Raw genomic sequence first — 72,089 nt, 5'->3', positions numbered from 1 at the left:
TTGAATCATTCTTCTTAATTCGTTAATATTAGTTCTTAGGATAGTACTTAGTAGGACTTAGTTTGTGTCATTAGTTCTAGTTGTGGTGAAAATATATTTCTCATCCAATCCCTGTGGAGACGATACTCACTCACTACTATATTACTTGCATCAATTGTGTATACTTGCACAGATTTGTTTGCCTTAGCATATACATTTACAAGCGATCAAGATTTTGGCACCGTTGTCGGGGATTGGCAACTGACGAAATTTCTAGCCATAACAAGTTCTTTTTGTCACTTTATATTTACTTAGTCTAACGTAGTTTATTGTTTTCTTTTATAGGTTTTTATTATTGCATGGCCTTGAGATCTTCTGGTAAGCCTTTGGAACCATTCGACCCTGAAATTGAGTAATCACTCAGACAAAGGTTGCGCGTCCAAAGAACTAGAGAACAATTAAATCAATTTCAAATGCAAAATAACATGGGAGACTTAGGACCCGATGGAGCAAACAATATCCATGCTGCAAGACCAAGAGCGATACGAGATCATTTGAACCCGATTCTCGATGATCTAAATCCAGGCATAGTAGCACCTAAAATACAAGCCACTCATTTTGAACTTAAACCGGTGATATTCAATATGTTGAATTCTATTGGACAATTTGGTGGTACATCCAATGAGGATGCTAGGCAGCATGTTCATGCTTTCCTTGAAGTATGCGATTCATTTCGACAACAAGGAGTACATGAAGATATGCTCAAACTGAAGCTTTTTCCTTATTCCTTACGCGATAGAGCAAGAGCTTGGCTCAGCGGAGTGTCTTCCGGTTCAATGGACTCGTGGGCAGATTTATGCAAGAGTTTCCTACTCCGATATAATCTGCCCAATATGAATACACAACTTCTAAATGACATTGCTAGTTTTCGCCAAGGAGATGATGAATCAATGAACGAATGTTGGGATAGGTATAAAACTCTACTTCACAAATGTGTTAACCATGGATTTCACGATTGGACACAAGTCGTGATGTTTTATAACGGAGTCAATGCACCAACTCGAATTATGCTAGATGCCTCAGCAAATGGCACCTTACTAGACAAATCACCCGATGAAGCTTTTGACATCCTCGACAGGATTGCAAATAATGATTATCAATTTCCAAGTGCAAGATTGGGAGCTGGAAGAAAAATATCAGGAGCATATGAATTAGAGGGTAAAGATTCGGTAACAGCTCAACTTTCGGCCATAACCAATATGAAAAATTTGTAACGTCCTAATGAGGTATGAGAAGTCAAAGCGACCAATAATGTGTGCCTATTCTGTCATGGCAGCCATCATAAGAGTGAATGTCCAGAAAACCATGAGTCAACCAATTTTGTGGGTAACTACAATCAAAACAATAATAACCCTTATTCGAACACGTACAATCCTGGTTGGAGACATCACCCAAATTTTTCATGGAATAATCAAGGAAGCAGCAACAATCTAGCCGCAAATTATAGGCCACACAAAATAATTATGATCATCAACATTTTCAGAATCAACATCATCAGCAGTCCTGGAAAAATAATAAAGCTACAACTTCTTCATCTAATAATAATTTGAATACTAACTCATTGGAGTTATCATTGCAGGAATTCATGGACTCGACAAAAGATTTCATGGCTTACCTTGATGCACGAACATTCAACAACAATTAAAAATCAAGGAAATCTGTTACAAGCCAAGCAATACTTTTGCGAAGCCATAGTTCATCTCTCAGAGCGTTGGAGAATTAAGTGGGACAAATTTCTACGACATTATATTCTCGCCCACATAGAAGTCTCCCTAGTGACACTGAAGTCACCCTAGTGACACTGAAGTTACTAAGAATCATGGGAAGGAGCAATGCAATGTACTAATACTAAGGATTAGAAAACAAGTCGACCAAGATGACAAGTTTGGGGGAGAACACCTGAACAATTCTCGCCAAGGCGTAACATAATCGGATGATCAATCTGATGATATTAGAAGAGAAAAATTTATCGAAGAAAAGGAAAGAAGTGAAGGCTCAAAAAATATCAACAGGATAATAAGAAATTCATGGTCAAGACCAGTGATTTCTTAGCCCAATCAACAGTCGATGTGAGGCCTCCACCACGGTTCCCTCAACGGTTGAAGAAGTATGATGATGACATCCAGTTCAAAAAATTTGTTGATGTTCTGGATCAGTTGTGCATTAATGTGCCCTTACTGGAAGCAATTGAGCAAATGCCTTCCTATGCCAAGTTTCTTAAGGACATAGTTACAAAGAAACAGAAGGTAGAACGTGTCGCCATGACAATAGAAATCTATTCTGCAATAAGCAAACTCCCATCAAAGAAAAAAGATCCTGGAAGCTTTATAATACCATGTTCCATTAATAATGACTTCATAGGGCGAGCTCTAGTTGATTTGGGATCAAGTGTAAACTTGATACCAAAATCCATATTTACGAAACTCGAGGGATATCACGCCCAACCCACCTCAGTTATCCCACAGCTGGCTAATCGGTCTTATGTGTGACCCGACGGTAGAATAGAAGACGTCTTAGTGAAGGTAGACAAATTTGTATTTACAGTTGATTTTCTCATCCTGGATTGCAAAGCCAATGAAAACACACCAATCATTCTGGGACGCCTCTTCTTAGCCACCGGGAGAATCCTCATAGATTGTGAAAAAGGAGAATTCACCATGAGAGTGGGCGAGAAAAGCATCACGATTAATGTATTCAACTTCATAAAATACCTGGACAATTTAGAGGAATGACAATGCATTAATGAGATTGAAGAAAAGGTAATCCTTGGACGAGGTAAATCCCTAAGGCTCGATGAATACAACACCTTGTACTAAGAACCTACAACCGAGATGCATGGAGTAGAAAACTTTGGCCCAGACGAATTATTTTCAGAAGGTGATTCTGACAATCATGGCCCTGACAACGAAATTTGAACACTGAACGTCTTGAAAATGAGGTCAATGCAATATACGGAGCAAAAACAAGGGTCTAATCAAGACTTCTTCATAATAGATCAGGTATGAAATTTGAACCCTTAGATTATGATGAAGTTAAGTCTCAAGAGTCATCTTCGCAACATGCACCAAAATTGGAACTTAAAACTTTGCCATCACATTTGAAATATGCTTATCTAGGAACTGATGAAACCCTACTAGTGATAATTGCTGCCAACCTAACCTCCGAACAGGAGAATAGTTTGTTAAATGTCTTGTCACATCATAGGAAAGCTATAGGATGAACGATGGCAGACATGAAGTGAATTAGTCCGACCATATGCATGCACAAAATCAATCTTGAAGGTAGGTAGCCATAATACTTTACTAAAACCTCAAAGATGGCTCAACCCAATCATGAAGAAGGTAGTCATGAAAGAAATAATAAAATGGCTGGATGCAGGAGTAATTTATCCTATATCCGATAGCTCATGGGTGAGCCCAGTGCAGTGTGTGCCAAAGAAAGGTGGTGTGATCATGATTAAAAGAGAACATGATGAGCTCCTCAACACGAGAAAAGTCACGAGATAGCATATATGCATGGACTACAGGAAGCTTAACAAAACCACAAAGAAGGATCATTTTCCCCTCCCTTTTATCGATCAAATGTTGGATAGATTAGCAGGAAAAATATTCTAATGCTTCCTCGATGGATACTCGGGATATAACCAAATTGCCATAGCACCAGAGGACCAAGAAAAAACAACTTTCAAGTGCAGGTATGGTACATATTCATTTCAACGAATGCCATTTGGACTGTGTAACTCTTCAGCTACATTCAAAAGATGCATGATGGTAATCTTTTCAGATATGGTGGAAGAATACATGGAAATATTTATGGATGATTTCTCTATCTGGGGAGATGATTTTGACTGTTTTCTCGAAAATTTATCCAAGGTGTTAAAAAGATGTCAAGAAGCCAACCTGGTGCTAAATTAGGAGAAATGCCATTTTATGGTAATTAAAAGAACAGTACTAGGTCACAAAATTTCTTACTGAGGCATTGAAGTTGATAAAGCCAAAGTGGATGCAATCGTAAATCTTCCCCTATCCACCAACGTGCGAGGTGTACGCAGTTTCCTTGGACATGCAATCTTTTACAGGCGGTTCATAAAATTTTTTCCTCAAATCTCTAAACCCTTCTGCCTTTTGCTTCAGCAAAATCATCCATTTGAATTTACTAATGATTGTTTGAATGCCTTCACAGATTGGAAGAAAACGATTTCGACAGCACCAATCGTTGTCCCACCAGACTGGAACGAACCATTTGAACTCATGTGCGACGCTAGTGAATATGCAGTCGGAGCAGTGCTATGGCAACGAAAAAGTAAAATCTTTCATGCCATATATTATGTAAGTCGAACCCTTAATGATGCACAAGTAAACTATACCATCATTGAAAAAGAACTCTTAGCAGTAGTATTCACATTCGATAAATTTAGGCCATACCTAATAGGCACTAAGGTAATTGTGCACACAGATCACTCTGCCATTAAATATCTGATTAATAAAAAAGATGCAAAGCCTAGACTAATTCGATGGATATTACTATTGCAAGAATTTGATTTAGAGATCAAGGACAGAAAAGGTATAGAAAATCAAGTGGCAGACCATTTGTCTAGGCCAGATAATAAACCTAATTGTCCTGGTATCACATAAATTAAAGAGGATTTCCCCGATGAGAAAATATTATTTGTCACGGTTGCGCCGTGGTATGCAGACATTGTTAATTTTCTTGTTAGTGGTATTGTTCCTCTTAATTTATCTAACCAGGGAAGACGGAAGTTTTGGCATGATGTGCGACATTACTATTGGGATGAATCGTTTCTATTCAAGCAATGTGGAGACCAAATAATCCAAAGATGCATTCAAGAAGAAGAGCAGCAAGATATTCTACACCAATGCCACTCATCACCATATGGAGGACATTTTGGTGGGATGAGAACAACAAAAAAAGTGCTTCAGTCCGAATTTTACTGGCCAACCCTGTTCAAAGATGCACGTGAATTCTACAAGTCATGTGATAGATGCCAACGAACATGAAATATCTCGAAACGGCATGAGATGTCATGGAAAAATATTCTGGAAATTGAACTCTTCGACGTCTGGGGAATAGATTTAATGGGACCCTTTCCCACATCATACGGAGATTTGTAGATTCTCTTGGCATTGATTATGTATCAAAATGGGTTGAAGCCATCGCAACACCTAAGAATGATTCCAAGACGGTGTTAAAATTTTTGTACAAAAATATATTCACCCGCTTTGGAACACCACGAGCTATCATTAGCGATGAAGGCATACATTTTGATAATAAATTGATTGCCAAGGCACTGAAAAGATATGGAGTACGACATAGGATCACTATGACGTATCACCCTCAGATGAATGGACAAGCTGAAGTGTCTAACCAGGAAATCAAGTAGATCATTAAAAAAGTGATCAACCCAAGTTGAAAAGCTTGGTCGCCGAAGCTAGATGAAGCACTATAGGCTTATCGCACAACATTCAAGACACCACTGGGAATGTCCCCATTCAAACTAGTCTATGGAAAGGAATGTCATCTACCAGTCGAACTTGAACATAAAGCCTACTGGACCATCAAAAAGATAAACATGGATGCTCAACTTGCTGGAGAAAGAAGACTCTTGGAACTAAACGAAATGGATGAATTCAGAGCATACGCATATGAGAATGCTCGCCTTTACAAGGAGAAAATAAAATGATGGCATGATAGAAAAATATTGCCAAGGCAATTTTATTCTGGACAACAAGTACTGCTCTACAATTCACGCCTTAAGCTATTCCTAGGAAAGCTAAAATCGTGTTGGTCAGGACGGTTTATAGTTCACCAAGTCCATGACAGTGGAGCTATTGAAATCTAAAACCAAAATGATAGTTCTATCTTCAAGGTGAACGGGCAGAGACTCAAGGAGTACAAAGGAGCCCCAGTCATGCGCGACAAACAGACATCATTTACACATAATGCCCAAGTATCTGCTTTACTTAATTGAGTAAATATTCGTTGCCTAGGCAATGAAAATCTGAATTTTGTACATAAATAATATAAGTTATTTTCAGCTTTCATTACCCGTTTACTTTTAAGTTTTTTTATGGGGGCAAGCTCGGAACACGTGGCAGCATGGGGAGTTGAAGCATGCATGGAAAAGAAAAATGACGAACTAGGGTACAAGGTTTTGGCGGCAGAATAAAGAGGGGAATAAATCTTTTCTCCCCCTTTATGTCTAATCATATATTTCTCATTTAATGAGAAATCTTTTTCCCACCGTGCAAAGATGAAAATACCCTAAAACGACCCATCACTTTCCCAAGAAAAACTACCCACTCTCTTCTTCATCATCGTGTTTCCCTCTTTTTCTACAAACAGAAAAATATCTTCTTTCTCTTAACAAATCTCTCCCCATCGCCACCACAAAATTCAGCCAAAAACAATGGTGAGAACAAGGAAAGGCCCAACCCTAACAGAGAGTTTTGAACACTTAAACAATGCTGAAGCAGAAGCATGCTTCAAAAACCTTCAAAAATGTCAAGTATATTTAGAAGACGAGTTCGTCTTTCCAGTCGACAACGATGAACTGTTTGGACCGGAGGTAATGGACGTGATAAGTAAACTTAAATGGGAAAATTTTGCTCGCAATCCCAACGCTACAGCATCGGTGATGGTACGTGAATTCTATGCCCATCTTGAGGATCCCTCAAAACACACAGTATATGTTCGAGGAAAACTCATTCACTTCTCCCCCTCTGCACTTAACAAATACTTTAAATTGGAAAAATTAGAGGAGAATCACAAGCGATTTGTGGACGAGGCTGATCAAGAAACGTACAGCAGCGTACTGCAGGATCTATGCTTCGATTGGGCCAAGTTCGAAGGAAGTGCTCCAACACGAAAAAGAGCAGATCGTCGAGCACTAAAACCGCACGTGAAGTTATGGAACCATTTTCTTAAAGGCAAATTGATTCCAACGTCTCATAACACCACTGTCCTCGTAAAGAGACTGATGCTCTTGCACTCGATCATATACGGGCGGATGATTGACGTGGGCGAAATCATCTTCGAGCAGATCCATGACTGCGCCAAGAGAAATCGGGGTAACCTACTGTTTTTGAACCTTATAATCATGCTTTATAAGAAGAAAAAGGTACATGAGGAAACATTCAAAGATTTCATCAAACCTAAGGAGGGTATTAGAAAGAAAAAGGTCCCCGAGTTGATGAGTTTCAATGATGATGACCCAAAGGAAAGTTTAGAGCGGCGAGCAAAATTGGTGGCCGTGGCTAGAATGGTTACTGTGGTCACACACACTCTGTAAACGCGTGAAAAGATTGGATGCCTGGAGGACCACATGGAAATTTACTTCAAGTATGTCAAGGCAAGGGACGTGCAACTCAACGCATTCATCAAGGAGTTGCTCCCGACCACACTGATCACACTGCCCACCTTTCCCAGCGTCCTTCTTAATTACAAGGCAGACGACAGTACATTCCATGCCTTGACATCGTATGTCCCTCCAGAAGTGCCCATCGATGTTTCCCCATTGGCAACCCATGTCTCACCCGTACCAGAAGAAAACCACGGTGACACTGAAGAATTCCTCAGCTCCTCATCTTTCTCTACCACCGAGAGCAGTGATGATTCTCCACCCCAATTCTTCACCGACGAATATTTCACACTAACACTGAAGCAGCTCGAGCATGATACTATTCCCTCACCGGTTCGATCAACCCCACCAGTCCCAACAACAGTCCCTAGTCCACCACCAGTCCCTGCACAACCAACTCCTGAGATCGAGCAATCTACTCCAGCACGAGCCTCCTCCAGCAAGAAGCGCTACAAGATAACCACAGACCATATACTTTACTTGTCTCATTCTCAACCAACAGTAGTAGACTTAGAATCAAAGAGTCACTCTCCTCCAAAACGACGCCGAACAAGGGCGTCTAGTCAAGCCACTCCACCACAGTAAGAGTTTTTTAGTTTTCATTTTTTTACGAATTTGCATATAGGATCATGTAGTTTAGTTTTCATGCATTGAGGATAATGCATCCCTCAAGTTTGGGGGAGGTATTGTACCATATTATGACATACTTTATTAAAAAAAGCAATTGATGATAATTGGTTGAAAATTTAGGTTGTCATTACATAAACAGGTTGAGATTATTGTTAGGAATGAATTAGGGATACCCAATGATGAATGCATATTTTGATTGCCTAGGCCAGAATTATTGATAAGACTGTCTAAAGAAGAGAACCGACCCTAGGCTAGATTCTTTGAATTTTACAAACACGATTGCAGGCTGTCTTTTCTCTAGGTAATCTGTAAAATTTTTAGGAAAGAACTTTCTATTTGCCAAGACTTCAAAAATATTCTAAGGGTAAAGTAAAAACTCTCTAGTGTTTAAAAACTTGAAAAACTCGAAAATACAAAGGGACATTCCTCTGTGCAAAGGCATGAAACAGAAAAACTCCAAAAGAAATTGAGAGTGGCCAAGACATTTGAGTGAATGAAAGTAGTCATAGGATGACTCTACCCGACTAGCTTGGGGGTGGAAGGTATGCTCCCTTTCACCTAGAGTGTGGAACGGTAGGTGTGATGAGCTGACTCCCCTATAAAAAAATATGTGAATAAAGAGAATAAAAGTTGATAAATAACTAGGAGAATAAACTAAGCCTGATGAGTAAATTTGTTGCCTTGACAACCTAGAAGTGCTTACTTTAAATTTTTGAATTACTTTTATACATAGACTGGTTACAATCACGCACACACAATAGCAAGGGATCTTGACTAGGGAATAAACTTAACTCATATGACTGTCGAACATGTTCAGGCCATCTATTTTTTATGAGGGTTGAAATCTCAAACCATGTGATTTTCTCAATACTGCTATGCCATGACAATTTTAATTTTCTTCTCGCTATTATTCATTGCTTGAGGACAAGCAGTAGCTTACGTTTGGGGGTTTGATAACTCCGTAAAAAGACCTAATTTCTAGTTTTTTCACTTAAGTTATTGCTCGTCTAGACAAAGTATGCACTGCATTTTTAGTTGCATATAGGTTATATTAGCTTGTGGTGGATAAGTTTTGCTTACGCAAGATTTATTTAGTTTGACTGATGCTGCTGAGGAGAAAGGGTTGTTTGAGTTGTGTTTGTGCAAGAATTTTAGATAAGAAGCGCATTTCAGTCGTGATGATGAAAAGTTGCAAAGGCCAATAGAACAGATGAGAAAGTGAGGAGCATATTTATCTCGCCGAGGTGAGATTTATTTGATAAAGTCTGAAGCAGTATGTCGAAACCGCCTATGTCACACGCCAGCTGGATGACCTATTTCACGTGCAAGCAAGCCTTGATTATTCTGACAGCCGCCATGCGCCTTTCTTTTTTTATCTGGGCAATTAATAACGACCAATAAAAGGAAACTCCAAAAAAGCATGCAAAACATTAAGGGATTTTTCCTTATAAATAGCCAGTCGTAACCGCCAAAGAAAATAAGGAAGGTGTTTTCCCACCATCGACCCACCAACCTTCCTTGGTGTCCTCCATAGTCAGACGATAGCAGAGCAGTGATCAGGCTTCGAGAGAGGGTGATCACCAAGGCAGGTACGGTGTTGATCAGGATTGTCATGACAGAGCCCTCGATTTTGGGAGTCGTTCATCCTTTGTTCTTAATTCTTATTGTAATTGGGGTTGTACTAAACATTAAATTTTGGATGATCTTTGATAGCACCATGAAAGCTTTACTTGGTGTTAAACTTTATTTTGCCTGAACAATAATTTTATGTTTATGAATGATGAATTATGTTTCGTTAATGATTGTTTTGCTTATTGTTTAAATATTTTTCCTTAACACTGTAAGAGCATCGAGAGATAACCTTGGGTTTTGGTAAAATAAGTCTTGGCAATATTAGAGCATTGAGGTTTAACCTTTTGTCTAGATAATGATTCTTAGGTTCAAGAGAACTAAGATAGATCAACGTAAGCAAACGAATGAATCCGGAATGGTGAAGTTCTAACTTGTCTACCTTAGAGATAAGGAGTGAGTTTTAAATGACTAAAAGGGATAAATGCGAGAGTTGGTTAAGACAACGTCTATAGTTAACGTTGAGAGGTATCGCCATAGAAACCGTCTAAGAATACCTAGTAATCCTATCGGGCAGCTTTAGTGAGTCATAATAATTCATTATAGACTTAAAATAATTGTTGTCAAGACAATGGTTTAGCATCAGTGCTCTGTGACACGTTTGAATATGTGAGGTTGTTTGCATTATATTTAGACCAATACTTGTTTTATCTGTTTGCATATTTACTTTGCCTCAACTAAACTTTTTTGAAATCATAGAATCATTCTTCTTAATTCATTAATATTAGTTCTTAGGATAATACTTAGTTTGTGATATTATTTCTAGTTGTGGTGAAAATTTATTTCTCATTCAATCCCTGTGGAGACGATACTTACTCACTACTATATTACTTGCATCGATTTTGTATACTTGCACAGATTTGCTTACCTTAGCATATACATTTACAAGTGATCAATACTATTCATACATTACAATACTATTCATAAAAAAAATTGTGCTCAATTCCAAATTAAATGGACTTTGAATTATTTTTGAAAACTTTGAATAAATGCAATTCAAGTCCAAAAACATTTTGGCATAAATTGTTATATCAAAACATAGTTCAACAATCTCACCCTTTTAGATATAACAAAACATTTGAAAAATTGTTTTTGGTAAATCCCACATTAATAAAATATTTAATGGAAAAGATATCAATTATTGGAAAATATGTGAAAATATTCAACTCCCCCTTTTTCATTAAGAAAATTGAATTTTTGAAACCATACTTCTCCCCCTTTTTTCTATATCAAATATAATTCAACTTTAAAGTTAATAAATAACATTGGAGAGTAAGTGGTAATTTAACATTAAAAACATTTGAAAAAAATTAAAGCTCCCTCTCAATACGTGCATTCCAAACAAAAATTAGCTTTAAAATCTTGACCTTAAACAAAATTGAATTTTATCAAAAATTAACAAACATGTTAGTAGCACATGAAATTCAATATGTCCAAGTCTAAAATACTTTATGCAATACCAATTATTGAAATTAAGTACATGTGCATAAAGCTTTCAAAATGTTATGCATTTGAAGAATTTGATATCAATTTTTAGGGATATATCTTTTTCATTTAAAACACATGTATAAACATTTAATTTTAGGTCAAAAATAAAAAAATTTGTAAAATCAAAGCATTTTGAAAATTGATATCAATTGTTAGAGAGATGTCATTTGCATGTAAAACCGATTTTGACCAAAATTCATTATGATGAACAAAAAATTATGAAAAATCATTAAAATTTTAAAATATTAATCATAACACCTTTTTAACATACATGAGATGAAAACCAAAACATAACTATTAAAAATCAATGCTCATGCATGCATAAACTAAATGAGCAACCAAATCACCAAAATAAAAGCATTAAGCTTAGAGGTTACTCATTCCTTTTTCAAGTGTGGCTAGAGCATTTGAATATCTTCACTTTCATCATCATTGCTCCCACACTCCTACAAGAGACATTTATTTGGATTTTGGTATCCAAATTGCTTTGGATCCTTGGACGTTAGTTTCAATGTCCCTTGTTCCCTTAGGAACCCATACTTGTCTAATTTTAAAAGATTTTCTTTTCTTTATAGGAAAAACATGTTCCAAGTGACCATGAAAATGGAAATGTGAGCATTTTACCATTTTTAAACATAATGAGTTGTTTTTAGAAATTAATTTTTTTCTTTTGTTAAGCTCTCAAGCTTAACTTTCAAATCAAAATTTTCTTTTTCTAAATCATTGATTTTGATTTTTGAAAACTCTAAATCATTTTTCAAAATTTCATTTTGATTTTCAAAATCAACTTTTGCTTTCAAAATCAAATTATTTTCAAATTTAAGTTTTGAAATTGATTTCTTGTATTTGGAATTCATGGTCTCAAATCCCAAATATAACTCATTATAAGCATCTTGTAACTCGTCAAAAGAATATGAATTAAATTCATTTGAGTTAGAAGATACCTCAAAATCTTCTGTGATGGCTATGAGGCATAGGTTGGCTACTTCATCATCATCATTCGAATCATCTTCATCACTCCAAGCTGCCACAAAGACCTTTTTCTTATATGATCCCTTCTTTCTTAGAAGGGGACAATCATACTTGACATGCCTGTTCTTTGACATTTGAAGCACACCGGGGGAACTCTTCTTTTTGGTTGATTCATGCTTCACTTCCTTGGAAGACCTGAATCTTTTGAACTCTTTGAAGAGCTTGACCATCTCTTCTTCTTCATCATTGTCTTCATCCACCTCTTCACTTGAATCTTGATAGCTCTCATTAGTGGACTTGAAGGCAATGTCTACCTTCTTTTTCTTTTTGTTTTGCTTCTCTTCATCTTCTACCTCTTCCTTCACCATCAACTCATGAGTTAGAAGAGAAACAATTAACTCGTCGACAGTGAGAAACTTTAGGTCTCTAGCTTCGATAATAGTCATCTTCTTCGATTGCCAAGACTTTGGAAGAGAGTATATCATCTTTCTCACAAGCTTCTCATTAGGGATCACTTCTCCAAATCCCTTGAGAGTGTTGACAATCACGTAAAATCTATCCGTCATAGCTTTGATGTCTTCATCGGGTTTCATCTTGAAATTCTCGTAGTTATTATTTGGAAGACTTATCTTTGTTTCTCTCACTTCGTCAATTCCTTCATAAGTGACTTGGAGATTATCCCATATCTCCCTAGCATTGGAACAAGAGGAGACTCTTCCATATTCATCCGGGTCTAATGCACAGAAGAGGATGTTCATAGCCTTAATATTGAGCTAGAACTTCTTCTTCTCTCCATCATTCCAATCGTCCATCTCCCCGGTATGAATGGTATATCCTTTAATGATCGAATTCCAAGCTCTTAGATTGTTGGCTTGAATGAACAACATCATCTTATTCTTCCAATATGCATAATTTGCTCATTTGAAGGAAGGTGGCTTGTTAACCGGTTGTGAACCTTCAATCTAGTAGGCACCAGAAGTAAAAGCTATTTTTTGTCGGTTGCTATGGAAATTGATAGAGCTACTTCTAGGATCGTCTCAAGGTGGTTAAATCTTCTAACGAGTTAGGTTCTGATACCAATGATTAGGATTTGCGGAAGCTCAATTGAACAACCGAAAGTGTTGTAAAGGGGGTGAATTGATAAAAATATGTTTAGGGAGTAAGGAGAGTAAAAGATAAGGCAATGAACACAAAGATTTATAGTGGTTTGACTTCTCAACCAAGTCTACATCCACTACCTAAGCTTCTCACTTGAGATTTTCTAACAAATTTAATAATTTGTTCTTTCTTTTTCATGGATTAAGAGTAACCTTTACAACTCCATATCTTTTGACTTTGCTAAGATAGAACTAAAACCCCTTTACAAAAGGATAAAAAGAAGTAAACAAATAAACCTCTCAAAGGTAGGTGTTTACAAAGAATTAAGCTCACACAAACATAATATTTACAAGAGAGATGAAAATAATAATGAAAAATTCTTCTCTTGTGTTTGATTGCTTGGATATGTGTTTTTTTTACTTTATTCAAGTGTCTTGAACTTATATTTGTAGGTTGCAATGAGTTTGTGGTCGTTTCTAGCCGTTAGGGTTGTTTTGGAGACACTGGGGGTTCATTTTTCTGCAAAATAAAATTGCCCAAAACAAGTAGTATCGATACTCCTTTAATGATTATCGGTACTACCTTTGTCATATTTGAATTTTTTTACTGTTAGGCTTGATAGTATCGACACTAGTATTCACGGTATCGATACTACTATTCACGGTATCGATACTCCTATAGCAGTATCGGTACCATTTTTACATTCTGAAATTTTTTAGCATCGGTACTACTGTTCGTGGTATCGATACTACTGTTCACACAGTATTGGTACTATTCATACAATAGTAATACTATTCATACAGTACAATATTATTCATAAATTTTTTTGTGCTCAATTCCAAATTAAATGGACTTTGAATTATTTTTGAAAATTTTGAATAAATTCAATTCAAATCCAAAAATATTTTACCATAAATTGTTATATCAAAACATAGTTCAACATGTACGAAAACCAACTGTTCAACGATTGCGGTCTCAACGAAATCTACGTTAGCAATGGATATCTAATGGTGGTGTTATCCTGGGTAAGATGTTTAAGGTCAATGCGGATAACGGGAAAGCCAGGGTCGTTCTGTTAACCGAGATCTTGTGATGCCCAATGGGATCGCAATGAGAAGGGTCGATGTTGTTTTAGTCATCTCCATACATAAGCTTTGGTTTTTGAAGAGCGAAGAAAATTTTCGGAAGACGTGATGTTTGACAGAACTGACCTCGACGAATAAGGGTTCGCGACCTCCATTGCGGTGAGTGATGAATGGAGGGCATATGTGTTATACGAACATATGATGAAGGAGCTTTTTAAACGATTTAATAATTTACATCAACTTTCGAATTTAGTAATGCTACACAGATACATCATTTTCTAGGAAAATCAGGTCCTCAATAAATTTGATATATTTTACCATAAAAGGCGCCTAATCGAGTTGAGTTTTTATTTAAGAGAAAATCGGTGAGTCTTGTCGTCGGATGGGTGTTTCATTTTCTTACTCATTTGCTAAATGTAGTGATGTGGAGAATGGCTTAGAATCCATCATTGTGAAGTCCATTAGATTTGGTGATGATGGAATCAGAACACCTGTTAGCTATAAATGGAGAGATATCGAGGGAATTCTTTCGTTCAAGTCTCTTTCCTCAATGAATTCGAGGATTGGAAGAGAAAAGCAATCAATATTTCATCCCCAAAATCATATGTTTAATTGAAAGAGAGTGTGAAAAGAAGAGACGAAGAGGAAGAAGAAACAAAGAAGAAAGGAGGAGGAGAAGGAAGAATGAGAAGAAGAAGTTGGTCAAGTTGCCATGTCAGAAAGCTAACGGTGTTAAGTTCCACATTAGTAAAAACTAACGGGAGGTAACAACAAGGACCAAAATGAGAACAAACTAAAAGTTTGACGACTATATTGCAAGTGTTAAAAGTTGGGTGACCAAAATGCAAGTGCCCTAAAAGTTTAGAGACTATTTATATACTTTACCCTAAATAAAATTCAATAATAGTTATATTGTATATAATGTAATATGTTTTTAGTTGATTTTCTTAGTATTAGTCAAAACCCTAAAGGTAAATGATCTTAAAAGAGATAAATTAAAACATTGAGCTAAAAAAACTTGGTGTGTCCTCTTATTGCAAGGAGACATAACATAAAATCATAAATATTACAATCAACATGACACAACATACAACATAATAGTCAAGAGAATTAATAGACCTATCTATCCATCATCTGAACACCATAACTTGAGGTTCCAATAAGATCCTCTCTCTTTACAACCATATCGTATAGGAACCTTAACCTTTGAAGGTGAACTTTGGTACTCCAAAGAGCGACCCAAAATAAGAAACAAGAAGGGGACTTGCTCTCCAAAAAACAACTCAAAATAGAATTGAGACCTTACCCTCTAAAGAAAAATTTGAGACTTCCAAAGAGAGTCTCAAAACAATAATCTTTCACCATACTATCCTAAACCCTAAATACATAAGTGAGGCTTGAATCATACATAATCATAACATAATTCAGGAATTAAGCATGGATGCATAAGGTAAAACGAAAAAAATACAACATGCTCACAAACAAAAAACATACAACATAAATATTTTATAAAAATGTAAATACTAGGTCAAGGGACACATCTCTAGAAGCTAAACAATACTGACCAAACCTTAGGCTTTCCACGATCAATAATACTAGGTCATGCGGTATTGGGACCTATAACAATATTACACTACATGAGCACTAAAACACTATACTTAAACGGAAAAAATACTAATTCAATTAATAATGCTCACACGTGACTCGATTCGAGCATGAGTAGTTGAGTTGGGTTGAATGAGAGTTGTCCTAATCTGCTAAGAAGTAGTATAAATATATATGATCACCTTCATAACATAAAACCAATGAATAAATCTTTTAATTTTAGAGTACTCCTAACATAAATGCAATTAAAAACAATATGGGATGCAAATAAGGGTTTCGAATTAGAATTTGATGAAATAGACTCAACATGTCGATAAATGTGAAGTCAATAGTTAATGATCAACTGAATCAAATCGATCAACATATTTGAGTCAGGTCAAGTTGATTAACGGGTCGTGTCAATCAATAGGTCAGATTCGGGTTAAGGTCAACGATTAAATTTGGTTTGAGTTGGACCATTTTATCATTGAATTCATTTGGCTGATTCTTTGGGAATTGCATTCTCACTTGCAATGGCGGTGCTTGGATTGCCCTCAACATCCCAAAATTTTATGAATAAGTCCAAATTTACAAAATAGGGGATGTGAAGTCCCTTACCAGGGTTGGTTCACGACAAAGGGTGATTTCTACAAATCTTGAAGCGTTCCTCCTACCAAACTTGACAACAACAACGACGAGGTAAAGATACCGACTAAAATATGATGATGAGTTGAACCGAATAGAACTTAAGATTACTTACACAATAGCATGGATGATAGTGAAATAAGCAAAGATTGAAGAGGGAAAGAGAGAAAACCTAAATTGTTTGGATGGTTAAAAAGTAAGAAAAATAAAAAGGGAAGGAAAATTTTAAATGAGGTAATTGGATAATTAAATGCCTTAAACCTAGGGTTCATTATGCAACAAGTCTCTGAACTATTAGGAACTAGCATAATGGCACCAAAACTTCACAAAACCTATAGTTTAGCCTCAAATTATAAGATTAAAAATTTAAACCGTATTTTGAGATGTGACATCTCTCCCATTAAAGAAATTTCAGCATCAAAATTTTACCTGAGAAACAGAGATGAAGGAACTATATCCTAATGGACTTTGACCTCTATAAGAATATGGTTACTCCACATAACTTTAACCATTGATATACACTTTCTTCTTATAACTCTATCTTTGGAAGCCAGTTTCTGAATAGGTTCCTCCTCATAAGTCGAATCAGGTCTCACCTCAACCTCCTCAATAGAAATATAGTGAGATTGGTCAAAATGGTAGTGCCTCAACATAGAGACAAAAGACATTGTGAATGCACTTAAGTTCCGGTGGTAACTCGAGCTGATTGGCAATTGACCCCACACAATGCAAAATCTGACCAGGCTCAATAAGTTTTAGGCTCAACTTGACTTTTTGATCAAATATAAGTATCTTCTTCTAGGAAGATACTTTCAGAAAAACTCGATCACCCACATTGAATTCAACGTTTCTCATCTTCATATCGACAATTAGGAGTACTTGGAACCATTGCTTAATTTTTTTTTGTAGAGGGAAAAAATAGATTAATAGGTTAATGAGGATCTAACCCGAATAAATTCCAAAACCAATAAACTTCTTTGATAAAGAATAAAAAGCTCATTAAAAAGTACAATTACACAATTTTTTTAACGATTGTTGATTTTTTTAGTGTTATTTTTTGTTTTTGTTTTTTTTTTTTGACAAATGATTAGTAACCTTTTAGCTTTTAAATTTGAGCACTTCGTTGACATTTGTATCTTCATATATTCATTTTTTTCACATTGGAACTTTTGTTTATGTTTCGTTATAAACTTAATTCTAAAATTTAAACGAGGTGGTATAACAATCTATATAAAATGGCACGTGCTAATTTGTTTTTTAATGGCATATATTTGAAAAATAAATTTATTAAATAAAAAATATTAAAATGAAAATAATTTAATATTATTTTTTATCTTTAATATGTTTTAAACCCAAAATAAAACCGTTCGTTTATTTTTGTCAAAAAATCAAATGTCGAATCAACAACTACATGGTCTAGTGGGATGAAACATTAAATCCCTTCAGCAAAGTTAAAGGTTTGAATCTTGGCATTTGCGAATGGAGCAAACTGTGTTGGGAGGGTTATCATTTTCTCTGCAATACCCGATTCGACTTAGACGATTAATAAATTAGAAACTTGGTGGTTGTAAGAAAAAAAGTCAAAACCCAAAAATAAATTAGAGTTTTCACCCAATAATGAAAGATAGAATCATATTCAAAATTGCCGACACTCGTTTTCGCTCGGACCGTTATTATTATTATTAGAATTAGTTATATAATTTATTTTATTTTCATGTTACAAGGCCCAAATATTACAAACCTAAACCGGGCCCAGTTACAACTCAAGACCCGTGCCCACTTACAAGCAAGCCCAACCGACCCAAACTAAAGCCCAATAGTATGCCCAACTTTTAGGGTTTGTTTGAAACTCTAGTGTTTCCATCAGTTGCCGTCGTCGCCCTCACCCATGCCGCCACCACCGATGACTCTCAAGTCACTCCTGTCAACAAACCCAATCAGATCCCAACCAAATCAAATGAACAATAATAATAATAACATTAAAAATGAATAAAAAAAGCTAGTAAATAGTCAATCCCAGAAAATTCGGGATCTCCACCAATCGAACTATACTCGATTTTCTCGCTGCCAAACTTCACCAAACACGCCACCATCAATATGCAACATAAAGGGGTTCAGTTTGGCTCTTACAGAATGGGGAGTGGGGGATTCAGTTTTCAAAATAAATAAATAAAAAAATTTGGAGAAACATCAGAGAAAATAATCAAGAAAAATCAGAGAAAAAATTGGACGAAAATAGAAGAAAATTGAAGAAAAAAAGATGAAGGAAGAGAAGACTAACACCACTCGTGGTTTTTCGGGGAGAAGAAAGGTCGTCAGAGTTGGAGATATGCAAAAATTCACATCTAGATCTACGTCAATCTAGACCACTTTTTGATAAACAAAGGTTGGATCCAAGCTCCTGACGTCGATACGAAAATTCCCTTAAATTTTGGTGATGAACGACCACTGAAAGAGTGTGGCGCACGGTGGTCGGAGGTGACCGCCACGGCGCTCGGTGAGAGTCCTTGCCGAACTCTATAGAAATAAGAAAGAATAGAGATAGTGAGAGAGAGAAGAAGAAAAATAGAAAGAAAAGAACGAAAGGAAAAAAATAAGAGCCTTATATAGGGCATCACCAAACGACGTCGTTTCGGTCTCTACAGGTACGTTTGGATTTATTGATGTAATGATTCCACCCATTTTCGTTTTAATGCATTTTGGTCCATGATTAGTTACTTTTGGGATTCTGATTTGGTCACCAGATTTTGTGCACTTTTTATTTTAGTCCCTAGGGTTAATTATTTTAAATTACTTACTTGTTTGTACATTTAACATGCTATTTTCGAATATTTTATTTTAACCCCATACTTGCTTATAAGGTTTCTTTAATTTTTGGTCCCATAAATATATAATTTTTATGCTGGATGACTCATGTTTCTCTAATCAGCAGATTAAGTCCTTAGATTTGCTATTATAAGATTGGATTTGCTTGTCCTTTCATTTTGATCACTATACAATTTTTTTTCTCATTTATGTACATATTTTTCATTTACCACACTTTTTTGAGGAGGTTTGTTGTTTGTGTTATTTATTCATTTCTATAAGTCCAATGGATAAGTAATATATATATATATATATATATATATATATATATAATCATTTTATGTCATGTGCGTATTTTTAGAATATATAAGAATCTCTTACTATTTATTATCATTGTTTTCTATGTTAATTTATGTTAATAAATATATATAGACACTTGAAGAGTATTAATCAATGCTTTACTATAAATGTATGTAGGCACTGCATTTTTAATATATTTGTAATGGTTGCCTTGATTTCTTGTTGGTTGTATAGTTTAATCCCTAAAGTCACCATATTTATTATTTTGATCCATCATTTACATATTTGTTAATTTCTTGCTAGTTGTAATATTTTCAAATATAATTTTACATGAGGAATTTATAGAAACAGTGCGTTTCCAATAATTTCTTGCTAGTTGTAATATTTTCAAATATTAACTGACAAAGAGTGCGTTTCCAAGAATTGTTCGAACAAAATAATACCTTTTATATTTGAATGAATTTGTTTTTTTAAATATATTTAATATATGTATTTTATCTAAAAGCTAAGACAATATTATTTTGTATAGGGAATCTATGGAAACATGCCTTAACTGATGAGGATCATGTTCCCAATGACTGTTCATACAAAGTGACACCTTTTTAAAAATTATTAAAAATTAGTGTATATATATAATTTATTAAAAATTAGGAAATATTATTTTGTATGGGGAATTCATGGAAATACCCCCTTAACTAACAAGAAATGTATTTTCGAGAATTGTTCGTGCAAAATAATACCCCTTATATTTTTTTCTAAAAAAGATCATAATTTAAATGTATATTCGAATTTGAAAATTTCAATATTTAGATAACGTATAATCACTTAGGTACCGATTTTGGGCGTTGTGGGGGGTGCTAATCCTTCCCCGCACGTAATCGACTCCTGAACTCTTTTTCAAAACGAATTTCTAGTTAAACGCATACCACTTTTTATCTTTTAAAATTATTTTAAAGGATATTTTTTTAGGTATTCGACCTACCTAACCCAAAGGTCAATGGTGACTCCAAATTTGTTTATTATGCATTTATTTTAAAACCCAAAATTTTCCAATATTAAGTTGGATCGCTCCCCGCCATAACCCAAAAAGCTTAAAGACCGTTTCAACAGTTTGGCGACTCTGTTGGGGACGTTAGAGAGTCAGATTGTAATTGATTATATGTCATCTTTTTAGTTGAAAATTGCAAATTTGAATGATATTTAAATTTTGATCCTCATGTTTTGTTTGCATCGCATCGTACATCTTTTATTTATTAGTTGTACTAACGTTTGATTTACATGTTTTAGATTTTTGACTTTTGTTTTAGTGTGTTAGTTTTTGAATCGAGGCAAAGGATTGTGAGTTTCCCTCCACTCGCGCTATAACCGTTTGAGTATTTAGAGCTTCTAACTTTGTTCTATCCCGTTAGGTAGGGGTGAACGCTACGCTTATGTGATCAAAATTATTTTTCTCCACATGGGCTTTAGCAATTAACCTTTGGGGTGCATATGTCTTGTGTTTACGAACGAAACATTGAGTTTCCTCGCATGAACATGTGGAAATGCATCCTCTCGAATTGAACTCGACCCATTTAAACCTATAATGCCTACATATAGTTGTGGGTTTGATGCATCTATATTATTCATGATTATACATGTTAGCATGCTCATATGATGAATGTATGTAGTATAATAGAGTTATTTATTTTAGTATGATTGAGCACGGAACGTATAAATAATGATATGCATGCTAAATCTAATTATTTAGATGCTCATTATGTAAGAATGAACTTTATTTTTTTATATTTAAGTACAAATTTGATGATATTTTATATAATGCATTTTAGGCCCAATGTATAGTGGAAAGGCTTTATTAAAATGTTTTCATATGTACAACATGCTTCTATTATATATATTATAGTCCATTATTTACCTAAGACAAGGTGTTTAATGGTCACAAGTTACTTTAAACATCTCATATTATTAATTAGAACTTTCTCATATAACTAATGGTACATTCGAATATTGGTTTGACATTTTTAGAAACATGTTTTGCTTTAAGGATTAAACTAGTTGAATTGTTACATAAAATGCTTACAATGGAACCTAGGAGGCTTAACCATCAGTAATTGAGATATATGTTGATGTATGTATGTATTCATGATGAGTTTATGTATTTATAAGCGCACCATGAATACATACATGCATCAACATATATCTCAATTACTAATTTTCAAGTCTCTTAGGTTCTTTCAATGAGTTTGGTGTGTACCAAGTGTTTGAATTTGGTTTGAAAATCATTTAAGTATGTTTTAGAAGCACATTTACACTTTTAAGTTGCATATAAGGCTTAAAAAGAACATGACATGTTAGATTTTTTTTGTATACATATTTGTTACTTAGACCAACATGTTATTACTTAGGCACAAAACATGTTTATATAGGTAGCACAAAGATCTGACATGATTCGAGTATGTTTCAGGGCTCTCAAAGTTCACCAAATTATCAAATATATATATATTTTTGTTGTAGGGTATTGGTATTGATAGAAAGATATCGATACTTTCAATCTTCAAAGCTTAAAAATGGACATTTATGATGGTTGATATATTGGGTTTATAACTCATACATGATATAGGTACATTTATAGATATAAAATCAAAGTTCGGTTAAAGAGTAAAATGCATCCTCTCAATAACATTGTATGTTTATGGAAAATGAACATGATCATAGGTCATTAATTTTTATTTTGTGTAATAATTATTTTCACCAATATAATTTACAGTGAAATTTTGATTTAAAATGACCAAACAAAAGGCTTCAATTAAAGCTTTTATATTGAACGTTTCTGTATTTTTCTCACTAATAAGATAGTGACAAATGTCACCACCTTAATGAAGAGCCTTAATCTGTTTAAGAAATGACATGTGGGCTTGTTGACTCAACCATTGTTAGTGATTTCTAGTAGAGTGATTAAAATAAAAGTATTCTCTAATGAAAATAACTAAAATAAAAGTTTTCTTTTTTACTTTTGGTAAAAGTAAAAATACTATAAAAATTAATTGTTTAATATAAAAACAAGATATTAAATTATATCACTTTTTCCTTTTAGGTGTCTAATTTTTTTTTGGTAAATTTAGGTGTCTAACATTTCTAATGTTATCATTTAGGTGCCTATAACGTAACAATCATTAAAAAATCTATAAAAAATAAGTCAATCAATCATTATTTGACACATGATTTTTTTTATTCACTTTAATTTTAAAAAAAATTCATAAATTTTTAAAAGAATCTCAACTTTTCTTATTTTTCATAAAATACCCAAGACCTTCCATTCACCCGCCGGCCACCACTACTGTCGGCGACCACCCATTCACTCGCCAGCCACTCACTCACCAACCACCCTCTGATCATTCACACGTTGATTGAAATGGATATGTGTTGGTATTTAGGGTCTAAAGTTTAAGATTTCGGGATATTTTTGAGATTTTAGAAATATTTTAGGGTTTTTTTTTGAAAAATAATAATATTATTATTTTTTTTAAAACAATACAATTTGAAAAAATATATATAAAGATGTCACATGTCACATTCTAAATGGTTAATGAACTTTTTTTAACGTCTGCTATTGTGGAGGTACTTAAATGATAACATTGAAAAAGTTAAAATACCTAAATTAACAAAAAAAAAGTTTAGACGGCTAAATAGAAAAAGATGTATAGTTTAGACATTTTTTATATTAATTCAAAATTAATTAACCATTAATATAATTTATCCTAGAAATTATACCCTTACATAATTTACTTGAGGCGTCATTATATATGCAAGTAATTAATGTGACAATGCGCATATATTAATATATAAAATAAAATTAAAGATTCTACCACAAAAGTTATTGTCATAATTATTTGTGGAGTGATGAATGTATATGGCCCATCTTCATGTAGGTAGATAATGATTGAGAAATTGGACCATCATTAAATGGTAAGAAAATTTACTATAATGTCTACATGCATGGTACTAGTTCAGTGTATGAAGATCGACACAACCAAATAATCTTTTGAAGTTCATCAAAGCTAGGGAAAACTTATAGCCGCTAAATGATTGAATTGCATTAACTTTCACAATCATAATTCGATCTTGGATTGTAGATTTTAAACTCATCTGACATGAGACGAATATAACAATTATTTTTTTTAACGAATATTGATAGCGATAGCTCAGGTCAATTAACTTTGTACGACTCCATAATTACTCTTTTTACGTTCTTCTTATACGAAAAACTTTAAATTCCCTATGTCCATCCATGATATGTCTAATGTAATATGTAATCACTTAGACTCATTTTCAAAATTTTAAAAAATAATAATTAACAAATTTATTTAAAAATAAATAAATCGATCAATTTAATTATAAGTATAACAATAATTAATTCATCTTTCTTTCTCTTTATTTTTAAATTTTTAATAACTCTGCATCTATGATTCATTTTCCTATGCCTTTTGGCAGGTTATCGGTTGTTATTTTTGTTCTATTTTTCTCAAGGTTGGAATTGACATCATTTCGACTGATCAATATGACGTTTATTTGTTATCCTGTAGATCTTCCTTCCTTTGGATCATCAGATTGGATTTCGATATGCGATTTGCATTCGATGATAATTTTCTCACGTTGCTCAACTTTGATTTGTGGTTTGTCATAGTTCTTTTAATAGTTTGACCCCCTTTTATAATTCAATTGTCGATGATGTCAAATTCATTTCTATCTATCTTTTGTTTGAGTTTTTTTTTGTTGGCTTTTTAATATTTTCATTTAATGGTCATTGTATGATTTCAAGTGACTAGTTTCTTATGTTTATGGTTATTAGAAAATATCCTAATTATATGTTTAGTTTACGATTATGGTTGTAAATCTTCATTATAATTCTAAACATTTCATCTTTTTAATAAAACTAACAAGAGAGCAATAGTCTTCAATAAACATAAAGATCACGAAGTATAAATAGGTAATATTTGATTTATCTTAAAATTACGTATTTGTACAAAAACGCAAAATATTTAAAATCACTCTCCTAATACCCCTACAAAACTTAAACCTCAAAAGTTGTATACTACAAAAAAGATTACATTTCTCTAAAATAATCTCTCACATAATTATAAATGCGAAGAAATTTTCTCTAGTTACAGAATCAAATATTTTGTCGCAAATAATTCTTATTCAATAAGAATTCTTACTAAATAAACTTAATCACCAAGTAATCTTCAATCAATAAAATTATAGTAAAATCCAGTATGATTTCTAAGTAGAATTTTAGTTAATATCTAACCATCTTTAACTTGACACAAATTCCATTAGAAAACTGGTTTTAGAATTTTTAACAACTTCAATTCATACATAAATCAACTATTCGTTGAAGCTTTGTCGTTGAAGCTTTGTCGTCAAGTCTTCAACAACTTCAATTTTTTCGTAATATTTGTTGAAGTATCGTTTGATAGATTGAGAATTACTCCCCTATAAATGAAAATTCATTGCAACAAAACTCCTCTTGTATGTATCCAATATCTCTAATCAAATTCGTAGCAACACATTCCTCTGAAACTTCATAACTCAAATCTTGACTCTGATACTACTTGTTAAGGATTTGTAAGTGGAAAAATAATAAAAGCGAGATCAACATAAAATAAGACATGTACAAAAGAGGTGAGATTTAGTGTGATTCAGTCTTGTCTATCTCAACAAATGAGAAGAACAATAATCTACTATAAACGTAAAAATCACGAAGGGTACAAATACATGATATCTCAGGTATCCTAAAATTTGGTATCTATAACCAAGCATGGAGTCTCAAAATGGTTCTCCCAAAATTTTTACAAAAATATCTCTGCAACATAGACCCTAAAAGTTGCATACACTATAAAAAGATTATGCCTCTCCAAAATAATTCTCTCATAATTCTAAGGCTAAGACATTCTCTTAATTTATAGAGTCAAATATTTTGGCACCAAGAATCCTTATTCAATAAGAATTCTTACTAAATAAACTTAATTACCAAGTAATCTTCAATCAGTGCCATTTTTTTAAAAGATAATGGCATGCACAATGTTCGTAATCCTAATCCTAAGAAAAACTACAACCTAAAGAAGAAAATTCTCACTAATAATTTACATGGAAATATCTTTTGGGAAAAACTATGAACATAAGAATAAATTTTTCACTAATAATGAAAATAGAAGAAAATAAGAGGATTTGCATAAAAAGGTTAACATCGAATCCTAATCTTCGGTATCTATTTATAGGGATAGTTACTTGATTACAAAGAAACTTGTTTAGCACAAATCTACTAAAAGTAGGTTTTCTACTATTGATCAATATAAAAGAAAATAAGTTTCCTATTTTCAATCAAAGTAGATTTCTTACTTTTCCCATTCATCTTTTAATTTTATATCTTCATTAATTTTTATCATATCAAATTCAAATCAAGCTCTAATAATCTTTACCTAACATGAATTCTAAAAAATAAAAATTAAAAAAAAAGGATGCATCAGAAAGAATAGAAAACGTCAAGGATATTTTAGAAATCAAAATATAACATATAATAAATAGTTTAGATAATAAAATAAGAGAAATGTAAAGTGATACAAAATTTATCGCATCAAAGTGTAAACATATACATAATACAATTTAAACTAAAATTTTAAAAGAGTTAGAGTAGGATTCTATTACTAATTTAAGTTATAAGTATATAATAAATAGTTAAAGAATATCATTGTAATTCTTAAATATTAGATTTAGAACTCAGATTCAATATTAGAAATTAACTTTTCTTTTCCTTCTAACAGAATTGAAAAAAGAAAAAACAAACCTTATACCACAAGAAACAATTACTAAAATTTAAAAATAAAAATTACATCAACTAAAATAAATTAAATTAAAGTATAATAGTCAAATTCTTTGCATTAGATTGTATATTACTTAAATAATCATTAAACTAATGACTCGATTTTATTTTGATAATTGAATTGATATTTTTCCAATTAAATCATTAAACTATTAAAATGGTTTATATAGAGTTGTTGATCGTGTTAAAAAAAATATTGACGTGATAGTTAAATAAATATAGATAATAACACATTTGGTCTTTAATTATTTACATATTCAATTAATGGATCTTGATATTAATTTAATTTAATAAATTTATCTATCCAAAGTTGACACCAAAAGGGATTAAACTCATGACATGTGGGAAGATTTAGGGAGCTCTAACCATTGAGTCAAGTTCAAAATTTGGTCAAAAGTTGAAAACATATCTTTTTTATATAGATAAATTGAATTTGTATTACCCAAAGAAACAGGAAATTGCTACAGAAAACAAATAGTCAAGGAAACAAAGTTCCTAATGTCGAAACGATTTTTTTTAAAAATGTGAAAAAGTGAGATTTTGAAAACCGCGTCATTTTTAATTATTTTCTTTTTGATTGATTTTTTTAATTAAAAACAATACGATTTTAGGAAACCTCTCGTTTCGAAAATTTGGGATTTTTATCACGAGTAAAGAAATGGTTCGAAGAGTCGCCACCGATCTTTGATTAGGGTGTGATCGGACACCCAAAAATGTTTTGCCATTTTAAATAAAAAATTAATTTTAATTAAAATAACAAGTTTAGGTCTGCGTTACCAAAATTTGAGTTCGGGAGTCGGTTACGCGTGGGGAAGGATTAGCACCCCCACAGCGCCCTAAATCGGTACCCTCGTCGATTAATTAACGTCTTTGCAATGAAAATTTACAATTCGAGTTTAATTTGATTTATAATCCCAAACAAAACAACATGCGAATTTTATCATACTCGAAAGCACCAATATTGATAAGTTAAAATTACCCAACCATTAGAAAGATAAATAATATTCGATTATTTAAAATATCGAGACCAGATCTTAAATATAACACCTTTTCTCAATAACTTAAATAACCGAACATTTCTTTTTCTTCCGTTCCAAATTTTAAAAGTGATCAATCAATTTTTATGTGTTACTAATGGGATATACTTTTAATTTAAAATAGTCAAAGCGGATATCTAATCAGTTAAGACAACCCACTTAAGATAATTTTAAATTAAAAGGATTACCCTTAATCAATTATGTAATAAAGGGTTATGCTCATGAGGATATCATACGAAGACTAAAAATATGTCATGCAATCAAACAAATTTCTAAGTCTATAAAAATATTCACATGCATTGATGTTTTTTTTTACAAAGGAATTATTATTCTTGACACTTAAAACCTATCATGTTCACATTAACACCTTACAAGGGTTTTTATCACTAATTACTAGAATGATATTACTTCGCTAAAATATTGCCTAAAATAAAGTGCTCATAGGGTACATTGATACATACTAACATACGCATTCATTAAAAATAAACTATAAAGTTAAGTCTAATGTTTAAAATTTAAACTCGTATTACTAGAAATTACCACAGGAAATTAAGCAAGCATACTAGAGGATGGAATTGTCAAATAATCGAAATTACAAGCCACAATCGAAAATAAAACATAACTATCACAATAGGACTGAAAAGTAACATGCGTGACATACATAGTCAAAATTAAATAAAAAAGCTACGATTGAGGACTAAAATAAATATACGTAACTTAAGGAACCAAATTAAGATAAATAAGACGCTGACTCCAGGACCAAACTGAAAGTTTGTAAAATTACATATCCAATGTACAAACAATGCGAAAATAGCCATAACAAGAATCGGGACTAAAATACAACACGCTGCAAGTTGAGAGACAAATTAAAATTCTAACAAGCTCAATTCAAGGACCAAAATGAGACAAAACAAACCCAGGATGGCTTCTCACACGATTAACCCTAACGACCTAAAACGCGGATAATGTTCTAACCCTCAAAACGTCGCCGTTTCACCATCGCCTAATACTACGTCGTTTTGACGAGTAAATATATATGCCATATCAGGGTTAAATTGTTTAACCTAATTCATTTCCTTTACCCTAAGCCAGAGAACCCCCCGTTTCTCTCTGGTTTTCTCTCACTCTCTCTCAACAGAACCTGGTTCCCCGTCTCCGCCGTAGCAGCCGCCGTGGCTGCTACCTCCTCACGACCCCGACAAGAACCCCCACACGAACCCCTCTTCTCTCTCACGGAGACCCCACAAACTAGACCGTAATACCAAAACCCGGAGTTAACAGAACCTTCAAATCTCCCCAAAACTAAACCTACGGCCACCGCGACCCTTTCCCTTCCACAGAGACTCGATGAGAAGCCTAAGAGTCACCACCCCAACCACTTGACCGACCTATGACTAACTGTACCGAGCCCCCCCAAAACCCTAAAATCCTAGACCTAAACAGACATGCATGGCTCGAAATCAACGGGATGCGAAAGGTTTTACCTTCTCACCAACGGGGTAGGGATTCCTAGTGACGAGGGTAAGTTTCCTGCTTTTGGTTTTTGTTCTTTCTGTTGATGAATGATATTCTGGGTGTTTTTTTTTTTGAATTTTGTTCTCTGTTTTTTTTATCACTGAGATTTGTGTTTCTATTTTTTTTTTGTTCTTTCTCCCTGGCTCATGACCCCTAGACTCCCGTTTTCTTCCCTTATTTCTAGTTGATCTCCTCCTCTCTAGTTTTGTTTTCGTCTGTTTCTGCTCTCGTTTGGTGTGTTTGCAGGGTCACATGGAGGGAGCAGGTCACGGGCGGCAGCAATGGGTAGCTGAGCCATTGCTCGGTTGGTCGTGCGCGATCTGGAAACGCGGTGGTGGCTTCACGTGAGTCTGCAGTTGGCTCGGGAATCACAGAGGGGGAACCGTTGGATCGTGGAGCCAGATCCAACGGCCTTCCTGCTGCGGCGCTAGAGGCTGGTGACAAGGAAACCCTAATGGGTTAGGGTTTCTTCAGTTGGGCTGAAGAACTGGGTTGTTGGGAACTGGGCTCGTTTGGTCCAGCCTGTTGTAATCTTAGTTTAATTAGAATCTGTAAAAGACCAAAATAAAACATTAATCAGTATTTAGTTACTTACTTATTTATATATATAATTAATATAATATTTATAAGTACCCAATGTATATACTCGTATGCATCACTAATATAGAACACGTAACCACTATGAAATCCAACATATCATTAATGATAACCCTAACTAACGTGTCCTACGAACTTAGTAATAACCAGAAATTAATCATAAGGATACACATAAGACGTCCCGGACAAAATGAGCATCTACAGCTGCCCCTCTTTGTTCAATATCGTGCAACGATAGTAGAGCAAAGATCAAAAGATGGTCAAATTTGTCCGGTCATAATAACTTTGACACATTAATCCGCTCCACTTTTCCTTCAGAGTAGAGTGAGACTTGGAAAATCTTCTGCCCACGGGTTCGATCCCTCTTTCTTTAGAGAGTATAGAACTCGGACAATCTTCAATAATCGTGTCTGCTCCCTATTTCTTCAGAGAGTATAAGACCCACAATCTTCATCAATCGCGTCTGCCCCCTATTTCTTCAGAGAGTATAAGACTCGAGCAATCTTCAACAATCGTGTCTGCCCCCTATTTCTTCAGAGAGTATAAGACCCACAATCTTCATCAATTGCGTCTGCCCCCTATTTCTTCAGAGAGTATAAGACTCGAGCAATCTTCAACAATCGTGTCTGCCCCCTATTTCTTCAGAGAGTATAAGACTCGAACAATCTTCAACAATCGCGTATGTCCCCTATTTCTTTAGAGAGTATAAGACTCGAACAATCTTCAACGATCGCGTCTGCCCCCTATTTCTTCAGAGAGTATAAGACCCATAATCTCCATCAAACGTGGGGAACCTGTAGATGTTTTAAATCATCATGCAATGCTATGCTCCTATTCATGCCTACGATGTATGCAATTTAATGCACTTTCTTCTTCAAAGGAACACTATCTCTCGATGGATCTTGGTTTTGTCTTGGGCACTGAACATTTGACCAGTTCACCCCAGTTAACAATCCCAATACCATATCTCTTGGTTTGACAGGACTTTGACTTCTTTCTTTCTTCAAACCCGCCAGTACCCATGACCAACTTCTTGATGAATAACAGCCTCTTTGGGTCATCAATTAATGACTGGAACTTTCTATGAATCCCAAGGTTTCTGCTTCCCATAACCATACAAACATACATGCTAAAACCAATTTTAGCTTCAAAATACCTGTATTTCCAAAACCTTTTGCATAATAATACAAAATGATCTCATGTACCACGAGTTAAGCTATGCGTTTTAACTCTTTCAAAATTAGATGCTTGTAAAAGGGAAATTGAAAAGGGAAAATGTCTCTTTATTTATATAAATGCAGAGAATTTTTAGGCAACTACATGGCAAACTTTTAATTGGAAAAAAAGAACAAAAGGATAGGCGTCTTCAAATATCAATAACATAAATGCATTTGAACTGGCACGCCGTCAGAATGACTCGAGTGTAGCTTCTGTCAAAAGGATCTCCAAAATTATGATGACACCTAAGAGTGCGAAGCTCTTTTTGAACCTCAAAATCTCCCATTATTGGATGCCGTAAACCAGTATTGAATCTCATGTGCATTCAATTTCTCCTCTGGTTATCTCCACCGAGACTCATTAATCTTTGGTCTCAACCCCAACTACCATTGTCGTTACCCATGTCAGGAGCCCTTCCTACTTCCAAGAACAATTCAGATCCTCCACCATGCACGAACTCTGAATTTAAAACTCAAGTCGCCCTTTGCGGGTTTTCGACTCGAGACCTCCTTTGGTTTCAAGACGCCTTTTTTTGAGTTTTCATCCTGAACCCTCCTTTTTTGGTTTCTTTTTTTTTATTATTATTCTTTTCATTTTTTCCATTCATTTTTCCTTTTTCTCTTTTCTTCAAGCAAAATACCTCTTAACTGCGTCAGAATTTACTGGATAAGGTAATTCAGACCCATCCATCTCAGTTAAGACTAGAGCTCCCCCAGAGAAGGCCTTCTTGACAACATAGGGTCCTTCCCACTTGGGCATCCATTTCCCTCGGAAATCTTTTTGAATGGGCAATATCCTCCTGAGCACCAAATATCCTTCGTGGATTTCTCGAGGGCGAACTTTCTTATCATGTGCTCGTATCGTATCATCCACTTCTGGTACATCTGACCGTGACAAATGGCCTTCAATCTCTTTTCTTCAATCAAATTCAATTGGTCATATCTGGCCTGTACCCATTCTGCCTCATTTAGCTTCACCTCCGATAAAACCCGGAGCGAGGGAATTTCCACTTCAATAGGGAGGACAGCTTCCATCCCATAAACTAGAGAAAACGGAGTTGCCCCAGTTGACGTCCGTACAGAAGTCCGATAGGCAAACAGAGCAAATGGCAACTTCTCATGCCAATCTTTATAAGTTTCAGTCATCTTCTCTATAAGTCTCTTAATGTTCTTATTAGCCGCCTCCACTGCCCCATTCATCTTTGGGCGATAAACCGTGGAATTATGATGCTTTATTTTGAATTGCTCACATACAGATTTCATCATCTTGTTGTTTAAGTTCAATGCATTGTCAGAGATAATTCTCTCCGGTAAACCATATCTACAGCTGATTTCCTTCTTCAAGAACCTACATACTGTTGATTGGGTAACACTTGCATAGGAAGCTGCTTCTACCCACTTGGTGAAGTAATCTATTGCTACCAGAATGAAGCGATGGCCATTTGACGCTTTTGGTAAAATTTGTCCAATAACATCCATGCCTCATATAGAAAACGGCCACGGGGCTGTCATCACATGCAACGGATGAGGAGGGGTGTGCATTCTATCTCCATAAATCTGACACTTGTGACACTTTCGGGCATAATTGATGCAATCAGTTTCCATAGTTGACCAATAATACCCAAATTTCATAATCTGTCTGGCCATTACATGCCCATTAGCATGGGTGCCACATATTCCTTCATGTACTTCTTCAAGAATCATTTTCGCTTCTTTAATGTCCACACACCTCAATAAGACCTGATCCATGCTTTTCTTATATAAGGTCTCACCATTAAGCACATACCCTGCTGCCATTCTTCTAATGGTCCTTTTGTCATTCTCAGTTTCCTGTTCGGGGTAACTTTGATATCTTATATATTGGAAGATATCATAGTACCAAGGTCTTCCATCATCTTCTTCTTCAATGTTAAAGCAGTGGGCTGGATACTCATAAGCCTTCATCTCAATAGGCATCATATTTGAATGCTCGTTCATCTTAAAGGCTGCTGCCAAAGTAGCCAAGGCGTCCGCCATTTGATTTTCTTCTCTGGGGAGGTAATTGAAAGTCACTTCTTCAAATTCTTCAATAAGTCCCAGAACTAATTTACGATATTCCACAAGTTTGGGATCTTTTGTTTCCCATTCTCCTCTGAGCTGGTAAATTACCAAAGCTGAATCCCCATATACCCTTAGCATTTTTGCTTTGAGTTCAATAACTGCTCTAAGACCCATGACACAAGCCTCATATTCAGCCATATTGTTTGTACAATCAAAATTGAGCCGACTGGTAAAAGGATAATGCTCTTCACTTGGTGAGACCAAGATTGCCCCAATCCCATGCCCCAAGGCATTTGAAGCACCATCAAAGTTCATCTTCCAGTATTTACCGGTGAGCGCAATTGTTTCTTCCTCCGAGATAGCCATTAAATCCTCATCTGGAAAATCAAATTTCAACGGTTCATATTCTTCTGAAGCCCTACTCGCAATGAATTCTGCTACGGCGCTCCCTTTAACTGCCTTCTGGCTTACATACTGGATATCAAATTCGGACAACAGGATTTGCCAACGGGCTAATCTTCCAGACAATGCAGGTACACCCATTAGATACTTTAAAGGGTCCATCTTGGATATGAGCCAGGTAGTATGATACAACATATACTGTCTAAGTCTTCTGGTAGCCCACACTAAAGCGCAACATAATTTTTCAATTGGTGAGTATCTGGCCTCGCACTCAGTGAACTTCTTACTAAGATAATAAATAGCTCTCTCCCTCTTCTCGGTTTGATCATGTTGCCCCAACACACATCCCATTGAATTGTCATAAACGGACAAGTAAAGAATTAAAGGTTTGCCTGGGATAGGTGGTGCTAGGATCGGAGTATTCGAAAGATATCTCTTTACCGCCTCAAAAGCCTCTTGACAATCCTCGCTCCATTCTCCTGAATCATTCTTACGAAGAAGGCGGAATATGGGATCACATTTTTCGGTCAGCTGCGAGATAAACCGAGCGATGTAATTTAATATCCCTAAAAATCCTCGAACCTCTTTCTGTGTTCTTGGGGCCGGCAAATCCTGAATGGCTTTTACTTTATCGGGGTCTATTTCAATTACCTTTCGGCTCACTACGAATCCCAACAATTTTCCCGATGTCACACCCCAAAAGTACACTTATTTGGGTTAAGTTTTAGTTGGCACTTCTTTAACCTTTGAAAGAGCTTCCTCAAATTCTCGATATGTTCCTCCTCTGTCTTGGCTTTGACAATCATATCATCGACATAGACTTCAATTTCCTTATGCATCATGTCATGAAACAACGTCACCATGGCCCTCTGATAGGTTGCCCCTGCATTCTTTAATCCAAACGGCATGACTTTATAACAGAACGTCCCCCACATAGTGACAAACGTTGTTTTCTCCATATCTTCAGGGTACATTTTAATTTGATTATAGCCAGAGAAACCATCCATAAATGAGAATAAGGAATTTCCAGCAGTATTGTCCACTAACGTGTCTATGTGCGGTAAAGGAAAGTTATCCTTTGGACTAGCTCTATTAAGATCTCTATAGTCGACACACACATTCGTACTTTCCCATCCTTCTTTGGTACTGGGACAATATTTGCTACCCACTCAGGATATTTGGCCACTGTGAGAAACCCAGCATCAAATTGTTTCTTCACTTCTTCTTTAATCTTGAGCAGCATCTCGGGTCTCATTCTTCTCAGTTTCTGTTGTACGGGCTTACAATCAGGCTTTATCGGTAGTTTATGGACAACCAATTCTGTATCCAGACCTGGCATATCTTCGTACGACCAAGCAAATACATCCTTGAATTCTTGAAGTAATTCTATCAAGCTCTGCCTTCCTTCAGCGGACAGGGTGGTACCAATCTTAACTTCTTTTCTATCCCCATTCGTACCCAAATTCAAGGTCTCTGTAAGCTCTTCGTGAGGCAGAATCTGCTCATCTTCCTGTTCCACCATCTTTAGCAATTCTGAAGGTAGTTCACATCCCTCGTCATCATCACAACCTTCGATTTCCCCTTGACATATGGGCATCTCGAAATCAATCTCCGGGTCAGTCATTAGCATTCATATTATTGATATCTGAGTTCCTGAAAGGATAACGAAAAAGAAGATATATATACATATATACATATGGGAGAATATTTTCCCATATAAACAAATATAAAGGAATAATACATGCATACATGCAAACAAAAATGCATGAGAAAATGTTTTCCGTTTGGGAATTAACAAAACACATCTTTTATTGAAAGCAAGTAAAAACACACAACTTAACCCTTTACATCAAATCACCTACTGTTCCAGGGTATGAACAATAGGGAAGAGTTCTAGTGTATTACTCTGCAAAAGACTTGTAAACTACAGGCAGTTCCTCCGCAGTCTAGTTGTTCAACACAAAGCCCGGTGGCGCAGGGTAAATGCACGTAGCTCTCATTTCTTTGAACTCCTCATCGGTTATGACATTAATGCCCAAGTCTTTCAAGGAATCCTCAACTATCACTTTACTGCTTTCCAAAGTCCCTTGAAACATATATCTTCCTGATACGAAAATGCTGCTCAATGGCGGGAATGTCATGGGCTCCCAGCTTGGGTCCCCACCAGTCAATCTTGCCTTCCTCAATTCCTGAATCTTCTTGATGCTTCTCAGTTTTTCTTTTAAAGTCGGCTGGTACCCTAAACCGAACCTGTCTCTTTTAGTTATAGGGTAGATTGGGCCCACCAGTCCTTGCAATCGACGTCCAAGCCCTTTGCCAGTTTTCGCTCCTTTTCCAAGAGTTAATTTAAGCCCCATTTTAGTGTAGTTTGACAATCTAGGCTTCGGGACCTTCTTTCCTTCTGCCACAAACGTGGCATTGACATATTCCAACGATCTGAAAGAACATTCAACAGCTTGTTCTTCCACTTCAACGTATGGAGCCGTAGTAGAAACCGAAGCGATAATGTCTTCTTCAGCATGAATGCATATAAGCCTCCCATCAATTGCAAATTTTATCCTTTGGTGCAAAGTTGACGGAACCGCACCGGCCTGATGAATCCAGGGCCTTCCCAATAAACAGTTGTATGTAGGCATGATGTCCATCACAAGAAACTCCACTTCGTATATCACCGGGCCAATAGTCAGAGGGATATCAATCTTGCCTAGAACTTCTCTCTTCGTTCCATCAAAAGCTCGAACCACACTTTGACAGCTTCTCATCAAGGTATTGTCTACTGGCAGTTTTTTCAGGGTCACCAAGGGCATCACATTTAACGCCGAACCGTTATCTATTAGTACTCTGGATAAAACATGCCCTTTGCACCTAACTGTGATGTGCAGAGCCTTATGATTGCCAATCATCCCAGAAGGGATCTCGTCCTCAGAAAAAGATAAAAAATTATCGGCCTGGATGTTGGCAACTAGTCGGTCCAGCTTTTCTGTGGGTATCTCCTTCGGGACAAAGGTTTGGTTTAAAACTTTTAACAGGGCATTGCGATGAGCCTCTGAACTTAGAAGAAGTGATAGGACAGAAATACGGGCAGGCAGCTTGTGTAGTTGCTCAACAATACTGTATTCACTATGTTTCAAAAATTTTTAAAATTCCACCGCTTCATTCTCCGTTACTGGCTCATTGACGATGGGCTCATCTTCTTTTATCTGCACGTCAATACTTTTTCCTTTCTCGACAATAATCTTCTTCTCAGGCTCTTTGTGATAACATCTACCACTCCTGGTCATGTGTCCCACTTCATCTACTTCTTCCTGTTGCTTTGCCACCTCTCCTATTTGACAAGTATATCTCCAGGGTACCTGTTTATTGTCTTTGTACGGGAACGGAGAGGGAGGTGTAATAATCACCTTTGGAGCTACCTTCTCAGCCACTCGATTCTTGGGAGTAATGACAAGGGGACAACTAGCACTATAAACCCCTTTGGATGATCCCTCAGAGGCGTAAACTTCCGCTTCTTCTTTCTCAGCCACTTTTTTGAAGAACTCGATTTCCTTACTATCCATCATCTCTTGCACCAGCCCTAAGAAATCAGAACACTGTTGTATATGGTGTCTTGTGCAGTTATGGTAGTGGCACATCTCTTCATTGTTGAACTGTTCACATGGTAGACTAGTCTTTAATAGTCATACCTTGACCATTTGGCACCACACCCAAGACATGGGTGACATCACCTCACTAACATTTTTTATAGTCATTCTTCCTTTCTCTTCAGCGACTGCATTAATCCCGGCTCCTGCATGGTTTGGCAATGGATTCTGGGCTATGTTTGGTTGTTCACTGTCACCAAAATTGATGACGTTTCTTCTTCTCAGAGCTTGGACGACCTTTTTGAACGCGGGACAATTTTCAATGGAATGTCCAGAAACCCCTGCATGGTATTCACACTTAGCACTAGCATCATACCATTTGGGATACGGGGGTTGTATAGGGTCCACATGATAAGGTGAGACTACATGTCGATCATATAATTCATGGAATAACTCCTTATAAGTCATAGGAATCGGATCAAATTGAGGCCTCTCTCTCCTTGGATCCCTTGCCCCTTGTTTATTGTCAATTTGGGGTGATGCTATTGTTCCCTGAGGTCGGGACACTGTGATATTATGGGAATCATACTGCCTTACGTTGCTGACTTCGTTTTCCTTCTTCCTCATCGGCAGTTTCTTGCTGGACTCTCCTCCCTCAAGCTTCCCGCTTTTAATCGCCATTTCAATCATTTCTCCCGCCGTAACTATATCAGCAAAACTTCGAGAAGGATTACCAATAAAATGTGAGAAAAATGGAGCCTTCAAGGTATTAACAAAAAGTAGGTTCGTTTCTTCCTCTACCAATGGTGGGTGGACTTGTACTGCTACCTCCCTCCACCTCTGAGCATATTGTCTGAAACTTTCATTATGCTTCTTCTCCATTGCTTGCAGCACCATTCTATTAGGCCTGACGTCCTTCACATGCTTATACTGGTCAAGGAATAATTTGGCCAAATCTTTCCAAGACTTAACATCAGCCCTTCTTAGTTGATTATGCCACCGCAGTGCTGAACCTACTAAGCTTTCCTGGAAACAGTGGATCAATAGCTGGTCGTCCCCCACGTAACCAGTCATTTTTCTGCAGAATATTGTGATATGGGCAGAAGGGCATTGGGTACCGTCGTATTTCTCGAAGTCAGGAGTTTTGAACTTGGGAGGTAGGACCAGATCAGGAACTAAACTTAGTTCCTTAGCGTCGATCCCATACAAGCTGGTGTCTTCTTTCATAGCTTGTACTTCGTTTGCTAGCTGCTTATATTGCTCCTGCAACAACTTGTTTTCACTCTTCTTTGCCTCTTCATCAAGGTCCGAGACCTGGTGATATGGGCTTTCTTCGGGGTGCGAACAAGATCCAGGTTGTGAATTAACAGCAATGCCGTCAGGATTTATGTGTACTTTGGTATGGACAGATGTTCCTTGGGTATTCGGAGACTGCGCCGGGGTAAACCCTGGAGGGTAAAGTGGTTCTTCACTTGTTTGCTCATGGGCCTTTCCGTGCTCTGGATTTCTCCCTCCCAGCATACTTGCCAACTTAGACAGCATATCCTCTTGAGCCTTAAGCATATCTTCTTGCATTTTCCTTATATCATCTTGTAACTGCAGTTGTGTTCTTTCAATTTGAGCAATCTTATCATCCATGGCCTTCCTTGTGTTATAGTGATGCTTGGAATTTCCCAATATTTCTCTGTCACACAGTTCCTTTTGTTAATGTTTGTATCTTATTTAATGAATATGAAGTATATGATTATGAATGAACAAAGTGCGATATAGGAAAAATGAAGATGCATTGAGAAAAATGATGCATATGCAAAATGCAGGGTGTTGATCCCGGGGCGATTCCCTAGAATAACTCTTTATATTAGAAACGACGTTCAATTACAAAGTTGAAACATATCACAGATAAATCTGCACTGTTTCGCCTATTTGTAGTATATGTGCTAGCAGTTCCAAGATCTTCTGGTTCTCTTCAGCCTCAGGATCCAGCTCTTCGCCTATAGCGGCAGCTTCTTGAGATAGGTCGACCAAATATTGTGCGATTCCCCTAGCATGCCCCAGGTAACAAGCGATAAGGTCTTCTCCTCGCTTGGCTCTCGCCTGCGCTCGCTCCCATCGAAAACGCCACTGAGTATCCCCCTCATAAGGAACTATCGATAGCTCACTTGATTGCCTCTGGAACTCCTGAACCATGACTTCGAGCTCACTTACTTCTTCAAACTTTTGACTTCTCCACGACTCGAGCTACCCTCCTGGTTCCGGTACCGTTGTAATGCAGCCTCTAAACTCGAGATCTTCCCTTTCAAATTCTCACTCTGGGCTTGACTTTCTTGCAATCGCTGCTCTAAACAACTTTTTTCCTTCGACAAAATCCTTACCTGATGTCTGCTTTGCTTGAGCTCTTCCTGACTCTCCCCGGCTGCCCTCTTCAAGCTTGCCACTTCCCGTCTCCACTCAACAGATGATTTGCTTGAACTGGAAGCTGTCTGATCTTTCATCATTCGCTGGTAAGTTGATTGAAGATCGTCAAAATCTAACCGAAGTTGCTTCTCTGCTTTTTCAACTCGATCCGCTCTACTTTTTTGAATATCGATCTCCAACCCTTTTTGATACACCTCATCTTCTAGTTTTTGCATAGTAATTCTCCACTGCCTTCTCTCTGCCTCAAAATCGCGCTTAGCTAGCTCTAATGGAGATGGTACTATCCTCAAATGTTCTTCCACAGGTTGAATGTTTTCAGGATTCACCACGGGGATATTGTCGTTTACTCGATTGCTTCTCCACTGCTCGTAATCTTGTGATGGCTCGAGATCGTAGGTGAACAAATTCACACGACGAGTCTGCTTCCAAGCTTCAGCAACCCCTCTGACTTTGTTCTTGTATTGATCTCCCTTGAATGCAAAATCTGACCCTAACAAGTCCCTCGTAGCTGGAATGAACTGCCTTGACCCATATTGTCTGGAAACCAACAGAGGTGCATATCCAACAGAACCCCATATACCTGGCAAAGGGACCCAATCCCGCTCTCCACACCGATAAAGTATGTCCGAAGTAACATTCCAAGAAGCTCGCCATAGAACATCACCGTCTCTGATATCTTTGAAGATTACCATCCATTTTTCTTCGGTAAAACCTCTAGGCCAATCTTTTGAAAGGAAATCTTTCAAAGGTAAAAACCCGTCTAGAAACACTCGACCTGGCGCCCTCTCGACGTGCTTGAAATGATTGAGGATCCACACTAGCAGTAGGGGTGCACATCCTATAAAGCGTCCTTCTCCCTCTCGTCTGCAAGAACTCAAAGAACGAAACGTCTCTGCTAAGATAGCGGGAACAGGATCCACATGCTTGTCCAATCTTTCGAACAGGTCGACCACTGATACGTCTATGTATCCTAACACCTTTGGGAAGATAACAAGCCCATAAATCCCTAAAGCAAGTAGGTCAAGCTTCTTTCTCTGATCAGGATGACGATTGATTATTTCCTTCAGAGCGGACCAAGGAAAGCATTCACTGTCCCCTTTCTTCTTAATATTTTTTACAACCCAATCCTCACCCATTCCAGTTATCGATAGCAATTTCTTCTTGAACGAAGGAGTGACCGGGGGCTTGGTATAGACCCTATCCGCTTGAGCTCTCGGACACCGGAGCAAAGCTTGATACTCTTCTATTGTTGGCGTCACATCCACTCTTCCAAACGTAAAACAGTTGTAACCGGGATTCCAGAACTGCGCCAGGGCCCTAAACAGATTTTGATCGATTGGAACATCCAGAAGGTAAGATATGTCGCCATACAACTGATAGAACATCTCTTGATCGGCTGCTTCACATCTCTCCCAAATCTCCTTGAGCTCATTCAAATCATTCTGACGCACATTGACGTGAGTGTAGCTAAACAACTCCGACACGTAACCAGGCTTCAAACTATCTCTGTTAGTCAACTGGGATTGCTCCGACCATCTCAAAACCTCTGCATTGTCTTCAACCTCTTTGTGAACCTTTCGTTCCATATTCTGGCCTTCTAATGGACATCGATCCCCAAATCAACACCATGAAATGGATAATGCAATGCAAAGCAAAAGGAATAAAACAAAGACAAAAGAAAATCAGTTAGTAAACATTAGTCAATTAATCAGGGATAATAATTTTGTTAAAGAATCCTACCCTCACATGCTGGCTACCCAATCATTCTTTATCATTTCCTACCCAACATGATATCTACCCCCATGCTTTACCTGAACATTACAACCCTAGCCGCATGATATCTAATTCAACCTAACCACATGATCTCTAGTTCGCATGCATTTATTCACAGAAAGAAAATAAATGACCCAAAAAGCTTTTCCTTGTGTACACTCCTCATGGGATTCTTAAGGTTCGGGTTAGGCTCGACCTAAGTTCGGGCTCTATATTCACTACATGTCGGGTTAGGTTCTAAAGTAATAGGTTCTCGAATTGTCCTTGTCGGTGCCCCCCTTGGGCTGCCGAACCCTCAATCCTGGCCCATCACAGGCTTTAGTGGATCGAGTTCAATTTCGAGGGAACACACCTCCTTATGTCCATGCGGAGGTGAATACCATCACGAGGACCATAAGGCGTGAGCTCCAGAAGTGATCCACTATCCCATGCGGAGGTGAAAACCACACGAGGGAGTAGTCTCTCACTCCTACTTAAATAGGACAGAGCGGGGTTTTAGCTCATGTTATGCAAATGCAACTGTGTCGTGTGTGAGGAAAAGCAAAAACAACACAGAATCACAAAACATTCCAAAATCAATCCTCTTTAAACACATAAATAATCTGAAACCAGCAACAAACAGATCAGTACAACTATTTATTCGTTAGACAAAATATGAACAGAAAGGTACTGAAACCAAACACGGGATCAAAAACCAAATTAAAACGAATTTATAACTTTCATTTGCAAAGACAATTAATTAATCGACTATAGGCCTGACTCTCTAACAATATCCCCAGCGGAGTCGCCAAGCTGTCGAAACGATTTTTTTTTTAAAATGTGAAAAAGTGGGATTTTGAAAACCGCGTCATTTTTAATTATTTTCTTTTTGATTGATTTTTTTAATTAAAAACAATACGATTTTAGGAAACCTCTCGTTTCGAAAATTTGGGATTTTTATCACGAGTAAAGAAATGGTTCGAAGAGTCGCCACCGATCTTTGATTAGGGTGTGATCGGACACCCAAAAATGTTTTGCCATTTTAAATAAAAAATTAATTTTAATTAAAATAACAAGTTTAGGTCTGCGTTACCAAAATTTGAGTTCGGGAGTCGGTTACGCGTGGGGAAGGATTAGCACCCCCACAACGCCCTAAATCGATACCTCGTCGATTAATTAACGTCTTTGCAATGAAAATTTACAAATTCGAGTTTAATTTGATTTATAATCCCAAACAAAACAACATGCGCATTTTATCATACTCGAAAGCACCAATATTGATTAAGTTAAAATTACCCAACCATTAGAAAGATAAAGAATATTCGATTATTTAAAAATATCGAGACCAGATCTTAAATAGTTATAACAACCTTTTCTCGATAAACTTAAATAACCGAACATTTCTTTTTCTTCCGTTCCAAATTTTAAAAGTGATCAATCAATTTTTATGTGTTACTAATGGGATATACTTTTAATTTAAAATAGTCAAAAGCGGATATCTAATCAGTTAAGACAACCCACTTAAGACAATTTTAAATTAAAAGGATATTACCCTTAATCAAATTATGTAATAATGTCGGGTTATGCTCATGAGGATATCATACGAAGACTAACTAAAATATGTCATGCAATCAAACAAATTTCTAAGTCTATAAATATATTCACATGCATTGATGATTTTTTTTTACAAAGGAATTATTTATTCTTGACACTTTAAACCTATCATGTTCACATTAACACCTTACAAGGGTTTTTTATCACTTAATTACTAGAATGATATTTACTTCGCTAAAATATTGCCTAAAATAAAGTGCTCATAGGGTACATTGATACATACTATAACATACGCATTCATTAAAAATAAACTATATAAAGTTAAGTCTAATGTTTAAAATTTAAACTCGTATTAACTAGAAAATTACCAACAGGAAATTAAGCAAGCATACTAGAGGATGGAATTGTCAAATAATCGAAATTACAAGCCACAATCGAAAATAAAACATAACTATCACAATAGGACTGAAAAGTAACATGCGTAACATACATAGTCAAAATTAAATTAAAAAAGCTACGATTTGAGGACTAAAATAAAATATACGTAAACTTAAGGAACCAAATTAAGAGAAAATAAGACGCTGACTCCATGACCAAACTGAAAGTTTGTAAAATTACATATCCAATGTACAAACAATGCGAAAATAGCCATAAAAAGAATCGGGACTAAAATACAACACGCTGCAAGTTGAGAGACAAAATTAAAATTCTAACAAAGCTCAATTCAAGGACCAAAATGAGACAAAACAAACCCAGGATGGCTTCTCACACGATTAACCCTAACGACCTAAAACGCGGACAATGTTCTAACCCTCAAAACGTCGCCGTTTCACCATCGCCTAATACTACGTCGTTTTGACGAGTTAATATATATGCCATATCAGGGTTAAATTGTTTAACCTAATTCATTTCCTTTACCCTAAGCCAGAGAACCCCCCGTTTCTCTCTGGTTTTCTCTCCCTCTCTCTCAACAGAACCTGGTTCCCCGTCTCCGCCGTAGCAGCCGCCGTGGCTGCTACCTCCTCACGACCCCGACAAGAACCCCCACATGAACCCCTCTTCTCTCTCACGGAGACCCCACAAACTAGACCATAATACCAAAACCCGGAGTTAATAGAACCTTCAAATCTCCCCAAAACCAAACCTACGGCCACCGCGACCCTTTCCCTTCCACAGAGACTCCGATGAGAAGCCTAAGAGTCACCACCCCAACCACTTGACCGACCTATGACTAACCTGTACCGAGCCCCCCCCAAAACCCTGAAATCCTAGACCTAAACAGACATGCATGGCTCGAAATCAACGGGATGCGAAAGGTTTTACCTTCTCACCAACGGGGTAGGGATTCCTAGTGACGAGGGCTACTCGATCGGGAGGGTAAGTTTCCTGATTTTGGTTTTTTTTTCTTTCTGTTGATGAATGATCTTCTGGGTGTTTTTTTTTTGTTTTTTTTTTTGTTCTATGTTTTTTTATCACTGAGATTTGTGTTTCTCTTTTTTTTTTTGTTCTTTCTCCCTGGCTCATGACCCCTAGACTCCCGTTTTCTTCCCTTATTTCTAGTTGATCTCCTCCTCTCTAGTTTTGTTTTCGTCTGTTTCTGCTCTCGTTTGGTGTGTTTGCAGGGTCACATGGAGGGAGCAGGTCACGGGCGGCAGCAGTGGGTAGCTGAGCCATTGCTCGGTTGGTCGTGCGCGATCTGGAAACGCGGTGGTGGCTTCACGTGAGTCTGCAGTTGGCTCGGGAATCACAGAGGGCTGGGAACTGTTGGATCGTGGAGCCAGATCCAACGGCCTTCCTGCTGCGGCGCTAGAGGCTGGTGACAAGGAAACCCTAATGGGTTAGAGTTTCTTCAGTTGGGCTGAAGAACTGGGTTGCTGGGAACTGGGCTCGTTTGGTCCAGCCTGTTGTAATCTTAGTTTAATTAGAATCTGTAAAAGACCAAAATAAAACATTAATCAGTATTTAGTTACTTACTTATTTATATATATAAATACTATAATATTTATAAGTACCCAGTGTATATACTCGTATGCATCACTAATATAGAACACGTAACCACTATGAAATCCAACATATCATTAATGATAACCCTAACTAACGTGTCCTACGAACTTAGTAATAACCAGAAATTAATCATAAGGATACACATAAGACGTCCCGGATAAAATGAGCATCTACACCTAACAGTGGATACCCATGCATTACAAAGCTGAGCATTAATCAAATCATTACCAGCAATGCTTTTGTCCCTAAGCCTAATTTGAACCACTTCCTTAATAACAAGAACAATAACCTCGGGATCCCGAGCCTGACTCCTGAATTGTTTTAAGTTCCATTCCTTCCAAATGTGATAAACATGAGCACACTAAACAAGCTTAAGAACAGAGCAAAGAAGGAACTTTCCCTTAAGATGCTGGAGAGCCCACTCCACCTTATACGTAGCCCACACATCTCCAAAATGCTCCAGCCTCAACAAAGCTGCAAGAGGTCAAAAGGTGATCTCGACACTCAAAAACACTACCACAAAGAACACATCTGTTATCAGTTGAGATTCCCATCATTAACAGCCAAGGATTCGTAGGCAATCGCTCAAGGATAGCCATCAAAGAAATAATGTCATGGAATATATCCAGGAAACCATACCAACTTGTGCCAAGCAACTTTGGACCTCCTAACCTGAATCTCCTCCCAAATGCACCTAATCTACAAAATATTCACCCTGGAAGAACTGAAAAATAAAGGACTAGCAACAGCTCTCAGCTTTAAAATTTACCTAAAGCTCCAACTTGTGTTGGCCTTAAACTCATACTGCCAGAAATCCTCACCCTTGAGGATTAAAGACAGTAAAAATGAGATTAGAGATTTGAATCCAATTTTATTGGAATTAGAATGATTAAGAACTAAGTCAAGTCCAATACCTAAATAATATTGACAACATATTATATATATCTTAAATTGTAATTAATATAATATTATATACTATTAGTAATTGTTATTAAAATTGTAATTAATAAATAATCAATATAATAAGTATCAATAATTTTAATAAATTTTTTTATTATTAATATTATTTTTTTAATTTTATAATATTTTAAAAATAAAATTATTAAAATTGTAATAATAAGTAATATTATTGTATTTATTTAAATATTAATATAATATTTTATCGTTATTCCAGGAAAAATTTAAGTATTAAAATATTGAAAAATATGTTTATTAAATATTAAATAATATTTTATGAAAATAATAAATATTTTAAATTATTTTAATAATTTATTTTATATTTTTAAAATTATATATATATAATTATAATAATAATATATGTTATTATATATTTTTGAATTAATAATTGGTACCCGATTCATTGATCGACTAATCCAGATCAAATACTACATAGGCAAAGGCGACCATCCCAATCCAGTTTACTCCATTCACAAACGTCAGGGTTTGAACCATTGACTTTGCTTAAGGAATCTAGTGTTTCATCCTAGTAGACCAAGTGGATGTTGGTAGGGATGGAAAACGGGTACAGTTTCGTGGATTCCGCACCGCACCCGCTCCAATTGGGGCGGGGATGGGTATAATTTTAGCGGGTAGTGGGTGGGTGTGGATTTAGAAAGTGATACCTGTCACGGGTAGTGGGCGGGTAATGGGTTTGAGACATTACCCGCCCCGCATCCGTCCGCCCTACATCCTCCCGCCCAGCTAAATATCTGCCCGCCAGCCCACTTTCTATCTATTATATATGTAGGAAGTAGTGAATTTAAATTGGAGCGTTATCAATTGGAGGAAATAGAGATTGATGATTGTAATACTGGAGTATTAAATGTCACAAGTATTGCCTGAAATTTTAGAATGTTGTGTCAAAGAACAAAAACATTATGTATTTGTCATTTATGTTTCTAAACTTTAATTATGTTTTTTATTATGGTGTTTTATGTACTTTAAGATCTATATTAACACTTAATTCAGATAATCCTTGGATTATTTTATTATGTTTTTTTGTGGACATGTTTTTTTATGTTTGTTGCTTATATATAACTTAAGTTTGCTTTCAGGCGGGTCTAGACGGGTACGTCACTAGTGGGTGTGGGGATGGATTTGAGAATGTACCCGCGTGGGGGGGTGTGGATTTGAAAATTTGTACCCATCATGGGTGGTGGGCGGGTGGTGGATTGAAAAATATTATGTGGGTATGGGGATGGGGGAGGGGGAGGGGGTATCCGCACCCGATCCGCCCGTTTGCCATCCCTAGATGTTGGTATATATATTATTATATTAATTGTTTATTAACTAAAATTTAAACTATATATGAAACATATCCTATAATTAAGTGAATACTCAAATAATTTACCCTAAATTAAAGTGAAATAATTAAATCCACAATTTATTGAATAAGGTTTTCTTCACGGGAAAACTGTTTAAGACATTTCTTCTTTTAGCAATATCTCAAACGACAAAACATGAAACTCTCGGAGAAAACAAGGTTTCATTAACTGCTTTTATGACTTTTTTTTAGGGGAAATAATGAAATTTAATGTTATTTTTCGTTTCTTTTATTCAATTTATCATCAATTACCTATGGATTAAGTAACATTTGAAAAAGGTTTCTTTCTCTTCTCTTTTTAGCCAACTTTTGAAAGTTTTAGTCACGAGAAAAAAACTATGTTTGAGATCGAGATAGGTTAGGTCATGTTTAAAAGTTATATATAGTATTGACTAAAAATGAATGCATATACACTAATATTTTTTTTGGTTGTCCTCCCGATTTTTAAGACTTTGCCAATTAATCCGGATCGACCCAAGTCGTAAACCTAACTTTGATGAGTGAATATTCCAACAGAGACTTTTTACATACACAAGAACTCAAACTCGATACCTACTTCAACATTATTAAACTACTTATCACTTGAACCAACCTCATTGGTCATATACACTAATGTTTGAATCAAGCGTTGAATGCATGAAATATAATTATTTTTCTCTTATGATTTGATATGTTTACACACGATAATTGTATATATATTAGAATTTTACTCAAAAACAAAATACATTTAATACTTTTATTGTGTTTATATTTGTACAATTAACACACACAAAATACAAAAATGCACAGACGAATTATCCAACCACTTATAGAAAAAAATGCTTTTTTAATTGAATAAACTAAAAAAACTTGATTTGAATTAACTTGACCCGACTAAAAAAAGTCAAATTTGAGTCGATTTATAAAATAGAACTTGAACAACTTGAATAATAACTCAAATTTTTAGAAATTAGTGGATTAGTTTTCAAGTTTGAGTCGAGTCCCTCAATTTTGTATGATACATATAAATCACATTTGAAAAAATATGAAAAAATATACATGTACTATATATGGTTATAAAAAAACGTTTAAATTTAAATCAAACACTATCATAATACTATGAATATTTACAATTAAATTTAAACAGAAACTCAAATAATTTGACTCAAATTTCATAAACTCGACTCTACTAGAAAAAAATTCAAATAAAATTTAAATTATAAAATATGACAAGTGAACTTGAATAACTCGAAATTTTTTTACTCGACACAATCAAACGCTCACTCTTGTGTACGAGTGTTGAATACTGTATTATCCTTCATTATCAATCACGATGTTACTGTTTCCCTTGCGATTTCAAATGAGTGTCGTGATCTTGTTGACTTGAATTTTTCTTTGCTTTTACTACCTGTAAATGATATATATTAATCAAATTCATTGTATCTCTTAATTAATGGCCTTTTCTGAACAATAATAAAAAATAACTAGCATCTCGTTTGATGATATGTCGTCTTAATCTTCATCTAGCACTTTCACATTCTTATCTACAACTGATTACAAGTGGAGAAATAAAAAAATATAATTAATAATTCATGTATCTATGTAATTTTCTTATTATTTTAAGGTGTTACATGGTGTATATATAAACAAATTATTTAATATTTACACTGTTTAAAACTTAAATTCTACAAACATATATATTTAATGTCATCTGATATACTTGAACGATCAAAAACCCTAAATTGTAAGTCATGAATTTTAACTCTAAACCTTAAATTTATTTCCTAAAATTTATAACCTTTTTGAACTCAATGAATCAAGCCTTGTTGTAAAGATGAGCGATTGACCTATCTAGAGTAAAAAGATTGTCCATGAACGAAAGAGAGAGTAAGCGAAATGCTTCACTGCTGTTGGTTTGCACTATGACACGATCAAAACAGTTGTTATTATTTTGAGGGGGCCAAATTATTATTTTTTTTGAAAATTTTAAGAATCTAAATTATAATTTTAGTAATTTTATCTTAAAAAAGAGAGAGGAAAAAGCTAGCCTAAATACGGATGAGTCTACAGTGCATGTCGCACACCGTAACACACCACTAAAGTGACACTCCGAAACACACTACTAATAAAATTGTTTTTATTATGTAAATATTAAAAAGTATAATGGTTTATTTAAAATTAATAATTTATTAAAATTTAATTTCAATTTTAATTTTAATATAATTATAATTAAATTATTATTATTTTATTAAAAAATAATTTATTTAATAATTTTAATTTGTTTAGATTTAGAATTAAAATATCTAATTTATATAAACTTAGAGTTCATCCTAAATAACCTAGCAACCACCATCATCCACTGTTGGCGGACACCTTGTCTCGTCGGAAAACCATTTTATGCAATGTTCAATGTTGCATTCTTAACTCTTATGCCGGAATAAGAACAGTTAATACCAGAAAAACCAAAAATAATACAACAAGTAAACTATAAGATGAACCCTAATACAGGAAAATAAGTCGAAAATCCAAAATGGAAAATACCCAAACTCGTAGATTAAATGCCTGCGAATTTCAGTATGAAAAGAACACTAAAAGAATGCAGTAAATACCCAAACTAGATTTTTTTGCAAGCAATAGAAAGTAGAATGCAACTTCTTCTCCCTCCATTAATCTTTCACTAATCAAAGGAAAAAAATGAATGAGAGCAGAAAGAATAAGGGTTAAGAAAATAAAAATACTCTTAGAATAATCAAAATTCTTATTTTCTGACATATTGTAGCAGTGAATATCGCATAAAACAGTTTTTCGGCAAGATAAGGTGGTTACCGGCGGTGAGGTGATGGTGGTTGTTGGATTACTTAGGATGAATCCTAAATTTATATATGTTAAATATTTTAATTCTAAACCAATTAAACTTATTAAATTAATTATTATTATTAATAAAAAAACCATAGTTAGTTATAATTCTATTAAAATTAAATTTTAATTTTAATAAATGATTAATTTTAAATAAACCATTTTACTTTTTAATATTTACATTATAAGAATAATTTTATTAGTGTTATGTTTCGGTGTGTCACTTTGGTGGTGTATTACGGTGTACGACATGCGCTTTAAAATTTTATGCCTAAGTACACGATTTTCTATATTTTCACTCTTATTACAATGATAAACAGGCCCGACCCAATACATATACCAAATGAGCCTTAGTTCAAGGCAGCATGTTTGAGGGGCATCAGTGAATTCTCTTCATGCGTACATATAAAACCTTGTCACACGTGAGTGCCTCATACACGCTTCTTCACACATACAAAGCTAACCTTGGCACGCATGGACCACTTATTCTTTTAGTATTCATTTATTTATATATATTTTCCAATCTCTTCCTTTTTTATTTTCTTTTCTTTTTTTATAGAAAAATTTTTAGTTATTGAAATAAAATAGTGTGAAACAAGAAGTGGAGAAAACTTCTTTATTACTCAAACATACAATATTTACAAATAACGAGAGGTACAATTTCATATATATATATATAAAAGCTGTTAACTCTTAACAGACTCTAACTAACTTAAACTAACCTACTAATTATTAGTTATAACATCCCCTCAAGATGGAGACCGGTGAATGTTGAGAAGTCCCAGCTTGATCATGAGGTTTGTAAAACTTGGTGAAGAAAGTGCTTTAGTAAAAATGTCTGCCAACTGATTAGCAATTCTAAGTATCGAAAGTCAATTTTTACAAAAGTCTTGATTATCGTAAAATAATAGAGGTTTTTGCTTCAAAAAATGCACGAACGCATCGTTTTAGATGATATTTGTAGCCTTATAGGTATTGGTTTGTATTAGTATTGATATTGTTTGACTATAATTTCTATTATATTTTTGTTTTAAAAAAATTATTTATGTTTTGTCTATTATACGGTACAAGTATAAGGGCATAAAATTATTATCTCGCCCAGTGTATTAAAACTCATTGGACCGACCCTGATGATAAAACTCGCTCCTATTTATAGATTTTAGTGGTCATTGGATTGTTGATACATGTTAACATTAGTCATTTAACATTACAAATATCTAGATTTTCCTAATATATAATTCTAGAAATTTTGGGCATGCAACACTACCATTAGCTCTAGAAATTTGGGTGGTAATTTTTAAAGTTGCGTCAATAACAAAGTCAGAGGGTGGTACACTTGCTTTTGGCTTTTTTCATGTGGAACTCATCGTTCTCCCTAAGTGTTTTTTTTCTAGATCCTCATTTGGTGCCTTTTGGGCAAACTTAGCATGTATTTCAACCTTCTTACATGCCACTCGCTCCTCTTTCAACTACCGTTTAAGCCTCGCGATTGACTTCTTCATCTTTATCTCAACCTATGAGAATACTATTATTCATTAATTATGCTTATAGTTTCATGAATAAACTATACAACTAACAATAATTTATAAAAATGAGATGTAAAACAGATAAAATATGCATCATCAAATTAATAAATATCATCTTAATATTTCGCCTAATATGATCTTCATGTAATTTTTTCACTAGCTCCTTAAGCTCAAGTATTTCTTGCTTGAAGCAACTTTCTAAGAAGCATCATTTTCATTTTGGTGAAGGATAATTGTCTCTTTCCGGCACATGAATACAGTCACACACTGACACACATCCCTACTTTACACTAAATTCCCAAAAGAAAACACTAATCTTAAGTTCAACAAACAATTCATCAAAATACGGTTGCTCACCATTTTGTGCAATGAAAGTCAGTGGCGGAACTCAACATTATTTTATGAGGGTCCATTTAAGAAAAACTTGAGCAAACCAAGAATATTAATAATGCCTATGATGTTTTTATTGAGAAAATAGATAAAGATAAATTATGTGTTTAGTACCTAAACTATTAGTTTTGATACGTTTTGATACCTAACTTTCACTTTTTTCAAAATCATATCTAACGTTTAGTTTTTTTTTTCATTTTAGTACTTCACCATTAAAAATTTAACGGCAGAGCTGACGTTGCATTTTTTAAATTATTATTTTTATTGTTATTTAATTAATTTTATTCAACTAATAAGGTAGTAACATGTGTCGCTATCTTATTAAAAAAGAACAAATGAAAATTTACATTAAAATAGAATACCATGTTTGAACTTGTTTCTCCTAATGAAAATTGGAGCACTCAACCATTTAAATTAGGCGAGTTATTGGTTTTGTTTTGCCAAAACATATATATAACTTATATTATATTTATTTCTAATAGAATATAAATTTTGAGTTATTTAAAATAAATATTATAAAAACTTATATTATATCATAAGTATTTTAAAATTATACGTGTTTAATCATTTAAATTTTAATTTTTTTTAAATACAGTCTGAAATTATTTATATTTATTTAATTATTAAAATTAAAATTTAATTATAAATTTATAATTTATAATTATTTATGAAAATAAATAAAATATTTATTTAAAATTATTTAAATAATTTTAACGATAGATATTAATTTTAATTTGACATTTTTAATTGATTATTTAAATAAATAATATAAATAATAATTTCAAATAGTTTTTTTAACTATTTTCTTATTTCTAAATAAAATGAGAAATTATTTAATTTAATATTTTTAAGTTAAATAATAATTTCAGTATATATTAAATAAACTCTTAATCTGATTTGGTGATTAAATATTTAAATATTTTTGTAAAATATTCTAAGTTCTATTCATAGATATAATAAGTTTCTTTTATTTTATAGTGGTAGTTAAATATAAGTTAACTAAAATTTTTGGCAAGGCAAATGGTCGAGTGTTCTAGCTCTCCCAAGAGAGCCAGGTACGATTATTTGCATTCTTTCCTTAAAGAATATTTCTTTAGTTTTGTTTTTAATAAGGTGGTGATGGGTATTAAAATGAAACAAAAATTAGATGTTAGGTAAGATTTAAAAAAAAATGAAAGTTTAAGTACTAAATACGTAATTTACCTAATAGATAGTTAGAGAAATATATTTGACATAGACATGTACTCAAGTCAAATTTCATCTCGTTTATTAATTGGATATTCCTACATCATGCATGTATGTGTAAACTTTTTTAAAATTAAAATTCATGAATATATATATATATATATATATATATATGTTTAAAATAAATAATCTAATTCATAAACTTTGGAACAAGATGTTACATGGTTGTAATAGATTGTTTTTATCCAACTCTTTATTTTAGGTCATTTAATTTTTATTCGACCCATTTTTTTAACTTGTTAAAGCTGAGTCTATTTTTATTTTATCCCATTCAAAAGTTTGAATAAAATGAAATAAATAAATATTTATTTTATTTTATTTTATTTACAACACATTAGTACAAAAGCCCACATACAAACCTAAACCCAAATGTTTACCCACGTCAAACTCTGTCCAAAAAGTAAAAGTTATTTACAATTATTTAGCACATTTACACCCAGCTAACCAATAATAAAGTGCACGAAGTAAGCAATCTAATGTTAAAAGAATTGTTGTTATTTCTTAAGGTCTTGGATTTGAGTATCATGAATGTCATGGATGTAAGCATTTAATGTCAGATGATTAAGAATTATCTTTAAACAAATATTACTTTATATTTACCCCAAATTAATCAAAAAAATTATTTAAAAAATCCTAATAAAAAAGCCTTAAACCCATCAGCAAGCCAGACCAACAAGCCGAGAAAGAAAATAAGTTAGATCCGGAGGAAAAAATCATCCAAATTTGTAAATAAAAAAGAAAACTCAAATATAAAAAGAAGTTTATTAAAGGGTCTTCGAGTCGGGTTTTTTTAAGAATAAGATTAGGTCGGGTCCAGTCGAGTTTAAATGTAGGGTTAAAAATACTGTACCTAAATATAAATATAATTGACTTTTATATATTTAGAAATAATTGTTATAATATCACTATATATATTCAATTAAATCCCTATTGTATCTAATAAAATGATAATTATATATATTTGTGTCAAATCGGATTAAGTCGGGTACGATTTTTATGTTAAAAATCGAGTCAAATTTCAGAAGGGTAAAACTTCCCTAAACTATGCCGGATCTGATGACAAGTGAAGGGTGAATAAAAAAATTGAAAACAAAATGTTTTATAGCTTTAGCCATTTTTTCATTCAATGAACCCACCTCATTCGTTGATTGTATGTGATCTAATGTTTCTATCAAGTATGCAAGAGCCCTATTGAAATCAAGAAATATAGGCTTATTTGCCATCCACACCATAATAAATGGAGTTTATAGTGACATTGACAGAAGACGAACAGGGGAAATATCGATTCCGAGGATCAAGTTAAAATTTTAAAATTTTTATGCAATATAGTTATAACTAATCTCAACAATTAAACAACTAGGAAAAAAACTATTTGAATAAAAGGGTGTTATATTTGGATCGTGTTCAGGTGAACTAAAAATTTGACCCACGACAATACATGTTACGATGTTATAAAAAGTGTAAAATATGATCATGTTGTAACAATTTGATAAATGTAAAGCTTAACAAAAAAAAAGGCTCAAAATATACCTCTTATTACTTTAGGTGCCTAAAGTTTTTGTTGAACATGTTTTGATATTTTGATATACAAGAAGTTATTAATATTGTTAATAATTTTTAAGATTATATTCGATTCGAAAATTCAAATATATATATTTTTCTATACTAAAAAACTCTATCTTTCTCTTTACATACTTGAATAATTTTGTCAAAAATAGAAATATTTTTAGAATAATTTTTTCTAATACTTTCAATTTAAATTGAATTAAAATGATTTTTTTAGCATCGTAGTACTGATACTATAAAAACAATATCGATATTGTTCATATGGTATCGATGCTAAAGGCTTTAAAATCATCAAGTAGTAATGATACTACTGAAGGTAATACTGATATTACTTATAACAGTAGTACCAATACTTCTAACTAGAGTATCGAAACTTCCCTTATGTTTTTGAAATCTCACGATTTCAAAATACCAAAATTGTACCGATACTCGTTAGAGTATTGACACTACTTATAACAGTAGTATCGATACTATATGGTATAGTATTGTTATTATCCATTCCCAACGGTTATATTTTTGTATTTAATTCAAATAGAACTGATACTCGAGAATATAATATTGATATTCTAGGAGGCGTTTAGTTCACAAAATGTAAGATTACCTTTGAGAATAAGATTAGTAGAATGCAACATTACTATGTGAATGTTGTATTAACTTGTTTGATTTGTTTGATAAGAATGTAAGATTACAATGTTTGGTTGGAGGAATAAAAGATTATTTGGATGCATATTTTACCAAATTATCCTTATGATATATGTTTTTCAACAAGTAAAACTTCAATATTAAATTATAAATATTTGAATGAAAATTCATAAAAATATTTTAATCGTTATCCTATATAATTTTTTACAAAAGTACATTTAATATATAATTAATATAATTAAAATATCAAATATTTTTAAATAATTTTCATAAGTATTATATTTATTTATATAATATATAACATAATATGAAAAATAATATTATGGTCTTGATTGGACAAAGATATTTTTTTCAATATATAAGATCCATATTTTAATAACTTAAAATTACATAGTATTTTAAATAATTATTTTTTACAATAATATCATTTTTTCACCTCATAAAATTAATAAATAATTAATATATTATATATTAAAAATATAAAATAATTTTAACTACTCAAATGTATTAATATTTTACTAAATCAATCTCTTTGTATATTACTATTATATTCATAACTTTTGAGTAAAACACGAAGAATGGGAAGTGAGAATGATAATTATAAAAAAATGCATATTCTAGGAGTATTCTTATTCAAAGTGGTGGAATTTGTATAATACCTAAACTTTTGGAGGTAATGTCATTCTCACCATTTAACCAAAAACACCACTATTGGGAAAAGATTATTCATGGTAATAATATTTTTCGTGAGCCAAACGTGGGAATATAATTCCAAAAAAGGTTATTCCCCTTCGTAATGATCTTCACAAACCAAATGCCCCTAAATGTATCGACAACATTTATTGAGGGAAAACTTCATTCCAACGGCTCTATTAACTCTCACAATTACTCAAACAGTTAGAACTGATTGAAGGGATATAAAAGCAAGATTATAAGACTCATATGAAGGCAATAGATAAAATAAAGCCAAAACGTTCAGTTTGAACCAAAAATTCAAGTCAACTTGTACTCATATTCTTTTTGATTTCAAAGGATATTTGTGTACTTATTTGTATTTATTCTCTTAAGTATTCTATTTGTTCTTGAATTGTTCAAACACATTCATAGTGAGGTATTTTCTAAGTTTGTAAATTTTGAATTTTTTCTTTGAAAGAGTGTCTCAAGAATTTGGGATATGATTCTTGAGGAAGTTTGTAAGATTACACCTTATTCTTCAAGGTTGATACAAATTAGTGGACTTGTAAAACAAATCTTTGTGTGGATAGCTATGGTAGTGGATGTAGACTTGATTTAGAAGTTGAACCACTCTGAAATTCTTATGTTCAATCTTGTCTATTTTTCTTCAAGCTTCCACCAAAATTTTTAATTGTCAATTCACTCGCTCTTCGTTATTTGATTCGATCAATTGACTCAACAGTTTTTGTTATATTTTAAGTGTTTGGTCTATCACGAACATTAAACAAATATTTCAACCACTTAAAACGTGATACATTTCAAATTTATAAATTTTTATAATTTTATTTAAAAAAGATAGAATTATAATTTTTTTAAAAACACATTTTTTCTAAAAACCTGTAGGCACCAATTTTTTACCCAAAAAAATATATTATCCCAAAAATTAATTTAAAATAAAAAATCATCAGCCATACCTACTGCCGTGCACCAACTCTCCCATACTGCCACCAGATCACCAACCCTCCCATGCCCTGCCAGCTCCTGCCACACGCCACTACCATGCCAACAGCCTCCTCACTTCAACAACAACCACACAACCAAATCAACAATTTATTTTTGATTTTATGCATGTAAAATGGATTATAAAAACCCTAAGAAGTTCAGTCTAAACTCTCTCTCACTCTCGGTTCTAAAAGAGAGAACACTGTAATCTTTTTAAAAGCAATAAAACAAGGTTTTTATCTTTTTTTGGTATTCGAATAACTCTTTTTTTGTGTGTTTTTCTGTCTCCTTGTGTCCTATTGACTTCGGGTTTGAATATCAAAAGGGGAAGGTCTTTTTTTCTTGGATATTTCAAATAAAAAAAATTCTTTCTAGTTTCTTTCTAAAACTTTTTTAACCCGAAAATAAAAAAAAAAGATTTTTTTTAACATGCAACAACCATTTTTAGCAGCAAAAAAAATAACAAAAAAAAAGAAAGTAGAACGATCATACCCAAGTCGTACGTGTCGTCGGAGTCCGGAGGGAAGCTGAAAAGTCGTGTCCTTCTCCTTTAGATTTAAGGCGGTTTTCGGCATTTTTAGCCCCAAGTGAGGGCTTAGAATGGTAGATCTGGGTTTGGGGGAGTTTTTGGAGCATTGTGGGACGATTTGGGAGGTCCGACCACCATGTGCGACAACCGAAGCGACGACCGACAGTGCGGCGGCCGAAGGGAGAGGGGAGAGATTCTCCCCTTTTTTTGTTTGTTTCTGTGTGGAAATGAGAAAAAAAGATTTGTTGATATTTATAAAGAAAGATAAGGGGTTATTCGCTTTTTAAACCCTTGTACATTTGTCGTGTTTTTGCATTTTGGTTCCTTAAGGGACCAAAACTGGTATTTGACCTTTTATGTGCATACATTTTTATTTTTTGGTTTATTTGCATTTTAATCCTCCCAACTTACCCGTGTTCTTGCATTTCAGTCCATGTAGGGACCAAAACTGATATTTCTCCTTTTATTTGTCATTTTTATTTATTTTGGTAAAAATAATTTTAGGTCCCTTTAATTCCAACATGTTTTTACATTTTAAACCCTAAATCTATTTTTTATTTTATTTCGAATAATCCTTTAAATTTTAATTTATTTTAATTTAGCCACAGTTTATTTCTGATTTAACTACTAACTTGTATTTTCTTGCATTTTAGTCACTATTATTTTAAATTTCTGCAATCTTCATTCTGGTATTAACATTTACTCTTCATTTAATTTTAATATGTTAACTTTTATTGCCTTGCTACTTGATTTTAGCCTTTTTTATTTATTTACTCGTTTAGCACAATCTTGTACATTTAATTTCCATTCAATTAGTCAAAATTTGCATTCTTTTTTTATTCCTACATTCAATCATCGTTTACTTTTTCCCCCTTTATTTCACTTTTCCTTTTTTACGCATATAATTACTTTAAATTTACTTTCCATTTTAATATATATTTGCATTAACTTACCCTTTTATATACCTATTTTGATCCCTTTAATATTTGCCTATTTATTACTAATTGTTAGTATACATATTTACGTTATTACTATACATGCATTAAATATATTTATATATTCTATTCTAATTTTAATTACTTTCCCCATATTATTATATGTGTGTTTATTTATATGTGTAATGAATCCAATTTTAAAATTACGTGTTAAATTTTTTTGTTTACTGTTGTAATATATTTATTACATTTATTCATTTTTTATGATTTTAAAAAATACATACATATATTTTAATAAATATATATTTTTATTATCATATTATGTGTTGCTTATTAAGTTAATTAGATGTATTTTATTTGTTAATGATTTTCTTGCTCAATCCATGTTTCCTTTACTTTCACGTTTTTATCTTTCAACTAAACTTTAATTTCTAAATCTAGTTTCTTTTAGTTTAGTCCTTAAATTTAGACTCCTTTAAATCTGGTCCCTAAACTTTTAATTTTAGGAGAATTTCCAATTTGGTCCTCGCTTATGCTCGAGGTTCCGAGTTAATTATTCGATAGTCCATAATTGACAAAAAGTGGATTAGGATTAATATTAGAGCCCCCATCTTAAGCCTAATTTCATATTTAGTCCTTAAATTAAGAGAATTCTTAATTTAGTCTTCGCTTTTGCTCGAGGTTCCAATTTAATTATTCGAAGCAACATTTATTAAAATTAATTTAAGTTAATATTAGAGCCTCTAATTTAGGTTAGATTTCAAAATAGTCTTTTAATTTAGGGGATAATTCGAGTCAGCCCTCGCGTAAATACTCGAGGGACCATCCCGATTATTCGATTTAATAATTGATTAAAATAAAATAGGATTAATATTAGAAACTACAGTTTTAAGTTTATACCTCTAGGTCCTTTAATTTCATAATTTGACATGTAGGCTAGAAAAAACCTTTAATTTACCTTAATTAATTAGGGTGAATAAAATTTTGTTTGATTCACATTCTATTTTCAAACCTCAGGCAATGTTCATTTATTAGGGAATTAATGGTACATCTCCTGCAAGTTTGCTTAGAGGGTGAATACTGGTGATTCCCGAAATAGGTTAACATCCTTTTCAAATACCATATCATGATTTTTTAAAAACAATACAATATTCGGTTATTAGGTACAATAGTTGATCTCCTGGTTTGCTCTTGGGAGCGAATACTATCGGTCTCAATAAACGAATACCCTTTTTAACTTTTTGCATCCGTAATGATTTTCAAATTAAATAAAGATCAAAGTCAAAATTTTTGATTTTAAATATAGGGTAATCAACTATGTACCAATTTTTGGGCAGTTGTTGGGGTGCTAATTCTTCCCCACGCATAATTGACTCACAAACCTGATTTTTAGATTTTCACAGCACCTAAAACTCAGTATTTTGATAAAAATAAAATGTTTTATTAAAATCACTCGGTTTTTATGGTGTCCCAATTGCACCTTAAAATAATTGGTGGCGACTCCTCACATTTCGAAAATATTTTCAAAAGAGAAAACCTCCGAGTCGGTATCGGTAGGGGTGTGCAAATCCGGGTACCCGGAATATTCGGTCGGTGATTTCTCGGCCCGTGTCCCAACCCTGATGTTCCAGGTACCTGACAATCGGGTACCCGTATTTTGCGAGTACCTGTATGTCGGGTACCCGGATACCTGAATTTTTTTTTTCAAATTATTAAATAAAATACACACACAAATATGAGTTAGGTTGTTTAGTAGTAGCAATTTTTTAGCTTGTTTAGCAGTAACAATTTATAAAAAGTGGATACAATATGGGCAACACATTTTTGTATTCAATTTCACAGCAGTAGCAATTTTTTTAAGTTATGGATTCAACAAAATTTGAAGTTCAAATTGTTAAACAAAAATAATTTGTTACATTTAAATAGTTTCAAATTCCTCCACTAAAACGTTGCATCCCTACCAAATATGAAATAACTAAATAAAGAGTTTTCAAAACCTATTTTCATTTCAATGTTCTTCTTGTTGTTCTTCCCCTATTATCTCAAGAAACGAAAGTATTTCTTAATTATTTTATGGCGAGAAAAGAAAATTAATAGTTCTTAGAGGGCCGGGGAAATGAGTTGGACAAACCCATGAAATACATAGTGAAACTACAACAAAAACAAGCTTAGAAACTTAAATTGCAAATTGCAATAGCTGCACAACTCATCGCATAGAACCCACCGGGTTGCTACAACCTGTTATAAATTGGTAATCAAATTATTACCTGGCTGGAGCTGGCTGGAGCATGGAACCCAGGAAGGAGCGATGGAGACTGGATCTTGGCGACGTGCAGCATGGTCGTTGAGGTCTGGAGCCGTGGAGCGTGGCTGTTAGTGATTTCAATCAGAAATAATTTGCTTTAGGGATTTCAATTTTATAAATTAAATATATAGATATGTATAAAAAAACTTAACTGGGTACTCGGGTAGCCAGGTACTCGGGAAAATCAATTTTTATGACTCGGGTTCAACCCAGAAAGTGTCGGTCGAGTACTCGACCCGACCGAGTAATTTTTTTAGAAAATTACCCGACTTTTTAGATTCGGGTCGGTGGGTCGGGTCAACCGGGTCAAGTATTTTTGCACACCACTAGGTATCGGTCTTTTCCCTGCTCGGGTGAAAAACGATGTCGACAGCTTGGCGACTTCGCTGGGGACGTTTTGTTTTTAAAACAAATTGAGAGTCGAGGCACGAGTTGGTTACCCTATATTTAGGATTTTGGGAAATTATGAGTTCGATGTTGTTTTAATTTACAGTTCATTATGTTATTTCAAAAGAAAAAAAGATTTTCTCTCTGATTAATGCTTACACTTCTGTGAATATTTAGGATTGTTGTATATTATAGCTCTAAACCCGAGTTCTAACCCAGTTTACCTAAGTATGGAGAAACGTCACACCTCATGAGGAGAAACGTCACACCTCATGAGGAGCATTGGGCCTCCTTGTGTGAGTCTCATAAAGTATCTCTAGAAAGCATTCTAAGTTGTCTATCCGGATATCAGATCTGAGGTACGCTTTTAGCGGTGCGATCCCCTAAGTAGAATCCAATTCTCAAGTCTATAATGGGCCAAAATCGGAGGCCACCTTAGTAGGTTGTAAAGATGGCTTGGGAACCTTTGCTAGAACCCAGCCTTATATAGAGAATTTAGTAAACCTACCCCACTAGAGCCACGTGGATAACCTAGGAGAACTAGAACACATGCAGTTAGGACTATTAATTTTCTTTGAATGTTATATTTTTCATTCTCAACTTTGAGTCGAATTTAATTATTTTTGCTAAGATAACATTTCTTGGACTAATTATTTCAACTAACTTGATTCTTTTTGTCTTGTTTCTAATAATATTGATTTCCTTTTGTCTGGTCTTATTGCATTATTACATGAACATGACATATCCTTCAAAGGTATTAATCCCTGAAATAACTGATCGTTTAGAAGGTTCTTGAGAAATAATACCACAGTAATGCCTTTCACTGGGATCGGTAGAATTTCGAAGATGCTCTACGTAGATCGAGTAGTGTTAGGAGAAAGTCTACCTACTAAGGAGACGAGTCGGACGTATACCCGCCAAGGTAACAAGGTGGACTCAAAAAGATTCGATGCTGAACCCAACAGTTGAAGATCACGAACCAGCTCGAAATTGTTTTGAAAGTATGAAATGAAGTAGAAGCTTTGAAGATGATGCAGTACCCATATGCTCGCAGGAGCTGGACAACTTACAGATGGACCAAATTTTCACTTCCCTAGTGTACCGAGACATTGTCGGTTTTTCAAGAATTGTTCAAGGAACAGTTACCTTTGGGATCAATTCCTTGTTTCTTTTGCAACTCGCATTTTGCACTCCCATTTTTTTCATCTTTTCATTTGCATGTGCATCTTTGCATTAACACATATACATTATACATTGCATGGTATACATTACATCTCAACATGCTTTAATCACGGGTTCCGAGGGTAACTCGCGGAGAATATTGTGATAAAATTTTTGAGGTAAAAAGAAGTCACCCCATTCGTACCAAAAAAGGATTGAGAGCTATGGACGTGATGTTAACACCGTCTAAAGTTCGAGGCACGATGTTGAAATCCGTGGGGCATTGAGAAGCAAGGCTCTTATTTTGTTTGGCCCATGGTATTGACCTTTAACTCGTAATGAGACATTCTGTGGCCAATTAAAAAGAAGTTCTTCCACCCATCGTGAAACCTTGTTGCACTGGCCTTGTCCTATTTGAACGTGTTTTTGTTCTTTCCTCAAAAGATACTTTGTTAATCAACTTATATATTTTTTAGGTTATGAGCAATAAATCAAGTTTTAATCTTGTAATTATTTGATTATCAAATGAATTAAAAGTTCTTTTACTACTTCATTAATTATAGATCTTTGACAAAGGGAAAGATTAGACCTTCCATACCATTGCTTGATTCCTTACCCAAAATAACACATGATTGAACCTTGACATCACTTCTCTCTGAAATAATAAAGTCATGTCCTTATCCCCTAAGGTACCAAAACAGGTACTTTTACCTTCCTAGACAGAAATACTATTTCTAAAACTTTATCTTTTTCAAAATAACAACTTTAAAGTCACGTAATTCCCTTCCTAGACACAAAACCAACATTCATTTCGCAACCTCTAGAAATCTCGGGGCACAACGAGGACCATTCCTGCAATAAAGACAAGATGGAGTGTTACAGATCAAGTTTTTGTAAGAGAATTCGAATAATTTAGGCATACCAGGAGCAAAGTGAAATAGAAATAAAAGGAATCATTTAATTAATTCTATCATGAATTACTTACAATGTTTTCATTGTAAATGAGGTTAATCTTGAATACTCGTCCTCTTGGGGATACCTCTTTTACAAAGACTTCCATGTATGAGATGATTAACGACTTTGTTTCATTTATCCTTTCAAATATATATATACCCTTGTTGTCCCCCTTTTGAGCATAACGTATTGTTTCTTCCAATTCAACCCTAACCAAGGCTCACCCTCCACACTGGGGGGGCAAAGGTGAATGACATCTTCTCGTGTGAGTGAAGATCATCAATCCATATTTCGCTATAGAAGCAAGTCAAGATAAAATAAAGTGAGAAATATCGAGATACTGCATGGTAGACCAAATACGAAGCGCTCGAAGATCAAATCAAGTTGATAACATAGATAGAAAAAGAAGAGATATAGCAAAAAACAAAAAAAATGGATAGAAAAGTAAGAAAAAAGAAGGAAAAAACAAAAAAGAGAAAAAATGAAAAAAAATGAAAAGAAAGAAGAAAGAAAATCGATCAAATACTTCAAGACGAGCGTTTCAAAGATATAGATCAATTCGCTAGAAGATCAGAGAACGCCAAAATAAAATAAAAAGAGAATAAAAGATACGTGAGAATATTCAAGTTGAGCAAGACAAGATTAAAGAAAGAAGAACGAATTGATCCTTGGTTCATTAACCCTTAAACACTTGTTTGGGCCTATTTATCCCTTTCATTCATAGCCGTGAGCCCCGACCTACATTACGTGCCTGAAAAGTCCCTTTTAATCATACATGGATTTCTAAGTGGAGAGACTATATTCAGATTTCATTCTGCCCCTTAAGGGTTAATTTTATTTGCAAAAATTAGTTTTCTAAAATCTTTAATGTATGGTAGGGAAAAATAATAAAAGGAGGGTTCAAGACGAAAAATTTTAGATAACATCTTGAAATCAAAGGAGGATTTGAGTTGAAAACCTGAAAAGGTAGCTTTAACAAGAAGATTGTCAACCACTACATAGAAGGACGATCTTATACATCTATTGATAAAGCATTGCACAGTCCAAAGGCGCTCATCAGGGCTGAGAACCAGTGAATATTTCCAGAAGAGAAGCATGACGGTTGCTTCATTAGATCAATGAACACCAGAATCAAGAATGTAATAAGCCAACCTGAAACACATTACCTCCCCAAATTAACCAGAAACACATTACCTTCCCAAGTCAGCCTAAGCCTTTTATCAATATTAATCTTTACACTTTTCAAATGTATATAATTTTTGAATGATTAAAAGAAAATTTAACTTATTTGATATTAAGTGAACTCTTGTTTTACAATTTGTTTTGATTGTGAGTCGAAAGAAAATGACAACACTTTTGAATTTTATTCAACATTTTTTCACATTTCTAAAATAAAAGAAAAGATAAAAACATTTTCAAACAGGACAATCTCAAGTGAAAAAGGTCCATGAGGCTGGTGAGGATCATTCTGCCTCTATCGAAGAAAAAGAAAAAAATGATGCTAGAATAATGAAGTATTTCTTAAAAGTAAATAATCCGAGAGATCAGAAGGACTGGAGGATAGAACTTCTAACATTTCCTTGTGACATTGTTAAAAGCAGATGATTGCCTTAGTTGAAAGTGACACATACCCCAGCTCATAGCAGAAATGAAAGACAATTGTGTTGGAATAATTGACCACTTCAAGTGTCCATCTGATTTTGGCATCATGAAGAAAAGCCCTCAAGCTAGTCGATAATATTACTGATTAGCGAATCAAGAGCGAGACTATTCGAGATTAAGATTTTGGCACGAAGAGAGCCATGAGTAACCACATCGGGGCATTACCAAAACCAGATGTCGTTAAGATAACAAGATTCAAATCAAACAGACATGGTGAATGACCCCCATCGCTTGGAGTGTTAGGGTCGAAAGATGAACACAAAAAGAGCTCACCTTGAATTGAACAATTCACGCTACAGTTAGCCAAGGACTATTGAGAAACAATTCTGATTAAAAAATTAAGTCAAAGACGTGTATGGTGCCTAGTCATCTACCTGACTGCAACGAAAATTCAAGGGAGGAAGCATTTCTTCTAGAATCATGTTGAAGAAGAAAGACAAAAGATAGAAGATGAGAGAGACGTGATTGTTCAAGAGGATTAGTTTGACCATGCTGATGTTGGGGGAAACTCCATACAAGAGTGATCAAGTGAAGGAATACTGAGACCTCTATTTGGAAATAAAAAGAGGGTTACGATTGAACATTTATGTATATAATAGAGTCATGCATTACATATAGATACATAATACATTCACATTTCATGCATCAAAGCATATCTTTATAGATTTTTCAAGAAAATAATATAAGGAAAAGACAGAACTCAAGCCTTGAATGAAGGGAATTATATTCCGAATGGTAGAACCTCAAGAATTGAGGAACTCAATCCAAGAATAATCAATACTTTGATGTGGGGACACGTTACTCAAACAATATGATTTTTTCAAAAGAAAGATTTTAAAGAAACTAAGCTTGATTTTCAAGGGCTTCTTGATGATTATTTTCAAAGAAATTTTTCAAAAAAACCTAAGCCTAATTTTTAGGGGTTTTTTGATGTTCTCAAATGAGTTTTTAGAAACTAAGCCTGATTTTCAGGGGTTTCTTGATGATTATCTCCAAAGAGTTTTTAAAAGGAAGCTAAACCTAATTTTTAGGGGTTCCTTGATGACAACTAATAAACTAAGCTTGATTTTCAAGGTTTCTTTATGAGTAAGTCCTTCGGGCCATCAAAAAGTATTTCGAGCATGATGCTTAAATCCTTCGAGTCATCTATAAGTATTTCGAGCAAGATGATAAGTCCTTCGGACCATCCATAAGACCTTCAGTCATGATGTTCTCAAATGAGGTTTTAAAAACTAAGCCTGATTTTTAGGGTTTCTTGATGATTATCTCCAAAGAGTTTTTAAAAGGAACCTAAGCCTAATTTTTAGGGTTATTTTTATGAAACCTATGATTAATTCGATAAGGAGTTGGAACATTCTCGGATGACATTTCCTTTGCTTGATTCAAGACATTTCGAATTAGTGACGCCTCAAAAGAGGGACGAACATTTCTAGTGGAAAGATCATGATGAGAAGATGAATTGGTGGAGGATCAAGGAAGAAACCTGATGTGAGAGCAAGCTTGAAGAACTGGAGAAGGAGACTCAGCCAAAAGAACGAAGCAAAGATGACATTATTTGTATCAAAGGCTATGATTGATTCAATATGGAGTTGGAACATCACCATTATTTGGCTCATCCATCGTATATGGAGTTGGATCAGCATCATCACTCTGTTCGATTCTTTCACAGAAAGAAGTGGATTGACATCGAGAAGAACTCCCCCGAGGAGAAGAGCTTGTAGTGCCAGAAATGCAGCAGCACGGGCTGATCAATAAAAATTGGTTTTTATGTCTTTGCTCTGTTCCTGTTCCACATCAACGAGAAAAGACGGGCACCTGTAAGCACTAATTTTTTACCCCAAAAAATATATTATCCCAAAAATAAATTTAAAAATAAAAAATATCAGCCATATCCTGCTGTCGTGCACCAACTCTCCCTTGCTGCCTCCAGACTACCAACCCTCTCATGCCCTGCCAGCTCTTGCCACACGCCACCACCGTGCCAGCAGCCTCCTCACTTCATCAACAACCACACAACCAAATCAGCTATTTATTTTTTATTTTATACATGTAAAATGGGTTATAAAAACCCTAAAAAGATCAATCTAAACTCTCTCTCATCTCGGTTCTAAAAAGGGAGAACATTGTAATCTTTTTGAAAGCAATAAAACAAGGTTTTTATCTTCTTTTTTTTGGTATTTGAATATCTCTTATTTTGTATTTTTTTCTGTCTCCTTGTGTCCAATTGACTTTGGGTTTGAATATCAAAAGGGGAAGGTCTTTTTTTTCTTGGATATTTCGAATCAAAAAAATTCTTTCTAGTTTCATTCTAAAACTATTTTAACCTGAAAATAAAGAAAAACAGAGCTTTTTAACATACAACAACCATTTTTAGAAGAAAAAATAACAAAAAATAAAAGAAAGTAGAATGATCATACCTCAGTCGTACGCGTCGTCGGAGGCCAAAGGGGAGCCGAAAAGTCGTGGCCTTCTCTTTCGGATTTAAGGCATTTTTAGCCCCCCCCAAGTGAGGGCTTATGATGGTAGATTTGGGTTTGGGGAAGTTTTTGGAGCATTTTGGGACGATTTGGGAGGTTCGACCACCGTGTGCGGCGGTCAGAGGCAGAGCAAAGCGGTCGACAGTGGGTCGGTCGAGGGGAGAGGGGAGAGCTTATCCCCTTTTATTGTTTTGTTTTTGTGTGAAAATGAGAAGAAAAAATTTTTGTTGGTATTTATAAAGAATGATAAAGGGTTATTCGCGTTTTAAAAAGTTGTACATTTGTTGGAGGGTTTTTCATTTTGGTCCCTATCCCTTAGGGGACCAAAACTGATATTTGGCCTTTTCTGTGCAAACATTATTATTTTTTGGTTTATTTTCATTTTAATCCTCCCAACTTACCCATTTTTTTGCATTTTGGTCCCAGTAGGGACCAAAACTGATATTTGTCCTTTTATTTATCATTTTTATTTATTATGGTAAAATTTCTTTTAGGTCCCTTTAATTGTAGTGTGTTTTTATATTTTAATCCCTAAATCTATTTTTTTATTTTCATTTATCCTTTAAATTTTAATTTATTTTAGTTTAGCCATTTTTTATTTCTGATTTAGCTACTAACTTGTATTTTTCTTGCATTTTAGTCACTATTATTTTAAATTTATGCAATCTTCATTCTGATATTAACATTTATTCTTCATTTAATTTTAATATGTTAAGTTTTATTGCCTTGCTACTTGATTTTAGCCTTTTTTTTTATTTACTCGTTTAGCACAATCTTGTACATTTAATTTTTATTCAATTAGTCAAAAATTTTCATTCTTTTTTTTATTCCTACATTTAGGCATCGTTTACTTTTTCCCCCTTTATTTCACTTTTCCTTTTATATGCATATAATTACTTTAAATTTACTTTCCATTTTAATATATATTTGCATTAACTTACCCTTTTATATACCTATTTTGATCCCTTTAATATTTGCCTATTTATTACTAATTGTTAGCATACATATTTACGTTATTACTATACATGCATTAAATATATTTATATATTCTATTTTAATTTTTTTTTACTTTTCCCATATTCTTATATGTGTAATGAATCCAATTTTAAAATTATGTGTTAAGTTTTTTTTGTTTACTGTAGTAATATATTTATCACATTTATTTCTTTTTTATGATTTTAAAAAATACATACATATATTTTAATAAATATATATTTTTATTATCATATTATGTGTTGCTTATTAAGTTAATTAGATGTATTTTATTTGTTAATGATTTCCTTACTTAATCCATGTTTCCTTTACTTTCACGTTTTTATCTTTCAATTAAACTTTAATTTCTAAATCTAGTTTCTTTTAATTTAGTCCTTAAATTTAGACTCATTTAAATCTGGTCCCTAAACTTTTAATTTTAGGAGAATTTTTTATTTGGTCCTCGCTTATGCTCGAGGTTCCGAGTTAATTATTCAATAGTCCATAATTGACTAAAAGTTGATTAGGATTAATATTAGAGCCTTCATCTTAAGCCTAATTTCATACTTAGTCCATAAATTAAGAGAATTTTTAATTTGGTCTTCGCTTTTGCTCGAGGTTCCATTTTAATTATTCGAATCAACATTTATTAGGTTTATACCTCTAGGTCCTTTAATTTCATAATTTAACACATAGGCTAGAAAAAAACCTTTAATTTACCTTAATTAATTAGGGTGAATAAAATTTTGTTTGATTTGCATTCTATTTTCAAACCTAAGACAATGTTCATTTATTAGGGAATTAATGGTACATCTCTCGCAAGTTTGCTTAGGGGGTGACTACTGGTGATTCCCGAAATAGGTTGACATCCTTTTCAAAGACCGCATCATTATGTTTTAAAAACAAGGTAATATTTGGTTATTAGGCACAATAGTTGATCTCCAGCATTTGCGCATGGTAACGAATGCTATCGGTCTCAATAAACGAATACCCTTTTCAACTTTTTGCATCCGTAATGATTTTCAAATTAAATAAAGATCAAACTCAAAATTTCTGATTTTAAATTTAGGTTAATTAACTATGTACCAATTTTTAAGCGCTTGTGGGGGTGCTAATCCTTCCCCACACGTAATTGACTGTCGAACCTAATTTTTGGATTTTCATAAACCCTAAAACTTGATATTTTGATAAAAAAAATACAATGTTTTATTAAAATCACTCAGTTTTTATGGTGTCCCAATCGTGCACCTTAAAATGATTGGTGGCTACTCCTCACATTTTGAAAATCTTTTCAAAAGAGAAAACCCCCGAGTCGGATCGGTAGGGGTGTGCAAATTTGGGTACCCGGAACATCTGGGTCGGTGATTTCTTGGCCCGTGTCCCGACCCAGATGTTCCAGGTACCCATAAATTGGGTATCGGGATACTTGGATTTTTTTTCTTCAAATTTTTAAATAAAAAATCACACCCCTAGGTATCAGTGTTTTCCCTATCCAGGAAACAAACAATGTCGACAGCTTAGCGACTCCACTGGGGACGTTCAAATTTTTAAAACAAATTAAGGGTCGAGCCACGAGTTGGTTACCCTATATTTAGGATTTTGGGAAATCATGAGTTCGATCTTGTTTTAATTTACAGCTCATTATGTTATTTCAAGAGAAAAAAAAGATTTTCTCTTTGATTAATGTTTACACTTCTGTGAATATTTAGTATTGTTGCATATCATATCTCTAAACCCGAGCTCTAACCCGATTTACCTAAGTAGGGAGAAACGTCACACCTCATGAGGAGAATTGGGCTTCCTTGTGTGGGTCTGACAAAGTATCTCTGGAAAGCATCCTAAGTTGCCTATCCGGATATCAGATATGAGGTACACTTTTAGCGGTGTGATCCCCTCAGCATAATCCAATTCTCAAGTATATAATGGGCCAGAATCAGAAGCCACCTTAGCAAGTTGTAAAGATGGCTTGGGAACCTTTGCTAGAACCCAGCCTTATATATAGAATTTAGTAAACCTACCCCGCTAGAGCCATGTGGATAACCTAGGAGAACTAGAACAGATGGGGTTAGGACTATTAATTTTCTTTGAATGCTTTATTTTTTATTATCAACTTTGAGTCGAATTTAATTATTTTTGCTAAGATTACATTTCTTGGACTAATTATTTCAACTAACTTGATTCTTTTTATCTTGTTTCTAATAACATTGATTTTCTTTTGTCTGGTCTTATTGTATTTTTGCATGAACATGACATATCCTTCAAAGGTACTGATCCCTGAAATAATTGATCTTCTAGAAGGTTCTTGAGAAACAATGCCACAACAATGCCTTTCACTGGGATCTGTAGAATTTCAAAGATGCTCTACGTAAATCGAGTAGTATCAGGAGAGAGTCTACCTACTAAGGAGACGAGCCGGACATATACCCACTGAGGTAACAAGGTGGACTCAAGAAGAGTCGATACTGAAGCCAACAGTTGAAGATCACAAACTAGCCCGAAAAATTTCTGAAGGTAGGAAATGAAGTAGAAGCTTTGAAGATGATACAGTACCCAGATGCTCGCAGGAGCTGGACAACTTAAAGATGGACCGAATTTTCACTTCCCTAGTGTACCGAGACATTGTCAGTTTTTCAAGAATTATTCAAGGAATAGTTACTTTTGGGATCAATTCCTTGTTGCATTTGCATCTCACATTTTGCACTCCCATTTTTTGTATATTTACATTTGCATGTGCATATTTGAATTAAAACATATACATTATACATTACATTGTATACATTACATCTCAACATGCATTAATCACGGGTCCCGAGGGTAACTCGTGGAGAATCTTGTGATAAAAGTTTTGAGGTAGGAAAAAGTCACCCCATTCGTACCAAAAAAAGATTGAGAGTTATGGACGTGATGTTTGCACCGTCTGAAGTTTGAGGCACATCGTTGAAATCCATGGGGCATTGAGAAGCAAGGCTCATATTTTGTTTGACCCATGGTATTGACCTTTAACTCGTAATGAGACATTCTTTGGCCAATTAAAAAGAAGTTCTTCCACCCATCGTGAAACCTTGTTGCACTTGCCTTGTCCTGTTTGAACGTGTTTTTGTTCTTTCCTTAATAGATATTTTGTTAATTAACTTATGTCGTTTTTTAGGTTATGAGCAATAAATCAAGTTTTATCTTGTAATTCTTTGAATATCAAATGAATTAAAAGTTCTTTTACTACTTCATTAATTATAGATCTTTGACAAGGGGAAATATTAGACATTCCATACCATTGCTTGATTCCTTACCCGAAATAACACATGATCGAACCTTGACATTACTTCCTTCTGAAACAATAAAGTCATGCCCTTATCCCTTGAGGCACCAAAACATGTAATTTTACCTTCCCAGACAGAAATAACATTTCCATAATATACCTTTTCAGAATAACGACTTTAAAGTCATGCATTTCCCTTCCTAGACATTTCCCAACCTCTATAAATCTCGGGGCATAACGAGGACCATTTCTGCAAGAAATACAATATGGGGTATTACAGATCAAGTTTTTGCAAGAGAATTCAAATAATTGGGGCATACCAGGAGCAAAGTGAAATGAAAATAAAAAGGAATCATTTAATTACATCTATCATTCATTACTTACATTATTTTCATTGTAAATTAGGTTAATCCTGAATACTCATCCCTTTAGGGATACCTCTTTTACAAAGACTTCCGTGTATGAGATGATGAACGGTTTTGTTTCATTTATCCTTTCAAATACATATATATATACCCCTTATTGTCCCCCTTTTGAGCTATAATATTGTTTCTTCTAATTTAACCCTAACCAAGGCTCACCCTCCACACTAGGGGGCAAAGA

The sequence above is a fragment of the Hibiscus syriacus genome, unplaced genomic scaffold (assembly GCF_006381635.1).
Source record: "Hibiscus syriacus cultivar Baekdansim isolate YM2019G1 unplaced genomic scaffold, ASM638163v2 tig00002338_pilon, whole genome shotgun sequence".
Taxonomy (NCBI): domain Eukaryota; kingdom Viridiplantae; phylum Streptophyta; class Magnoliopsida; order Malvales; family Malvaceae; genus Hibiscus; species Hibiscus syriacus.
The sequence above is the reverse complement of the archived record's forward strand: the minus strand, read 5'-3'. Positions refer to the sequence as shown.